The sequence below is a fragment of the Somniosus microcephalus genome, chromosome 16, assembly GCF_052327205.1.
Source record: "Somniosus microcephalus isolate GS21.2 chromosome 16, FLI_Smic_1.0, whole genome shotgun sequence".
Taxonomy (NCBI): Eukaryota; Metazoa; Chordata; class Chondrichthyes; order Squaliformes; family Somniosidae; genus Somniosus; species Somniosus microcephalus.
In genome coordinates this window covers 54665346-54735689 of record NC_141002.1, presented here as the reverse complement: position 1 = coordinate 54735689, position 70344 = coordinate 54665346, and the positions used below count along the sequence as shown (strand labels likewise).

Sequence of the window (70344 nt, the reverse complement as noted above, 5' to 3'; positions counted from 1 at the left end):
TAAGGGGAGCAGAGAAATTGAGACGGCTAATGTCACATGGCTGTTCCCAATGCAAAGATCTAGAGGGGGGTAAGAGGCCAGAGGGAGGGATCCAGGTGGAACTATAATTCTGAGGAGGGAGAAAGAGTCCGCTGTATGTGGGGAGGCGGGGGTAGAAGTGGGCCTAGAGGCGAAGGCAATGGAAGACGAGCTTGGCGTCATGCCCTGAGTTCGAAATTCATTGAGGTGGGGGTGTAAGGGGATGAAGCTAAGACTTTTGTTGAGGACTGATCATTTGGGGTAAGAGAGGGAAAGGTCAGGGGCGATAGTGAAAAACACGCACGAGGGGCAAGATTGGAAGAAGGGATGGGGTCCAAGGAAAGTGAGGGGAAGAAGGTTCCGGAGCGATTTTACAACGTTGTGATAGTGAAGCACAGTAATGGTAGTGTTTCACAAGGATATAAGTGCTTAGCTGCAATTGGTTAATGCAGATTGCAAAATGTTAATGGGACACCAAACTGATCAACTGCTGGTTGTGGGATCTTTCCCACAATTGGTTGACACATTTCCATACATTACAACAGTGACTGCACTTCAAAAGTACTTCAACGGTTGTGAAGTGCTTTGGGACTTCCTGAGTTCATGAAAAGTGCTATATAAATGCAAGTTCTTTTTCTTAACTTGCAGATGATTTGCACTCCCTGCCCCCTCCCCGTTTAGCTTACGACTTTTGAATTATGCTTTTTATGCCAGCGTGTTATATCAGAATACTTTATCAACATAGCCAGCGTGTTCTATCAGAATACTTTATCAACATAATAAAATGGGACAATTCTATTTCCCTGTCATGGAATGGTTGTCGGCCTCCTGCTGCAAAATGGCACCGTGAATCACCCAGCTCCTCCTGCCATTTTGTTTCTTTCACCTGATTTTTGGGTGATTCCCCTACTTTTCAAATGTTTAAATGCCAATTTTTGGGACACCAGATGCCCACCCACTCACTGCAGTGGTTCCTTTCACTTGCGTAATCTACTTGTGGCCACCTGATTTTGGCCCTACTTGATCCTCGCTTGCCCTGCATAGTCTGGCCTTGAACCTAGTGCCTGGGCTATCTGCTTGACCCACCTTCGGCCACCAGATTGGCGTTGCGGCCGTTTACCACTCCTTCCTCCCCTCTCGGTTTCATATACTTGTTGTTAGTGGCATGGCTTCAAGCTTACCCACTCTTTCCTCCCCCCAATGCCCACATTGGGAATCATGATCTGATACTGCAGCCCCGAACTCCAAACAAACTCATTCCTTGCTTTCCTACCATAGGGATTAAGCCTTTATTGAACTTATTAATCAACTGGAATCTGTTTTAAGAACATGAAATACTATGCCAATATATAGTATATTAAATATTTAAGTGCCCTAGCCAAAGTAAGAGCCTCTTTTTAGCTCAAATATTTAAGAGGCTTTTAGTTTTTTCAACTTGCCTTTCACATCAGTGCAGGCAGCACAGCGCGATGAGATCTGCCTTTGGGGTATCTATTTATATGGCCAAGGAGATAGCAAAACAGTGTATCCTCCGACTCTGCGTGAGCAACACTATGGGAAATCTGCTAGAAAGAAATAACTTCCCTTTATATTTCATCATTCATGTCTGCAAGATATCTCGAAGCGTTCACAGTCAATGAATTACTTTGAAGTGTAGTCACTGTTTTGTAGGCCAACATGGCAGTCAATTTGCACAGAGCAAGGTTCCACAAGCAGCAGTGATGAATGATCAGTTAAAATGCTTTTCTCTTTGAAAAATGTTATGGGATCTTTTACGTCCATCTAAACAGGCAGACAAGGCCTCAGTTTAATGTCTCCTCTGCAAGACGGTATTTTCAACCATGCAGCACTCCCTCAGTACTGTATTGAAGTGTCAGCCTAGATGGGCTGGAATCCTGGAGTGGGTCTTGAATTCTCAGCATTCTGACTCGGAGACCAAGAATGCTAAATACCAAGCCAAACTGATGGAGATATATAAAAATATATATTATGCCCTATATAGATAAAATAAGAGTAAGAATAATGCAGTGTTGCGTTTTGCAATCTTTTGGTAATTTTTCCACAGGAAGGATTGGGCAAAAGAGCTCATTTAAATATCTTTTGAAATGCATTCATGAAACTTTAAAACAAAAGGGGTTCTGAATTGGTAGATAGTAAGTCTAGTACGATAGCAAAATACTGCAGATGCTGGAAATCTGAAATAACAACAGAAAATGCTGGAAAAACTCAGCAGGCCAGGCAACATCCGTGGAGAGAAAATAGAGCCTACTTTGATAAGCAATAAAACAGACGGGCAGTCATGTAGAAGTTTTTGAAGTGAGGTAGTCAGTAGCTAAAGGCTGCAAGAAAGTTGGAGTACAGGAGAGAATAGTCGGAAATTATCTTCTTGAAGTTGAATTAGATGTCCCACTATGATGGGAAAGTGTGGCCTTTTCTTTGTTTTGCAACATTATGTGAAGATAAGTTGTACTGCTTGAATTAAATAATCAAAACTGTCGCTTTGTATGTTCACTTTACTGTGAAATAAAGCAACTTATTGATTTATATCATGCCTCATCTTGCAAGTTGTTTGCTCACTCTGCCTTCAGAGCAATTGAAGTGCACCTGCAAAGACACAAATTATCCAGTTCAGGTTACAAGTGGGTAATATTGTTACACTGAGTTACGATCCTGTGCAAGTAGATTTAGAGAAATATGAGTCAACTGCCATAAAAGTAAGATGCTAAAATGGTTTACAGGAGTGAATTATGTCACTGAACACGAAGCTATCTACAGCAGGCCTGAATTTGTAGCACACAGCCTGTGGACTGAGATTCCAATCCCTCAATGTTTTACTGTCTTTGAAACACCCTCTTATTATGTGTATGTTATCCTCAACAAACCAGTAAATTTAATGACAGCAGCACTTTCTTTGACTCTGTCTAATCAGATGCGAGGCTACTGTACTGTAGAATGCAATGGTTTTTTGTGTAAGTTTGCTTGTGACCACTGTGATGCCAATGCAGGTATGATCCAGTGTTAGTATAGCTGTGTCTGTGATGTATCCAATTTCTGCTGGTAAATAAAGGTGATATTCATCCTGAAACCAAACCACTGTTCGTTGTTATAATGTTGGTTGTGGTGGTTAGAGGCCAATCATCTCTGCCCCAGGACATCGCTGCAGGAGTTCCTCAGGACAGTGTCTCAGGCCTAACCATCTTCAGCTGCTTCATCAATGACCTTCCCTCCATCATAAGGTCAGAAGTGGGGATGTTCGCAGATGATTGCAGTGTTCAGTTCCATTCGCAGCTCCTCAGATAATGAAGCAGTCTGTGCCCGCATGCAGCAAGACCTGGACAACATTCAGGCTTGGGCTGATAAATGGCAAGTAACATTTGTGCCAAGCAATGACCATCTCCACCCTTGACATTCAATGGGATTACCATCGCCAAATACCCCACCCTCAACATCCTGGGGTCACCATTTGTGAAAGAATGAACCATACCTATTTGGAACAATACACCATCCTATGAACAGAATTCTGACTTTATTAAAACATGACAAACTGGGTTTAAAAATCTAAAAGCCTCAACGACACAAAGCTGTAAACCGAATACCAGGCTTTTGAGATAAGAATCAGTTGTTGACACTGAAACAATAGCCCTATTGAAGCAGCAGGTTGGAGCTTCCAGAAAGTCTGTGCTTTGGAAAGAGCACAAGATATACCCAGTTAAATTGTTTTAAACCAACACTTTGTAAACAGGCACATGAAAGAGCACAATGGTATAATGTTAAGGTGTCATAACCAACACTTCGGGGACCCTGGTAGACCCATCGTTTCAGCCTGTACTTGCCCCACGGAACTTATCTCTTCCTATCTCGACTCTATTTTTTCTCCCCTTGTCCAGTCTCTTCCCACCTACATTCGCGACTCTTCCGACGCCCTCCGTCACTTTAAACAGTTTCCAGTTTCCTGGCCCCAACCGTCTCCTTTTCACCATGGACGTCCAATCCCTCTACACCATCATCCCCCACCAGGACGGCCTTCGGGCGCTCTGTTTCTTCCTTGAACAGAGGCCCAACCAGTCCCCATCCACCACCACCCTCCTCCGCCTGGCTGAACTTGTTCTCACATTGAACAACTCCTTTGACTCCACTCACTTCCTCCAAATTAAAGGTGTTGCTATGGGAACCCGCATGGGCCCTAGCTATGCCTGCCTGTTCATGGGACATGTGGAACATTCTTTGTTCCAGTCCTACTCGGGTCCCCTCCCTCACCTCTTTTTCCGGTACATCGATGACTGTATTGGTGCCGTTTCCTGCTCTCGCCCTGAACTGGATAAGTTCATTCACTTTACTTCCAATTTCCACCCTGCCCTCACCTTCACATGGTCCATCTCCGACTCTTCCCTTCCCTTCCTTGACTTCTCTGTCTCCATTTCTGGCGATCGGCTTTCAACAAACATCCACTACAAGCCCACCGACTCCCACAGCTACCTGGACTACACTTCCTCCCACCCCGCTTCCTGTAAGGACTCTATTCCTTTCTCCCAGTTTCTCCGTCTCCGCCGCGTCTGTTCTGACGATGCCACCTTCCATACTAGTGCTTCTGACATGTCTTCCTTTTTCCTCAACCGAGGATTCCCCTCTACCGTGGTTGACACGGCCCTTGACCTTGTCCATTCTATTTCCTGCACTTCTGCTCTCACCCCTGCCCCTCCCTCCCAGAACCACGATCGGGTTCCCCTTGTCCTCACCTTTCACCCCACCAGCCTCCACATTCAACGGATCATCCCACGCCATTTCCGCCACCTCCAACGTGATCCCACCACCAAACACATCTTCCCCTCACCTCCCCTTTCAGCATTCCGAAGGGACTGCTCCCTCCGCGACACCCTGGTCCACTCCTCAATCACCCCCAACAGCCCTGCTCCTTCACCTGGCACCTTCCCGTGCAAGCGCAGGAGATGCAACACATGCCCTTTTACCTCCTCCCTTCCCACTGTCCAGGGCCCCAAACACCCCTTCCAGGTGAAACAGTGATTTACTTGTACTTCTTGCAATTTAATATACTGTATTCGCTGCTCACGATGCGGTCTCCTCTACATTGGGGAGACCAAACGCAGATTGGGCGACCGCTTTGCGGAACACCTCCGTTCAGTCCGTACGGGTGACCCTGAGCTTCCGGTCGCCTGTCACTTTAATTGACCGCTTCACTCCCACTCTGATCTCTCTGTCCTCGGGCTATTGCATTGTTCCAATGAAGCTCAACGTAAGCTCGAGGAACAGCACCTCATCTTTCGATTGGGCACTTTGCAGCCTGCCGGACTCAACATTGAGTTCAACAATTTCAGATAATTAGCCCTGCCCCCATTTTTCATGCAGTATGATTTTTGCCATTCCCATTTGCAACATTTTATCTTTCCTGCCTCTTACAAAAGTACAGGATGTTCTTTCTATTTCTTCCTCCCCTCCTAACCCCCCCCCCCCCCCCCCCACCCTGTCTCTGCACCTGCTTAATATCTGTTACATCTCCAGCTTTTTCCAGTTCTGATGAAGGGTCCCAGACCTGAAACGTTAACTCTGTTTCTCTCTCCACGGATGCTGCCTGGCCTGCTGAGTATTTCCAGCATTTTCTGTTATTTCAGATTTCCAGCATCCGCAGTATTTTGCAATTACATTAAAGAAGCATATGCCTTCATAAATATGGTGTGGAGATGCCGGTGTTGGACTGGGGTGGACAAATGTAAGAAATCACACAACACCAGGTTATAGTCCAACAGCTTTATTTGAAATCACAAGCTTTCGGAGCGCTGCTCCTTCGACGAAGGAGCAGCGCTCCGAAAGCTTGTGATTTCAAATAAAGCTGTTGGACTATAACCTGGTGTTGTGTGATTTCTTACCTTCATAAATATGACATCAATAGATGCACCAAGCAATCACATTGTTTTTATGGTAAGTTTTGAACACCTACACAGCAGACAGAATTCTGCAAGCTAACAGCTGAATTGACAGTAAGAATAGAAAGAAGTCAACAGAAAAATGACTAGAGATAATTAGCTTACATCAGCAGAAAACTTCAAAGGATATACCACTGAAAAAAGGGTATAAAATATAGAACTTTCAAATAGGAAGACAGAAGTCACTGAAAGGGGCAAAGCGATTCTCGGCTTCCGAACCACTCTGTAAGCCTACAACTCTGAGTCTCGGGTAATCAAAGGTATTTGATTTTGGTGGATATCCTGGATTGAGACTAAATAAGAAATGTAAAAATGTAACGAAGTTAAGATTTGAGAATAAGGATCTCTGATAAGAATTGTAAGCTATTTATTTGTAATTGGAACTGTTAAAGTTGCGATTGACTCACCAGCTGTTAACTGCATGTCGGTTCTTTAATAAATCTATATATTTTTAGAATTGTCTCACATAGCACTTCTGTATCAAACTCGTGAACTCAACCTTGTACACTCTTTGGTGAGGAGTTGCAGAATTCTGGGGGAGTTTTCCAGACCCTCATAATACCTGGAAGGTTACAGTCTAGTTAAACTTTTATTAAAAGGGCTATCTGGAGGACGGTAACATCTTCAGGTCATTCCTTCCCTTCAGGGAGAGATAGTCTGGACCTTTAGACCCAATTAAGCGTCTATAGGATTCGGCTACCTCTAACTTTAGTTGAAGGTGAACGTCTGGGGAATACGCCTGATCCGGGGTAGCTCAAAAAGGGCTAGGACTAGTAATTATCCCTTCACGTTGACCAGAAACTTAACTGGACCAAATATTGTGGCCACAAGAGCAGGTCAAATGCTAGGTATTCTGTGGCAAGTGACTCGCCTCCTGATTCCCCAAAGCCCTTCCACCATCTACAAGGCACAAGTCAGGAGTGTGATGGAATACTCTCCACTTGCCTGGATGAGTGCAGCTCTAGCAACACTCAAGAAGCTTGACACCATCTAGGACAAAGCAGCCTGCTTGATTGGCACCCTCTCCACCACCTTAAACATTCACTCCCTCCACCACCGGCATACCGTGGCTGCAGTGTGTACCATCTACAAGATGCACTGCAGCAACTCGCCAAGGCTTCGTCGGCAGCACCTCCCAAAGCAATGACCTCTTCCACCTAGAAGGACAAGGGCAGCAGGCGCATGGGAACACCACCACCTGCAAGGTCCTCTCCAAGTCACACACCATCCTGACTTGGAAATATATCACCGTCCCTTCATCGTCACTGGGTCCAAATCCTGGAATGCCCTACCTAACAGCACAGTGGGAGTACCTTCACCACATGGACTGCAGTGGTTGAAGAAGGCGGCTCACCACCACCTTCTCGAGGGCAATTAAGGATGGGCAATAAATGCTGGCCTTGCCAGCGACGCCCACATCCCAGGAACGAATTAAAAGCCAAAACCATGAGTTCCTTGTCAGTGCTGACAAAAACCAGGCGTCTCTTAGGGGTAAGTCTCTCAATGATAATTTTACATATTGCCAGTAAAAACTGACCGTGCCCTTGTAACCCAAATCTTAGACTGGCCAGATTACTCCAGTGTCCATTCACTTTTGTCCTAACTGCCACTTATTCCCATCTGTACTGCCTGCTGCTTCTGATGACCTCCTTGGGCAGGTAAAAATCCACCAAAAAAAAGCCTGCAAGTTCTGAAATGGCTCAGTGAATAAATGCACTGGCCAATGTGCTACTGAGCCATTTGATGAGGAATGCCCCAGGTTAGATTCCTGATCTGCACCGAGTTAGCTGATCTAAGCCAGGGCAGAGGTTGACCTCAATATCAAAACTGGTTAGGGAATGTCAAAAAAAAGGCTAATATTTGTGCTCCTGATTGCTATCTATTGACTCCTGGCACGTATGATTGTTGGGTGAAGACAGTGACTGGGTTCAGCTGTGATGTCAAATAGCCTCGGGGACTCGCTGCTCAGCTTCACCTGTCATTTGCTGCAGGATATTGTAGGGCTACTGTTAGTGATTAAACCGTACCCTAGTATGAATCATCAGCTTTAGAAGGGATGAGTGGTGGGGGGAGGGAATAAGTGGACAGGTCTCATGCCCATACAAAGTTTGATGCATATATGCATACTCTTGTGTTTTAAATAAGTAAGATAAATACTGTGTAACTGCCCACCAGTATCGAGAGTAGCTCCAGCACTCTGCTCATGTGAATTTGATTTGCTGAGCATAGGTTACAGCAATGGCTCTCAGCACAAATCTTAAGTAAAAATCTCTAAATATGAAAAAGGCAAACAAAATTCTTTAGGGGGAGAAATTCAGTAAGTCCCATTTGGGGTGCAATTATCAGCCGGGCGCAAAGATTAGCGCCTGGCGCTAATTATCGCCTCCGACTGCAAACTTGGTTTTTATCGTCCCTGGAGGTGATTGGAGCACTAAATCAGGCGCTACAAACCTGTCTTAAGGCGCAAAGGCCGAGGAGCGAGGCGCTACCTCAGAGCGCTGGTGAAGTTCATGTGATGTCAGTCAGCAATGGAACACAGACACACCTGGCGCCGGCCAGCTCTTAAAGGGGAGGGTCGATTTTGCACTCCATCTACACCCTGCTCATTGCAGCCTTGAATCTCGGCCTGGAGAGACCTGTACATCAAATCTGTTGGAAAGAACAAAGGAGAGGCCCAGGGAAAGAGCTCAGAGTGCAGCCCCCATATTCTCTTTTAAATCGATGCAAGGAAGATCAAATCAGAAAGAACCTGCAAAGTGCTGCTCAGTACCCAAAACTCCTCAACGCAGCTTTGAATATCTCCTGCAGTCTCTCTCTCTCACTCACTCAGAATGCGTGGTGCAAAAATTTCGCTGACAAAAAAAGGCAGGAAGCGGTCGCCTTTAAATAGCGCTCCCCCAGTCCCTTCCCAATTGCAAAACGCTCCCCTCAACCTGTCATTGCTAGCGGCAGGCGGTAAGATAGGGGGCGCCACTCAATATCCGGTCCGGTGCGTTGCACGCTCGACTGATGTCACAATCTGCCGGCACAGGAGATCGTGGTGGTAGTGTTTAGCGCCGCCGCAAAATGTCTAGTTAATTTTGTGAGCGGCGCAAACATCGCCGCGCACGGGCGCTAGTTGCTTTGCACCCCATTAGCGCCCTCTTAGGGCACTAACAGGAGGTACAAACCAACCAAATTTTTCCTTCTTAGTTTTGTATCTATAGGCATAGGATACAAAAATAAGACAGTAATGTAGAACTTGTACAAGACCTTGGGCTACAGTTGGGGTTTTGTGTACCATTTTAGACACCTCATTATAGGAAGAATGTAAAAGCAATGAAAAAATTATAGTATAAATTCTTCAAGATCACGAAGGGTCACAGACCTGAAACGTTAACTCTGTTTCTCTCTCTACAGATGCTGCCTGGCCTGCTGAGTGTTTCTAGCATTTTCTGTTGTTATTTTAGATTTCCAGCATCCGCAATATTTTGCTATCGTATGAAGGGTTATGATGAGATACATAGTGATAGATTATTTCCAATGACTGGTAATGAGAGGGCACAAATTTAAGACAATCACAAAAAGAATTAAAGGGGAGTTCAGAAAAAAAAATCTTTACACATAGATGGCTATAATGGGGAATTCCTCACACAGAGTTGTTGAAACAGAATCCATAAGTTATTTTAAAAGCAAATTAGATAGTTGCTTGAAAAAAAGAGCCTAATTAAAGGCTATGGGGGGTAATTAGGAGAGTGTAATTAGACGAGCTGGTTCATGTGGAGCGAAACAGCCTATTTCTGTGCTGTTACATTCACTGTTTCCATAAAATATCAAAACTTTATATAACTAAAATATTTCAGATGGTGTTTGAACTTATTTTGAAAAATACAGTCCTTTCCTTTCCTTTCCTTTTTAGACCTCCCAATGTTCCTTTCCTCTTCCGAAAGTGCTAATGTATTGCCAGGGCATGCTTCCTGAAGAGTCTGACTGCAGCTCTCTCTGTTCTAGTAACTTGCCCAAGTGACCATTTATGATGTGTGAGCTTATAGGGTGATTGTTGGTAGGCTATTTGACACTGGTGGCATAATATCAAAGACTAGTCCTGTCCTCAGTTAATGCCCAAGCATATGCAGTTTAAAGCAACGGTCACTGGACAAGGATCAGGATTGGAATGAGAATCCTGACTGAATTTTCCCTTCGCTAGCCAAGCGACGCTGAAGGTTATTGTAGTGGCCCACCACTGCCCCAGCCAAGATTAGTTGCCCCAGCACAGGCCAGGGATCAAACCAGGGAATCTTTCTGGTTTGTATGGCTCAGCATCACACTGGGCAGGGCATTTAAATGTAGAACCATCCAAGAGAGTAAGGACTAAAGTCTATCCATATTCAGTATCAATTCCAGTGTTCTGCAAAAAAATTAAGTTACTGAGACCAAGCAGCAACTCGTGTAGCTGTCATCTCTTACTGTGCATGAACCTTGTGGATAAAGTTAAACATGCAGGAATATTTGAAATAGTTCCTTGAGTTCAAGTTTGGGGAGTGACCTGTTTCTCAAGCAATAGGACTTTCTAGTTGCAGAAGACAACTGAATGCAGTTCCAACCTGCTTGCAAACTTCTAACTACTTGATATTTTAAAGACTTCTTAATTTCTGAATAATTACTTGCATTCGAAAAAAGTATAAATACACTTATCTCACTGCTTAGTTTATTCGTATATTTTGAATGAAATAGAATAATGAAAAGTTTGGGACAACTCAATGTTTCTTGGTACAATAAAGCAGCTCCTGAATGCCCAACAAATTTGGCGACTCTTTGCACCATCAATACTTCACCGAGTCTTCAATCGGCACATTTTCCTGAAGTTGGAAGCTTGCCTTGGGTATGTTTTATTATTTTCCAACCAGGATACTTGATTGGGTGTCTAGTAGTGGTGAGGAATACCTGACATGGCTAGTTATGTCTTCTTGTATTCTCCCTTTTAAAAAAAAAAATTAAAAAAAAATTTGAGCGTAGAGCACATCACTTTTTTTCAGGCAAGAAAATTAGGTGGTTCAATTTGAGGATTTCTCCCTAAGTATCTCTCGTACTGGTTTAGGGTTGCACAGCAGAAAAAGTGATCATAGTGAGGTAGGCAATGCCAGTCTTTTCCTCCCCATTTCCTCAGGGTCCAGTTGAAAGAAACCTCAATCCAGTTAGATCTGAGAGACTTGAGTGTCAGGCAGCCTTGAGAGTCTGCCCTGCAATCAGTGAATTGTGAAGCAAGGATATGTTTAATATCAAAACCTGTAGTTTATTTCTACTTAATGGTTGGTTTAGACTTCAAGCTGTTTATTAAAATGTTATTGGTTTATTTTTCTTCAGGTGCTGGTTTACATCTCCATGATTATGCCTTACTGAGTGTGGATTGGCTAGTGAAGAATGCCACTTATCTGCCTAATTGTTACATTTGCTTCACGCCTGTGGGAGGCATCAGGTTTCATTATTTCCTCAGAAACCCACAGAAACGATTGGCAAAATGCTCAGAGTGGGTTTTGCTTGAGAAGTATAGACATCAGCTTCAAAATGTCACAGAATTTGATAACAGGTACACATTGATCATTTGTAAATTTGAAACATTTGACTTACTGAATTATATATTTTTTCCCAATTCTCCCTACCTCTCCAGAAGGAGCTGATTCATGCTGGAATATGTTTCCATAGATGTGGGTATTCTTTCGGTGCCTCACCCAAGTGACCATTTTTCATGTGTGTACCTTGACAGTGAGTGTTTGTAGGCTGTTCAATTGTGCAGCACACTGTGTAGTCGAGGCCAAATCTGACTTTGTTCAGTGATTATGTGCACTTTGCAGCATCACAGCATGGATAGTGATAAGGAGTGGAAACAATAGCTAATTTCCCCCTCTTTTGTGTAGGAAAGCTGTGGTCAATTGCGCTGCTGCGGCTGCCCTGGATGAACTTAACTAACTCATTATAGACTAATGATGACACTTGGGACTTACCTGATCTGTATGGCTCAGGACCACACTGAGCAGTGAAGCTACCTCTGAGAGGTGGTTTCAGAATGTGATTGCAGTTGTTTGTGATCTGAATTTGCCCTGTTTATCCACCCTGGGCAGATTTGGAGATCAGTGACAACTTTGCAGTTGCTCTAAAGCCTCTTTAGTAACTTTATAAATTCTGGCTGTGAACCTTCCCTTTATGGTAGAGAAAGTTCATGTAGCCTAGCAATATTTGTAAAGTCTGTGGGTTGTACAGTTAATAACGACACAGACTTCAGGAATAACAAACAAACAGGTCTTTACTATTCGAAGGTCAGGGCGAATCTGCCCCAGCAATCCTGCCACAACACTTATATACTGGTGTGGTCACTGTCGGTATTACAGTATACAGAAGCCAAACAAGTAGTGCCACACCTAAAGTAGTTCTCTTAAAGGTGAACGGTTACATACAATAGTTTCCTTAAAGGTAGACGGGTACATACACTACAATCCTCCCTTTTTAGCTTATTACTTACAGAGCCCCATTAACATACATATCTTCAACTTCATATAAAACACTTTACAGATATAATCTCGGTGGGAAACAGTTCACAAAGTCAGTCTCTGCGGGAACAGTTCACAGATTCAGTCTCCGATCTTGACTTGGTCCGAACAACATCTCTTTGGTGTAGCCGGTTCACATGGATAGTGTGACTCCTCCATACCCTTTTCCTTGACGTAACAGCTTGAACTTTCGTCCTGTTGAACCGGCAGTGCCGACTTTTATAACCAACTGGCTGTCTTGATAATTTCCCACTTTTCAACTAATTTAGCTCCTTTCGTAGGTCCCCTCCTGAGCTGGTAGAAGTGATAATATTTTAGATAGTTATTGTCTTCTGCCTTTTCTTTTTCTTTTCTGCCTTTTTGAGACTCTCGGGGCTCCTTTCTCGGCTGCCAGCTGTAGCGCCACCAACTCTCTATGTTCCTTAGACCTTAAGTGTTTCATCCTGATTTCAGCACTTTGGGAGTTTTCCTCACAAACTGGGCAGACCAGATCCTCGTAATATTCAGTGTCACTCAACAGGTCATGGTAATATTCGGGGTCGTCCTGAGTTAGGCCAGCGAGAGGGCCTTCTACTTCCTCCTTACCCATCTGGACGTTAGCCGACTGTGGTTCCTTCCCTAGACATCTTTCTTGAAAAGACTTCCTCATACATTCATATTCATCACGCTCTTCCTGGGTTGTCTGCCATTCCTTCACTACTGTCCTCATTTGTGAGTTCAATACCTTCCCTTCCATCGGGGATTGCGTTATCCGGCTATTTACTCCTTCTACTGGAGTAGCTGTTTCCCCATTCTTCTGTTCAATTTGACGTAATTCAGCGTCCTTTTGGCATCCTTGTAAAAGCTGTGTTGCCACCTCAGCTATCTCCATCCCTTTTGGAAGCTCCGAATTCCTTCCCTTTGAAGCCTGAAGCTCGTGTTCCCCTTGTGGAGTCTTGTCACTCCGCCTGTGAAGGAGTTGGCTGGTTGTTAACTCTTCCCCGGGGACACTGTGGATCAGCTTCTTCTCTATTTCATCCACCTTTCCCTCTGGTGCTTGGGTTTTAAGCGCTCGAAGAAGTTGCGCCTTGATGCTCTCTAGCTCCAGTTCAGGGGCCATTCTTCCAGTCTCTGTTTCTCTTCCAGTTGCCTTTCCTTCCACTGCCCGGATTCCCAGTTGACTATGTTCTTCAAGTTGTTGAACCCTGGTCATTTCCGCCTCATATTTGTCTTGGGTTTCCTTCAGTACTTTTATGAGTTCTTGAACCTCTTGGATTCCATGTTCTGCCATGTCTTCCACCTCCAATTTTTCATCGATGGATGGAATCTCTACCGATGAGTCTGTCTTGGCCTGGAGCTCCTCAAACATTTCCTGCATCCTTTGGACTTCTTGCTCATGTTCAACCTTTAGTTGCTCATATGCTTTCACTAAAACTAGCTTTTCGGAGGTTGCCGAGTTAACCCCCTCCAGAATTGTAGCCTGGGCCTGTTCATACTGTTCTTTCAACTTCTTACACTCTGCTTGTAAGGAGTCGTAGAGAGGAACTGGGATAAAATCCTGGCTGCCTGAAGATTCCTCTTCATTTGTTTCGTTCTGCAAATATTCTAACTCTTGAACAGCATCAGGGAGATGTGATCGATACTTAGCCATGATGGCCCTATGGTCGCTCTCAGCTTGAGCTAGCTGCCTCTGTTGTCTTTCCAGGTTCTCCCATTCGGTGTCCCAGAATTGTTCCATTGTTTTCATCTCTTGTACGAGACGGTAACTCAACTGTTCTAATTGTTGTTGTATTTTACGATACGTTTGAGTCCGGGCTCTGTGTTCTTCCGTCGTGGATAAGTCCTTAACTTGGACAGGCTCAGAATTCTCTGTCAACCTGGAGTTCTGCTCTGAAGCTTTATCCTTCTCGGTAGCATAAGCCTTTATGCCTGTCTTCGTTTTCTCCACCATAGTCGGCAAGTCCATTTCAGCCTTGTCTTCCATATTTGAGTTAGTCTTATCGTCATCCGTTCCAGAATCTGAGCTGATTGCTCGTACCGAGTCCTCACTCGTGATGGCTTTTAGATAGTGCCATTCCATGTCTATTTTCTTAATCCACTCCCGCCCTAGAAGTGGTGGTCCTCCCTCAGGTAATACGTACAAGTTCATTCTTGGGTGTTCTTTACCCCTCTCTCTCACCTTGACTCTTATCTTCCCCATGGGGTATACTTTATGCCCCGTGTATGTCTGTAATACGAACTTGGTATTCCTTAAGGGTATGTGAGAGAATAGCCGGTGGTAGTCCCTTCGATTGATGACTGATAGAGCTGATCCAGTGTCCAACTCCATTCTTACTTGGAATCCAGCTATTCTTAGCATGACCCAGATAGTTTGTAGATCAGCTTCCCTCCCCACATTGTGAATTCTCAGACTACCCAGCTCCTGGTTGTTTGGGTCTGAGTCTGAATTCTGTTCGTCTGAACTCTTCTCAGCCACCTTGTGTACCTTGCTGTACTTTTCTTGTGGTGGCTTCCTTTGGTTGTTGGTCTTCTTCCCTGACCGGCATACCTTTGCGATGTGACCCAGTTTGCCACATTTCCTACATTCTTGGTTCTTAAACCAGCATTGATTCTGGTCGTGCGTTGTCTTCCCACAACGATAGCATTTTGTTGTATTCGAGGTAATTTGGTCCACCCCGAGTGCCGCCGCCTTCAGCTGCATTTCTGCCGTTCCTTTCGCTGCGGCTTTGTGCGATGCAGCTATAAGAACAGCCCTGTCTAGTGTGAGGTCGTTCTCTTCCAGTAGTCGCTTTTGCGTCCCTTCTTTGGACAATCCACATACGAACTTGTCTCGCAGTGCCTCTGTCAGATTCCCTCCGAACTGGCAGTATTTCGCCAGCCTACGCAGTTCGACCAAGTATTCCGCGTTACTTTCGTCTTTCCTCTGCGTTCTTGCATAGAATTTGAAACGTTCAGCCAGCATCAACGGTGTGGGGTTCAAGTGGTCCTTCAGCACAGCCACAATCTCTTCGAAAGTCTGATCCGCCGGTTTATCTGGTGCTATTAGATGCTTCAAGAGCCCGTATGTTTTTGCCCCCATCGAGTTTAGCAATGTTATCGCCTTGTCGTCTTCCTCTATTTTGTTGGCTTCACAATAAATCTCTATGCGTTCCACGTACGTGGCCCAGTCTTCTATCTCAGAATTAAAATCGTTAATATTCCCTCGCTTAGGCATCTTTCTTTCCTTGGGAGCAGCACAAGTATTTCTTTAAGTATTCTTATTTATTTGTTTATTTCAAAGATGGCGATTCTTCCCGCGAAAATGGCGGTTTCCCGCTCTTTCCTTATCTCTCCACCCACTTCAATGGCAGTTAAGATGGCGGTTTTCCCGCGAAAATGGCGGTTTCCCGCTCTTTCCTTCTCTTCCCGCCCACTTCAATGGCGGTTTCCCGCTTCTGTCGTCTTCTCCGCCTAATGGCGGCTTCCCGCGTTTCTTCCCTGGTGGAAGGGGTACGCTTTCCCCACAGTGGACAGGTTCAGCCGCTGGCTGGCTTCCGCACAGCTCCCCTTACTCGGCTCTGTCTTTCTCTCCCGCTCGCACGGCTCTACCGGCGCTGGGTACACCCCGTTCACGGATAACAGTTCAGCCGCTGGACTGGCTCTCGCGCAGTCTCTCTCCCCTTGCTCGGCTCTGTCTCTCTCTCCCGCTCGCACGGCTCTACCGGCGCTGGGTACACCCCGTTCACGGATAACAGTTCAGCCGCTGGACTGGCTCTCACGCAGTCCCTCTCCCCTTGCTCGGCTCCGTCTCTCTCCCACACGTTCGGCTCTACCGGCGCTGGGTACCCCGTTGGTGGAGAACAGTTCAGCCGCTGGACTGGCTCTCGCGCAGCCTCCTTTGGTCGGCTCTGCCTCTCCCACACGCTCGGCTCCCGTTCGCCTCCCAGCCCTCACGCAGTCCGGTGCTTCCCTCCCCGGCTGCGGCTGAGTTTCTCTCTTCCCGCGCCTGCTCCCGGTCTCAGCGCTTTGTGGCTTCGGTCGCTGCCCGGCTTTTCCCGCCGATCGCGGTCCGGCTATCTCACGACGCCGTTGGACCCGACTTCCTGACCAGCTCTGCTCCCCCTCGACCGTGGTCGAGTGCACAGCCCTTATCCTCCGGATTTCGTTACACTTTCCCCTACTCACAGTCTCCGCGGCCGCCTTGTTTCCTGCTGATCGGCTCACTCCGCACCGTGGTAGAAGGGTAGTCAGTGCCTGTTGCTGATGGAAGCTTTTGTTGCTAAAGTCTTCCTCCTTCCTCCTGCTGCAGCCTCGTGTTTTCTTCCAGCAGAACGACGAGGGCGGTTGCCTCTCTTCGACGCTCTTTAGTTGCTTTGGTAGTCTTGCCGCAGGGTACGATCGGACTCGTCGCCACTGTAAAGTCTGTGGGTTGTACAGTTAATAACGACACAGACTTCAGGAATAACAAACAAACAGGTCTTTACTATTCGAAGGTCAGGGCGAATCTGCCCCAGCAATCCTGCCACAACACTTATATACTGGTGTGGTCACTGTCGGTATTACAGTATACAGAAGCCAAACAAGTAGTGCCACACCTAAAGTAGTTCTCTTAAAGGTGAACGGTTACATACAATAGTTTCCTTAAAGGTAGACGGGTACATACACTACAATATTAATCTGATATTGCTGGGCTCCATAGGTGGGCTGAGAGTTTAGACTATCCTGGCCAGAACAAATGATGTTGCATTACCCCTGGAACAAAACCACCTTGTGAGTTGGTGTTTTCAGCCTCTGGAGACATGTACTCTCACTTATCTGAAGGCAACGTCAACATACAATGGTTTCTTAAGGACTGAGTGCTGTCATTCAGGCCCCAGAAAGACCAAACCACATAACCTCAGCAAAGCAAAACTTAATTGCACCAATTCCAGTACAGTGGTGATGGCGAGGATTCTGGAATTCAATAAGTGTACAAAATAAATTTATTGTAAAAGTCATCTCGCCCAACTGACTGAATTCACGTATGAGCCTAAACCGTGCCAGTAAGTTACTCTACAATGGAGAATATCTCCTCTGAGGCTGGTCCTGTCTCATCTCTTTCCCCGCGCATCCCGCCCCCCCCCCCCCAAAATTTCCAAATGAGCACTTGCTCGCAGGAGTCACCGGATAATGAACAAAAAATGAAACATGAGCTGATTTCACCCACCCACCACCCCTTCCCTAATCAGGAGCTATTGAGGTCAATGACAGTGTCCCAACTTGTCAAATAGAGCAGTCAAGGAACACAATCTGTCTATACTGATGGTGTTCTCCTATCTAGAATACATTGCATGAAGAGGCAGTGCCATCCGTAAAGGTGAAAAAACGCAGTATTTTGCAATATGTTCCACGGCATAGTGGTTAGCACTGTTGCCTCACAGCGCCAGGGACCCGGGTTCGAATCCGGCCTCGGGTGTCTGTGTGGAGTTAGCACATTCTCCCCGTGTTTGCGTGGGTTTCCTCCGGGTGCTCCGGTTTCCTCCCACAGTCCAAAGATGTGCGGGTTAGGTTGATTGGCTATGATAAATTGACCCTTAGTGTTAGGGGGATTAAATACGTGGGGTTACGTGTTGGTGTAGGGGTTACGGGGATCGGGTGGGATATGTGTCGGCGCAGGCTCGATGGGCCGAAATGGCCTCTATCTGCACTGTGGGGTTTCTGTGATTCTGTGATAACAGTCGGTACATTTGGATTTTGTGTTATTTGCGATGGCTTCCTATTCTCAATGTATTTAAAAATCCTCATTTTCATTTACAAATTCTTTGATGCCCTTGCCCTTCTTTACCTCTGCAACCTCTTCTAGCCATGTGTGGCAGCATGTTCCCTTCCATTCATCTGGCCTCCTTTGTATCCCCTCTTTCTTCATTCCTCTTTCAGTGGTGGCGCCTTTAGACATCTTCTGGAACTCTCTCTATAAAACCCTCCACTTTGTATCCTCTCTCACCATCTTCAAAAGTCTCTTTTTTTTTTACCAAGTCTCTGGTTATCTTTCCTAATTATTTTTCTAACGCTTGATGTCTCTTTTAAGTTGTCAGCTTGTCACAGTGGTAGCACTCTCGCCTCTGAGTCAGTAGGTTATAGATTCAAGCCCCAAGCTGGGGGAGTGCTGTACTGTTGGTGGTGCCGTCATCCAGATGAGACGCTACACCGAGGCCATGTCTGCCTGTTCAGGCAGATGTAAAAGATATCGAGGTGCTATTCGAGAGAGATGGGGAATTCTCCCAGTGTCCTGGTCAATGTTTACCCCCCAACCAACAGCACCACAACCGATTAACTGTTTGCTATGTGCAAATTGGCAGCCAGTTTTTGCCTACAGAACAGCAGCTACTGCATTTCAAAAATAATTCATTGTCTGTGAAATGCTTTGAGATGTCCTGAGGACATGAAAGGCACTATATAACTGCAAGTTCATTCTTTCTTCCATCCCTGTAAAGTGCTATTTTACTAAATTAAAGGTGATAGATAACTGAATGAAAGATTTACATAGGACCTTATAATGTTCACAGAATGTCTCAATTAATTACCTTTGAAGTACAGTCATGTTGTTATGTCAGCAGACATGGCAGGCAATTCCACACAGCACTGTCTTGCTAATAGCAATTGAAATGAAGGACTGGTTCATCTGTATTTTTGGTGGTGTTGGTTGACTGAGGCTTGGGATGTTGGCCAGGACACTAGGAGAACCCACTGCTCTTTGAATCGTATCACGGGATCTTTTACATCCACCTGAACAGGCAGATGGGGCCTTGGTTTTAATGCCCTAATTGAAAGATAACACTTTAGTATTGCGCTAAAATATCAGTCTTGATTATGTGTGATAGATACAAGCTATTGTTGAAAGTTGCCATTTTTGAATTGGTTGAAGCTCCCCTGTAATTAATAGTTCCATCAAGTCATATTTAAAACAGGATGACAGGCATCATCTTAGCAATTAGCTCCATGCTTTCTGGTTCAATAGGTTACTGGTACTGTAATCTAAGTCAGCAGCTAAATGTAGGCAAAAGATTATCTTGTCTATTTTAGGGACCTGAAACATTGTATACAGTCATAATAAAAGTGAAGTCGCCTTTAGTTATGCTGTTTTTAATAATTCATGGCCAACAATTGCATTATTCATCCATCAGATAGCACAAAATGCACTCAGTTAGATTAAAATGTTGCATTCATGCACAGAGTTTATTTCTGTACTGCTGTTGGGAAAGAGCAGTTCATTTTGTTTGCTGAAGGCAGAATAAAAAGCACTCTGACATGGAATTTTAAAAAGTTTCTAACTATTATAAATTCATAACCTGATGCTTTTAGCAGCTCAGTGGGTAAACGCATGATGTGGTACATCACTGGACTTTACAGATCAGGAGCAGTTCCTGGCTTCTCCTGAAATAGCTGATCTCAGCTGGATCAGCAGTGGGGAGGGTTGGATGTTGCAATTGGCCTCAGTATCCCCAAGGTAGCGTGGAGAAAAAAAATGAACCAAGGTTCCCCATGCTGATCATTATCCTGTGTCCCTTGCCAGTAGCGTGTGGATGTCGGCTGAGGACAGTATTGGGGTTGATTCTGATGGTGCCCACAGTCAAATCATCCCAGCAACCTGTGGAACGTTATCCCAAACTGAGTTATTGCCTTCAAGAGAGCAGGAATAAGGTGGAAGCTGGAGGAGAATAAAAAAGATAACCACATTTGATGAAAGTGCCCTTGGGTTTGAATGAAGTTTGAGACTTCCTTACCTAGCACGACGTTGTGGTGTTCTACAGAGCATTAGAGTATCGTGGCAGTACACTTTCAAAGCTGAGAGAATATCATAAACCACTCAGGAGTATTTATGTTCTCTCCCTGACCAGTCATTCCTAGCATGTCATCAGCCCTCCTTTTTGATTCCTTTGATACCAAGAGAGTGTTGTTGTCAGTCAGGCTATAATGTGCAGAACTATGGCTTTAAAGGCTGCATATTCCTTTATTTGATCGTGCATCTGCGCTGTTTGAGATCTGGTTCTCACTCTAAGTTTGACCCTTCTTGGCTATTAGTGCCATACCAAATACTAATGTTGTATGTAGGCAAATTAAAGTTCTGAAAAAACATGATTATAATCACATTTCACTAATGTCTCTAAATGTTTGTAGGAGTGAAACATTCAAATACACTTTGAAAAATGCTTTGTGAATGCAGAGGCATTTTAAAATACTGGGTATCCCTGGGCTAGGAAGGGGTTAACATTGGCAAGCATGCCCTCTCCTGATCACTAGCCAAGGACTTCTGGAAAGGATGAGGATCAGCTGTGATGGCCACTGATGGTCAAATAGCTCACTGTCTAGACTTGCACATGAAGAGGGATATTGGGTGAAGCAGCAGAAAGCTGCTGGCACCCACAGCAAGAGTCACTGTCTTCAGGAGAGGAGGGGCGAGGGGAAGATATGTAACATGCCATTGATGTTTAAAAGAGTTTGGTACTTTGGGTTATGAGGTTGAGGTCTTAACCTCTTGTGTGAACTCACTGAACACTGAGGTAGGTTTCCTAATTTCTTGGGAGTGTCACAAATCACCAAGAAATTCCATCCTTGGGGTGAGGGCGGGGGGGGGAGAAAAATCAACATGACCATTTTGAATCCTGTCTCCTTCCAGGCCATCAGAAAGCAGCATTAAACACTGTCCTATAGAGATTCATAAGCCCTTCCCACTCGGTGGAGAGCTCCTGGCATAGAAAAATTTGTAAAGAAAAATCTCAAAAATAATAATGAAACCTCTGAAGTTATAACATATGTATTTAAATAAAAGTAGACAAAGGCTTTGTAACTCCACTTTAATGTCTTCTCTTTTCCCACAAAAATCAAGAGGGAATAATTAAAGAGAGGATGGCAGCTGTAAGTGTATGCTACATTTTAGATGTGGTACACTGTATTTAAAATCATAACTATGTTGGGTGGAGCCCATCCATAGCAATAATAACCCAGGAGGGCATAGATTAAACAAATTCAGCTGCACAAGAGGCCTGTGATACCATTGCTTTGAACAGAATATCAAGGTTTAGCTTGAATAAAAGTAAATAGAATAAAGTTAAAAGTATTGGAAATGCTTACCTGAGGGCCCGACCAGTTAAAGCAGTGAGTAGCTAAGCCAAGCAGATCAGGAAAAGCCAGGTTGAATCCCCGCTCTGTGTTGAGTTGGCCGATCTCAGCAGGGATGGCATTGAGCAGTATAATTGGCCTCAGTGACTCCGATCTTCATCAAATTCCACCCGATATTTATCCAAGGATCTCTTCTGGAAATATGCGTGTGTGGACAACGGATGAGAACAGAATCGTTATTAGCTGTGATGTCTGTTATGATTCAGGCTTCCTTCATATGTATTTCTTCCTGCCCAATGCAAAATTCCACTTTCATTGGCCGTTCCTCACTCCTATGAACCAAGACATAAGTTTATGCACCAAGTAATCTGTTACATTGTTTCTCGCCAAACATATGAAAGGACGACCACCGGACATCCCAAAGCACTTTACAGCCAATTAAGTACTTTTTGAAGTGTAGTCACTGTTGTAACATCGGAAATGCAGCAGCTAATTTGCGCACAGCAAGCTCTCACAAACAGCAATGTGATAATGACCAGATAAACTTTGCGGGATAAATATTGGTCAGGACACCAGGGAGAACCCCCTTCTAAATAGTGCCATAGGATCTTTTACATCCACCTGAGAGGGCAGATGGGGCCTCGGTTTAACATCTCATCCGAAAGACGGCACCTCCGACAGTGCAGCACTCCCTCAGCACTGTACTCGAGTGTCAACCGAGATTTTTGTGCTCAAGTCCCTGGAGTGGGACTTGGACCCACAACCTTCTGACCTAGAGGCGAGGGTGCTACAGCTGATGCAGCTAAAGTAGGAATAACTGAAACATGGCTGCATAAAGAACAGGACTGGCAACTAAATATTGCAGGTCAAAACAATCAGAAAGGATAGGGGAAGAAGAAATGATGGCGTAGCTGTACTAATTAGAGATAACAATGGCAGTAGAAAAAAGGGACATAACTAACAGAAGATTAGAAAATGAATCCATATGGATTGAAATAAAAGATAAGAAGGAATCGATCATGCTAATAGGGATATGCTACAGACCATCTAATAGTGGAAAGGGGGTGGAGGAAGAAATATGTAAAGAAATATGTGAAATGAGTAAAGGACATAGAATAATAATCATGGGAGAGTTTAAATTACCCCCAACTAAACTGGCAAGAAGAGGTAACAGGGAATGGAGGTTTTACAATGTGTGCAGGACTCCTTTCTTACCCAGTATGTAAAAAGCCCAACAAGAGAGGGAGCATGGCTGGATTTAGTACTGGGAAATTAACCAGGACAGATAAGAAAAGTAAGCGTAGGGGAACATCTAGGCAATAGCGATCACAACATAATAAGGTTTAAGATAACGATTGAGAAGGCCATAAGTTAAGACAAAGACCAAAGTAATAAATTGTAAAAAAGCTGATTTTAAGAGGATGAGAATGGAATTAGGGAAAATAAAACTGGAAAAATTTACAGACAAGCAAAGAAATAGAAAAGCAGTGGGAAACATTTAAAACAGTGATCAATAGAGTCCAGGCTAAATATATTCCACTAAAAAGCAAGAACAAACTAGCCAGTAATGACACATCATGGATGAATAAAGAAATAAGGGTAACATTGAAACTAGAGACAAAGACATACACTCAGTACATAGACAACAAAGGATAGGATGACAAGGCAATACAAAAAGGTTAGGAAAGAAGTAAAAAAAAAGGAAGGCAAAGCGAAAGCACAAAATTAAATTGTCATGGAATATAAAAAGAAATAGTAAAGTATTCTACAGGCACATAAATAACAAAAGAAAATTCAGGATACCGATAGGGCTACATAGGGACATGATAACCTCAGGTAATGACAGAAATATTAAATAATTATTTGCTTGGTATTTACCAGGGAGACTAACATGGTGAACATGACATTAGTAGTAGAGATCAAAAAAGATATAAAGACATTTAAGATAGAAAAGGGGGAGATAATTGATAAACTAATCAAACTTAGAGAGGATAAAACCCCTGGTCTGGATGGATTGCCTCCGCGCATATGAAAAGAAGTTGGGGAAGAGATAGCAGAGGCACTATTTCATATATATAAAACTTCAATAGCAAACTGAATAGTGCCAGAGGACTGATGAACAGCTAATGTGATTCCTATATTTAAAAAAGGGGGAGAGAACAAGTCCAGGGAATTATAGACCAATTAGCTTAACGTCGATGGTAGGAAAGATAATAGAAAATGTAATAGAAAAACATCTAGAAAGTGAAAATATAATAAAGAATAGTCAGCACAGATTTCAAAAGGGAAGGTCATGCTTGACCAACCTTATTGAATTCTTTGAAGTAACAACAAAGGGTAGATAAGGGTAATGCAGTAAATGTAATATATTTGGATTTTCAAAAGGCCTTTGATAAATAGACTCATGACTAAGGTCAGAACATGTGGAGTCAGGGGACAAGTAGCAGAATGGATAGCAAGCTGGCTACAAATCAGAAAGCAGAGGGTAGGGGTTAAAGGTAGTTACTCAGACTGGCAAAAGGTGGGAAATGATGTTCCACAGGGATTAGTGCTGGGACCACTGTTGTTCATTATTTACATAAACGATTTGGACTCTGGAACCGGAAGGACAATTTCAAAATTTGCGGATGACACCAAATTGGGGGGTGTAGTTAATACAGAGGAGGACTGCGACAAAATACAGGAAGACATTAATAAACTTGCAGAATGGGCATGTAATTGGCAAATTAACTTCAATATAGATAAGTGTGAGGGGTACATTTTGGTGGGAAGAATAAGGAGGTAACATAATCCTTGGAAAATAAGGCCTAGAAATTCAGCTGTTTGCGCCAGCCGTTAGCGCCAGATTTCCGGCGCTATCCACTTAGCGCCCGGGCACCGCCGGATCTGCGCCTACGCCGAAATTCAGCTGGGCTTTAGCGCCGGCGCAAAGTGTTAGCGCCCGCTCAGCTGCGCGCGCATCTTATGACGTCATTCCGTCGTGCAACGCCGTTTGTGCGCCCCAAACCGGAAATTCAGTGGCGCCCGGCCGATGTGGCCGTGGCGCTGCTAAGAACTGTGAAATGGAACTCAACAGAGGCCCTGTGGGATTCGGGGAGCGCTAATTAAAGGGCACATCCACTCACCCATAAAAGCCAGCCATTTCGCTGCAATGACTTGACTGGTTTGGATTTCTGCACAGAGAGCAAGGCACAGAGATTACTGATTTCGGACACCATAGGAGAGGTATTTTTGGCTTCTAGCCAGTGCTTTGACATTTGCATCCTTGTGATTTTGCTGTTTGGAACTTTGTAATGGGGGCTGCATGGGGGGCCAACCCTCAGTTCCTACATTTTGTGCGAAGGGCTCGCAGACGCTTTGAGAGAGGGCCAGGCATGCCTAGACGCAGAGGGGCCATTAGGCGTCGCCAACGTAGGCCTTACCCAGTCAGGCAATACCGGGAGCAGGTCTCATATCTCACCATGACTGCGGCGCATTGTGTTAAGAGGCTGCGCTTCAGAAGGGAGGTGGTTGAAGAGATCTGCCAGCTGCTTCATGCAGATTTGCAGCCACAGCTCATGTCCAGGGCGTCTCTCTCGGTGGAAGTGAAGGTCACGGTGGCTCTCAGCTTTTATGCAAGCGGCTCCTTCCAAGCCGCTGCTGGGGACATCGCGAACATCTCCCAGTTCGCCGCGCATCGCTGCATCCGACAGGTCACCGAAGCACTTTTCGCGAGGAGGCACCAATTCATCTCCTTCCCCATGACCCAACACAAGCAGGAGCAGCGTGCATTCGGATTTGCCAGGATCGCGGCCTTCCCCATGGTGCAGGGCGCCATTGACTGCACGCATGTGGCTATGCGGGCACCTATCCACAATGCCGAGCAATACCGCAACCGGAAGGGCTACCATTCCCTAAATGTGCAGCTGGTGTGTGACCACAGGCAGCGCATCCTAGCTGTCAATGCCCGCTTCCCAGGAAGCAGCCACGATGCCTTTATCCTGCGCCAGACTACTGTGGCTGACATGTTCCAGGCACAGCCTCCACCAAGGGGATGGCTTATCGGGGACAAGGGCTACCCTTTGTGCAGATGGCTCATGACCCCGCTCCGCGCGCCCAGGACCCCAGCGGAGCTGGCATACAACGAAAGCCATCAAGCCACAAGGAACCTAATAGAGCAAACGATAGGCGTCCTCAAGCAACGGTTCCGTTGCCTGGATCGTTCGGGCGGGTCTCTTCAGTATTCGCCGGATAGAGTCTCCCAGTTCGTCGTGGTGTGCTGCATGCTCCACAACCTGGCTATCCGCAGGACTCAGGCACTGCCACCTGACATTGCCCCACCACCTCAGGAGGACGAGCAGGAGGACCCTGAGGAGGAGGAGCACCAGGCCAGGAGGGAGCGACAAGGTCCAAGGGCCGTCCGCCGGGGGCTTATTGCTCGACACTTCTAGGCCCCCTGTCAGGGAATGGCCTGGCCCACTGAACGCAGCCGCTTCGCAAGCCCTCAGCCGGTTAACCCAACAACCACTTGAAACATGACACCTGCACATGGTGAATAAATAAACATCTTTATTTCAAAAACTCAGGGCCCTTCCCACATGGAAGAGCAAAACAGAGAAGACCCCCAAAAAACAGTAACAAACTTCTGTCACTCCCAAAACCTGGGGAGGACTAACATAACATCACCATCCAAATGGCCTTCGTCACTGGCCTAACAAAAACAAGCCCCCCCCACAACACAAAGACCCCCATAAAACCAAACCACATAATGCCCCCCAGAACAGAAGCCCCCGCATCACCCAAACCCTCGCTCAACACACTCTATTCGGTGTGGCGAGAGGGCGAGTCTGTCGACAGCCGTCTTTTGCCCCGGCCCGTCCTGCTGCTGCGCCTCAAGCTGGGCCGTGAGGCTGTGGCGAGGCTGGGGGAAGGATCCTCAGGGCGACAAGGCGTCTCGCCAGATGCCCTTGGGGGTCGGCCTACACGAGGGCGGGCCCGGGAGGGGCCGGCTGGTGGCTGCTGCAGCTGTGGGTGGCCCTCTTCACTGGCTGCAGTAGCTCCTTGCACCCTGGCTGGGGGAGTCGCAGGCTCGCCTGCACCAATGGGGACAAGGTGGGTGATGCCAGGCGCGCGCTGGGCGCCAGACACACGTGCACTCGGCCGGCCTGGCCGGGGAGCAAGCGCGCCAAACTGTTGGTCGCCAGACCGGTGTGCGGCAGCAGGGCGGCGGCTGGCCTGGTGACGCCTCCGCGCCAGTGCGAGGGTGGCAGAAGTCAGTGCCCCAACTGCACCGGCATGTCCCCGCATCTGCAGTGCCATTGTCTGCACAGCACCTCTCGACTGGCGTGCTGCGCTGCCTCGAGTTGTTCGACCCCCCTCTCATGCGCTGCCACAAGGAGCTCCACCCCCCTGGCGTGCGCTGCTGCGAATAGCTCTAGGCCCCTGGCCTGGGATTGGCCGAAAGCCACCACACTTTGAGCGAGGCTTTCGATGGCGTGAGGCATCTGTGCCACCACCTCCATGATTTCGACGTGCCGGCGCTCCGACGCCGCCGACATCTCGTCCAGGAGGCGCACCTCCTGGGCGACGTCCGAGTCCGGACTGGAGGGCGCCTCCACCCTCTGGCCAGAAGGCTGGCGTGCCGCCGGAGCGTTGCCGCGTGCGGCCACGCCACTGGGACCAGGTTCTGCCCTCCCCTCCACCGCCTCCCCCCTCTGGGCAGAAGGCTGGTGTGCCGCCGGAGCCTTGCCGCGTGCGTCCATGCCACTGGGACCAGGTTCGGGGCTCCCCTCCCCCGCCTCCCCCTGGCTCTCCGGCACGCCAGACGTCTCCCCTTCATTGCCATCTCCTGGAGCGGAGGAGGGTTCCCCTGAGGTGGCGCCTTCCTGCTGCTCCTCGACGTCCTCCTCCTCCGAGGGCCTGGCTGTGTGGGCTTCAGGGAGCACCTCCTCCTCACCAGCTGAAAGCAGGAAGGCACAAGTGTAGCTTTAGAGTGAGGACAGGCCGACAGCGAGGGAGGCCGCACTGGTGCATTATGCGCATTTTTCGGCCAGTGGGGAAGGATGTAGATCTGATGCGCGAGGGCAAGGAGAGAGGTGCACCCGGTCCTGTCCTTACCAGTGGGTTCCAGTATAGGGTCGGCGTCGCCGAGCGCCACAGGCCCAATCACCGGGTGACGCAGCAGTCGGGCCACCCTCTCTTCCAGAGCCGTTAGCTCCTGGTAATCGCGAGGGCCTCCACCAGTGACACGCAGGCTCCTGGCGTTCCTCGCCAGCTTGGCCTGCAAGAGAAAGGAGGGCGTCTAAGTACAGTGTGGTGCCCCGTTGCTATGTGTGAGGCCTCCCATGGTGGAATAGCTTGCACAGTGTGGTGCCCTGTAGCTGTGTGTGAGGCCTCCCATGGTGGAATAGCTTGCACAGTGTGGTGCCCTGTTGCTGTGTGTGAGGCCTCCCATGGTGGAATAGCTTGCACAGTGTGGTGCCCCGTTGCTGTGTGTGAGGCCTCCCATGGTGGAATAGCTTGCACAGTGTGGTGCCCTGTAGCTGTGTGTGAGGCCTCCCATGGTGGAATAGCTTGCACAGTGTGGTAAGTGCAGAAAGAGCTATTGATTAACATGCAAGTGCCATTGCAGCGGCAGCAGGGCTGGGCATTAGACCTTGGATGTCCCTTTGGCCCTAATGGGAGGTGCACATGCAAGGATGAGGGGGACATTGGAAAGGGTACTCACCTTGACCAGCCGACATAGGTCATTGTATTTCTTGCGGCACTGGTCCGCACTCCTGGGAACATCGGAGTTGGAGGAGACCCTCCGGGCAATTTTGGTCCACGCCTCCCTGAACTGGCTCCTGGGAGCCTTCCTGCCACTAGCCGGGCACACGACCCGTCTTCTTTTGCGCACCCCATGAAGGAGCACACCCAGCGCATGCTCAGAGAACCACTGGGCTCTTTCACGGGCCCTCTCCATGACCTCCAGGCGTTGATATGGCACACAACCAGTCCTGAGGCCTAGTTGCAGGGCTGCAGTCAAAGTTGACCCTTCCCCCTTTAAGAGCTGGCCGGCGTCAGGGTGTCTGCTGACACTCACCACATGATCGCACCTGCGCTGCGCCCGGAATCGGCGTTATCAGGCTGCATCGCCGGATTAGCGCCTGAACACAGGGTTCCAACGCCTTTTGCAGCGCTCGGCCAAAAAGTTGGCCAAATCTACTGAATTTCGGCGAGCTCGCCTGCACTTTCCGGCGGCCGCTAAATTTGACGAGCGCCCGACTTTAGCGCCGCAATAGCGTCCGAACTGAATTTCTAGGCCCATGTGTCTAAATGGGATAGCTGAGCAGAGGGATCTAGGGGTACAGATACACATCACTAAAAGTAGCGATACAAGTTAATATGGCCATAAAACAAGCAAAGTATTGCGGTTCATTTCTAGAGAGATAGAATTGAAAAGCAGACAAATTATGTTGAACTTGTTTCGAACCTTGGTTAGACTACACTTTTTTTATTTGTTGATGGGATAGTACTGTGAACAGTTCTGGTCTCCATGTTATAAAAAGGTGCGAAGAAGATTAACTAGAATGATACCAGAACTGAGAGGTTATACCTATCAGGAACGATTGAACAGGCGAGGACTCTTTTCTCTAGAAAATCTAAGTGACTGACATGTCAAAAATCATCTTTGGGAGGAACTACAATAGCACAACAATCTGTTTAAAACATTCTTTGGAATGTTTTAAGAGGCACTTTTTCATTTTGTAGTTCTGCCTTAAAACCAGTTTAAGAAGGCTCCCCCAAATGTTCAGGAAGTTTATCCATTGTGTATCTGATCATACAGATCCGGGTACAGTCCTTGGTTTGTGCTGAATTACCTGATCTCAACAGGAATGGCAGTAAAGATGCTACAATTGGCTTCAGCACCCTGGGTTAGGGAGGATAAGATTGTCCAAGATTCTCGCTCCTCATTTCGATCCAGTGATCCCTGCTGCAGGAGTGTTGGTCAGGTGTGATTTAGATGTCAGCCTTGGCTCAATGGTAGCACTCTCCTCTCTGAGTCAGAAGGTCGTGGATTCAAGTGTCACCCCAGAGACTTGGCTGACACTTCAGTGCAGTACTGAGGGGGTGCTGCACTGTTGAATGTGCTATCTTTCAGATGAGACGTTAAACCAAGATCCCATCTGCCCTCTCGGGTGAATGTAAAGGATCCCAAGGCACTATTCAAAGAAGAGCAGGGGAGGTCTCCTCATCGCTATAACAAATTATCTGGTTGTTATTTCATTGCTGTTTGTGGGACCTTGCTGTGTGCAAATTGGCTGCTGCATTTCCTACATTACAACCGTGACTACCTTCAAACATACTTGGCTGTAAAGTGTTTTGCAATGTCCTGAGGTCATGAAAGGCACTATATAAATGCAAGTCTTTTTCTTTGTCCTCCATAATTGAATAGTCTGTCCATAGTCACACGTGAAAAATTGCTACTTGCCTGAGGTACTGAAGGGCCTAGAACTGTACATCAACAGGAATCAACACCTTCCAGAGAGAGTGGAGGACAGAAAATTGGTGAAAATGTACTGATAAATTGTATTAAACAGGAATATGTTTAACTTGGTGGGGTGACTGTAGAGACTGATTAAGCGATTAGAACTTCCTCAATATTACTGTAAATGTTGGCAAAACTTATGCCTGCAGACCATTTTAAAGTGTGTGTTGTGGTTCTTAGTTCTGCAAATTTAGTTTCAAATTGCATTTTAAAAACAACTACGGAAATTTTTTTGCATATTAGCAATACGTTGAGTGCTATAAAAATTGTAATGGCCTGTATTTTCCAACCCCCATGGGTGTGTATGAGCTGTGTACACACCCGTAGGGACCTCGCAAGTGCCGGTTTCAAGCATGCAAAGCTCATGCGATGAAAACCGGCACTTCTGATCTGTCAAGAATCCTCTTGACAGATCGGACACCTGCCCTGGAGAAGGGCCTCTGCCGGGGGGGGAGGGAGAGTTCTGCTTTCTGCAAAACCTCCGCCCACTGAAAACACTTGAAAATCTTACGCCTGGTAAAAGCAGGCGTAAGGCCTGCTTTTACCAGCATAAGAGTTTAAAAAAGTAAAAAATTAATTTTTTTAAATTCATTTATAATTTAAATTTTTTTTTTAAAGTACGTTTATTTTTAGCCCCGTAAAAAATTACATTTTTGTTTAAAATATTTAATTTAATGTAATTTTAACAAATTTAAAATACATGATTTAAAAAATATATTTATTTAATGTTTTAGTGTTTTTTTGAGTGATCCCCATTCATACTTTTGACAGATAAATGCAGAGAGACCTGTCAAAAGTGTGACGGGGGATTCCCTTCTTTGATTGGTTCCCCATGGCCCACGTGATCCCAGGGACGCTTGTGAACTGCCTGCGCCCCTGGGATACCTGGGCCTCTGCGCGCGGGCACGAGGAGAGGCCCAGAATTGGAAGTGTCGGGACCTACGGAGCCAGCAGGTAAGTTCGTAGATTTTTTCCAGATCGGAGGCATGCGCACGCAGGAAGCCTCCGATCGGAAAATCCGGGCCATTATATTGTGAACTTCAACTTTTTAAAAGTTATTTTTAATGTGTAATTTGCATGGAGTACACATGATAATCCAAAGAGTTGAATATTATTAAAGTAAAATTCACATTTTGTGAATATGACTCCTTCTTTTCCTACAGTCTATTCAGAAATCTTACATTGGTAACAGAAAATCCAGAAGAAGCCTACCAATCGCAAAACAAGATTTGGAAAAAATTTGAAGACGTATTTGTGGCTGCTTGCAGTCTCATTTCATATGCCCCAGTATTTAAAAGCTACTTTTATGAGGCTTTGAGGGAATTCTATCATGATAATGTACAATACATAGAGATACGAGCATTGCTGCTACCGGTACGTATAAAATGCTTCATTATGAGGAAATGCTTTTTTCCACACATTGTTTTCGATCGAATCAGGAACTTCACCAGAAAATACTTTTCTCTGTACTTTTTAATGGCCGAGTGGCTAAGCCCTGCTTCCCCGTGTAATCAGTCATTGAGTTTCACAGAGCACTGCTGTCCTCTCAATGACACATCTGTGACGGCTGGTGACCCTTTTGACAGGTGAGGTACAGCTATACATGCCTAGCCTAGTCAAGCCAGCATGTTACCATGGCAATGGGTCATTCACACATGCGCAATGCGTTTTCTTGTCCATATCATTATAAGAAAAGAGTAAGAGGGGAACCAGTGAACAGGTGGGAGAACTGGAAGCCAAGAGTCACTTCGCAAAGCCAGCTTCTTTTCTTGACCTCGTTCTTCCCGATATGCGCATCAAACCTCCATGCCTTCCTCTAATCTCACAGTCTAGGTCTCTCTCTTTTTCCCCTCCCACCAGCCGGCTTCGAGACACCCCGCCCCCGGCGGCCCTTTTTGTGGAATCCCACCATTGCGATGTGGGGCACCCACTGCTTGGCTCCATCCTGCTCTCTCGTGGCCCGAGCTGCTGCCGACAGCGACACTGACATCCCATTCACGCGCGCAAAATTCTAGGTGAGGCAGTGCATGACCTGACTTGCTGCCTCTGCAGCTGGGATGGTTTCCAGATACATGTTGAGTCAACTGAACAATCACGTGCGGGTTCAGCAAATTCAGGAGCAGATGCTACAGAATTTAAAATATGTTTTAACAGAGCCAGCAGATGTTGGAGCATCATTAAAATATGATTCTACACAACCTGCAGTTGGTTTGATTCTGCAATGACGAGGGTACAGGATTAACTAACAAATGCTTGGGCCCCTTCAAAGCCCAAAAGACACATTAGAAGAAATGGTGCATATAGCATATTATATTCTACAATGGACTCATTGTATTGCCTTCTAGAACCCTTACAATCTGTGCCTAGTCACATTCTGACTGAGGTAAATGGGCACCCAGTAGGTTGTTCACTTGAGTATCCCATGACACAGAGAGTAGCTCCAGAAATCCATTAGATGGCTATTTGAGTTCCCACATTTCCATTAATGTATCTCTGTTATGGTCTGAATTATAATTTTCTTCAGTTTTGTCACTTGTATTTCAAGTGTGCTGTAAGAGTCATTATACGTGGTGCTTGGGAATCAGAAAATAAATCTTTTCCTAGGGAGCTTATAGTTTACTTAGTGAGTAGTTGAGCTATACAGGCCACAAAGGTCCCACGCTTAATTTCTGGTCTATTAGTGAGCTAGGTAATCTCGGTTGGGTGGCAGTAGGAGGATTACAATTAGTCTTAGGAGGGGAAAGACTGCCAGGCCTGTGCTCTGAAAGTATGTATTTGTGGCTGTGATGAGAGAGAATTGGACTTCATTATGAAGTTTTCTCATTCCATGGTAAAATTAGACTGTCAATATTCTCTATCAAGGCTCACACATGAATAATGGTACTTGGGTGACATACTGCTGGGTGCCCAGCACCCAAGCAAGGAATTAACATCTTCTTGACAGATAGGCTGGAGAATAAATTGAGCAAGAAAAGAAATAGAATGAATGGTCCATCATAAACTAGATCCAACATTTACAATATCCAATTTTGTAGATAGTTTAACAAAATATCAGCACAAAATTATTCTCTAAATCTTTTCACAAATTATTCATAAATATAGATGCTCCATTTAAAGTCTTACTATCCACATGCTAACATAATGTAAGAGACGGCTGGATCCTCGTGCCACGTGAAGGGTGCTGGCACTGAATGCCAAATCTCTCATCTCCAGACATAATGTAAGAATATCCCAAAAGAAAAGAAAGACTTGCATTTATATAGCGTCTTTCACGACTGCCGGACATCCTGAAGCACTTTACAGCCAATGCAGGACTCTTTGAAGTGTAGTCACTGTTGCAATGTAGGAAGCGCGGCAGCCAATTTGCGCACAGCAAGCTCCCACGTATAGAAATATGATAATGACCAGATAATCTGTTTTTGTTACATTGATTGAGGGATAAATATTGGCCAGGACACCAGGGTAACTCCCCAGCTCTTCTTTGAAATAGTGCCACGGATTCTTTCACGTTCACCTGAGAGCGAAGACAAGGCCTTGGCACCTCTGACAGTGCAGCACTCCCTCAGTACTGAACTGGAGTGTCAGCCTAGATTTTTGTGCTCAAGTCTCTGGAGTGGGACCTGAACCCACAACCTTCTAACTCAGGCAAGGGTGCTACCAACTGAGCCACAGCTGACACTAGGCAGACATCTTCAGTGCTTTTAAGTTGTCTGCGGCCACAGAAGAAAGCATTGATTATGCAATTAAGCAAGGAAGGAAAATAAAATTTGGGGGCATATTTTGTGGTCGGCGGCATACCTACAGAGTACTCCACGAGTATCCGAATAAAATACCAACTTACCTGATGGGGACCCTCCTTCGCAAATTTTCTGTTTGAAATTGCTGGGCAGTTGGTGGTCAATTAGCCCAACTCTGGTCCTGCAATTGGGATTTCCAAGGCGGAGTGGATGATCTGTCAAGCCATGGGAATCCCGAACTTGCAGTCCATTTCAAAGGCGGTATGACAGCAAATTCTGTCCCTATATTTTGGGGGTATTATATACCATTATCAAAAGTATGGTCTTCGATGCTTACTTCTCAAATACCAGTTGATGGCATCTGAAATTTGATCGAACTTTCAGAAGAGGATAAAATGAAAAAAGCTTCAAAGTCGATTATTCTTTATTGAAGAGGTCTGAGCCCAGAATGTCATCAAAAGGGTAAAAGTCAGAATAGGGGTCATCTTCTCACACTTTTGGAAGCAAAAGCCTCTTCACCGAGAACCCAAATTTCAGTCTTGTAGGCAAGTCTACTTTGGAGATGTGAAACCATAACTGAAGTAAAGGCGAATGAGAAACAATTGTGATGCATCAAAGTGGATGAGCGAGAGACGGCTGGATCCTCGTGCCACGTGAAGGGAGGTTGCACTGGACTGAATGCCAAACCTCTCGTCTCCGTACCTGGTGCTAGCACGACGCCACTGGCCTCACTATCTCAAATAACTAGACCAGAGCGCCTTGCCTGCTTCTCACATGGGATGAGACCCCAACATGCTCACTTTCAGTGGGACCTTATCTAGCCTGCTTCTCGGGTGTAAGGTTCTTAATCTCTTCATCCTTCTTGCTCCTTCCACTATTCCATAGACCCACCAGCCTGATCATCCACCACTGCCCTGCGTTTGGTGGGTGGGAGCAGAAAATCAGAGATGATGTGCAGGCTGCCACTGGGAACCCAAAGAAACGGTCTCAGGCAAGATAAGTGAGGGGGGAGGGTCGGTCAGGATCGTAGTCGGTGGAAGAGGGAAGCCCGGAGCAGAGGAGGCCCAAGATTTCCTTGTGAGGTAGGAGGAGCACATGATAAACTTTACAAATTTTTAAAAAGGACTTACCTGGGCCTCTTACCTGATTCTCTCCCCTATTGCTCAAGTATCTTTCTGGCTCCCATGCTGCCCATATTACTAATGGATCCCTTTGCTCAGGAAGCATTCATCTCCCTTTCAAAATCACTGTCATCACCTCTACCCTTAACCTATCAATCATCTACAAACTCCCATTTCTCGCTAATGTTCTTGAATATATCATCCCAGCTCATTGCCCATCTCTCCCAAAATTCCTTGCTCAGTCCAGCTTTGGCTTTGCTCACAGCACTTAGACTACTGTGGCCAAAATCATGAATGACTTCCTCTATGACTGTGAGCATGGTGCATTATCCCTTCTTGAACTCTCTGCATCATTTGATATAGTCAACCCTGTCATCCTCCTCCATCATCTTTCCTCTGTTGGCCAGTTCTATGGGACTGTCCTTGCATGGTTCCACTCCAACCTGTCCCAATGTATCCACCCTATCTCCAGCAATGGCTTCTCTTCCTATCCCTACTGTAGTGTATGTACTTTGCAGAAGGAACTATATTCTGCAGCCCCTGTATACTGCAGTACCAGTAGTGACCACCCCTGTATATAAGCCTGTGTAGTAACTTTTGCATAGTAGTTCCAGTTTGTCTCCACTCAGTAAAGACCTGTTATAACCAACTCCTGCAGTCCGTGTCTCAGTTACACACGGACATAATACTGGCGACGAGCAGATCCGAACTTACCTACAGTCTGCACCACCTCATGGGGATCCATCCCTGAAGCGAAGTTGTCAGAGGTCGAGGCCAGAAGGAAGAAAGAAAAAAAATAATAAAACAAACAGAAGAAACGGGCGTCGACCGTGGGCAACCGCCTCTGATTCATCGGAGTTGAAGATTTGCAGGAGAGGCTGTCGAGAGCGGGGCTTGGTTATCCTGTCGATGGTGTTCCAGCTAATCGGGCTGGTGGCAGGTAGTACACTGATCCTTCCTGGGCTGCGGCGGGCTAGAGCTCGATTGGGTGGCTTTTCAACGGGGCCGAGCAGCGTTGTCGGGAAGAGGAGAGAGAGGGTGGAGCACACAGGGCGCGGCCGGTGCTACGAAGCCGGGCAGCGTACAGACCCGAGAAGAGGGAGGAAAGTGTCCCGCAGGGTTGCTCTGACGACGGGGAAATAAAAGAAATTAGAAGCGCAGAAAGCCGCGAGGAGCTGCAGTTTGCCACGGGAACCGCGGAGAGCGGCGTTAGCAGCAGCGCGGGGGGAAGTGCGCGAAGACCATAGGGCGTCACCATCAAGGCATAAAACGTCAGCAACAGCGCTAGCAGCAGTGGGGAAGACGGAAAGCGCGGGAGGCGCCATTTTGTTAAATCGGGGAAGAAGGCAAAGCGCGGGAGGCGCCATCTTAGATTTCCAAGATGCCGAAGACTGGCAATATCACTGCCTTCGATAATGCAATAGAAGACTGGACCACGTATGTGGAAAGAGTCGAAGTATATTGCGAGGCAAACGAAGTAGCCGATGAGAAAAAGGCATCGGTACTACTAAACTTAATGGGCGCAAGAACGTACGGCCTATTGCAGAACCTGATTACTCCAGCCAAACTGATGGCGAAGAGTTTTAACGAAATTGTTGATATCCTACAGGAACACCTAAATCCTACACCGCTGCTGATAGCAGAAAGATTTAAATTCCACAGGAGAAATCAGCATAAAGATGAGAGCAATGCTGATTACCTTACGGAACTACGCAAGCTATCAAAGCACTGCCAGTTCGGAGCAGGACTGGCAGATACCCTACAGGACAAATTTGCCTGTGGGCTCCTGAGTGAAGGAACCCAGAAGAGGTTACTCTCAGAGAAAGAGCTGACGCAAGATAAGGCTTTCAGCATGGCAGTATCGCACAAAGCAGCAGCAAGGGGAGCTGCGGAAATACAGCAAAAGCCACAGGAATACGGCACCCACGAAATGACACGGGGATTTGAAAAATGTTATCGCTGCGGCAGAACAACCCATGACCAGAAGGACTGCTGGTTCAAGGACAAAATATGCAGGCAATGCGGAAAGATGGGACACATTGCACGAGTTTGCAGGTCTGGGAAGAAGACTAACGACAACAAAAAGGCTACTAAGGAACAGTACAGGAAAGTACAAAAGATGACGGACAGTAGTTCCGAAGACCAGATGAGCGATAGTGAATCCGGGAACAAGAGACTAAGCTGTCTCAAACTTCACAACGTAATTGCAAAAGAGGATCACCGAACCATTTGGGTCATCCTCACGATAGCAGGGTCCCAAGTCAAAATGGAATTGGATACAGGATCAGACCTGACCGTCATGAATCGACGAGACTACGAGCGGCTATTCTCACACATACCCTTGAAAGAGACATCCATTGTCTTGAAGACGTATACGGGGCAAAAAGTATACCCCAGAGGGAAAATAAGGGTGCCTGTCGAATACAACGGCAAGAAAATACGGAAATTGTATCTGTGCATACTGCAAGATGGTGGACCACCGTTATTGGGACGTGAATGGATCAGAAAGATAAGTTTAGACTGGCACTCCATTCAGGCACTGACGGTGGCTGGTAAAAAGGATGACGACGTCACACCTGGCCGATTGCCAAAAATCTTAGCTAACGCCAAAGAGGTATTTCAACAAGAACTGGGAACTCTTAAAGGCATAGCCGCCTCGATAAAAATAGAAGAGAATGCATTTCCCAAGTTTTTCAAAGCAAGACCGGTACCATATGCAATTCGCCCAGCCGTCGAGGCAGAGCTGGAGAATCTGGAGAATGCAGGCGTGTTATCTAAGGTAGACTGGAGCGAGTGGGCGACACCCATCATTCCTGTCATGAAGAAAACGTTAAACAATAAGTCTGAGGAGCCAAGGAAGGTTCGCATCTGTGGGGACTTCAAGGTGACGGTGAACCCAGTCCTTCACACAGTACAATATCCTCTCCCGAGGATAGAAGATATTTTCACCTCACTATCTGGAGGGAAGTGTTTTACAAAAATTGACCTAGCACAAGCATATTTGCAGATGGAGGTTGAAGAATCCTCTAGGAAGTATCTCACGATAAACACTCACAAAGGTCTTTACCAGTATAATCGACTGGTATTCGGAGTAGCATCAGCTCCGGCGATATGGCAAAGAGCGATGGAACAAGTCCTGCAAGGGATTCCGGGGACTCAGTGTTACTTGGACGACATCCTAGTGACAGGTGAAGATGACAGTGAACACCTTGCCAACCTAGAGCAGGTGCTCACTAGACTAAGAGAACATGGGCTACGAGCCAATCGCCCCAAGTGCGAGTTTTTTAAGAAACAGATATCGTATTGTGGCCATGTGATTGATGAGGAGGGGTTACATAAGTCCCCTGACAAAATTGAAGCGGTAGTTAAGGCTCCAGCGCCTGAAAATGTGTCGCAACTGAGGTCATTCCTCGGATTGGTGAATTACTACCATAAGTTTTTGCCGAATTTGTCCACAATTCTGCACCCACTGAATGCCCTACTACAAACTGGAGTAGCATGGAAATGGAGCGATGAATGTAAGCGGGCCTTTCAGAAGAGTAAAGACCTAATCACTTCAAGAGAAGTATTGGCTCACTACAACCCATCACTACCGATAAGACTGGCGTGTGATGCGTCTCCCTATGGCATTGGAGCGGTACTGTCACACAAATTCCTTGATGGTTCAGAGAGGCCGATAGCTTTTGCGTCACGCTCGTTAACTTCAGCCGAGCGTAACTACGCCCAGATTGACAGAGAGGCCCTCAGCCTGGTGTGGGGGGTGAAGAAGTTCAATCACTACCTGCACGGTCAGAAATTTACTCTACTAACTGATCATCATCCTCTTGTCTCCATTTTCAACCCTCAGAAGGGCGTCCCGATAATGACAGCACAACGACTACAGAGGTGGTCCCTTTTCCTAGGGGCACACCAATATGACATCGAGTACAAAGGAACTAAACAGCATGGGAATGCTGATGGATTGTCGCGCCTACCGTTGCCGACGGTGGAAGAAGCACCTGCAGTGGATCCAGTGGAGATATTCCACTCGACCATAGTCGAATGTCTCCCTGTGACGAATGCAAACATAGAAAAGGAAACACAAAATGACCCGACACTCTCCTGGGTCTATGATTTAACGGTGAAGGGATGGCCAGCACATGGCGAACCACTGTTGCCAGCATTCTCGCCGAGAAGAGAACAGCTGTCAATGTGCCGAGGAACCTTGATGTGTGGATCCAGAGTATTAATTCCACCCAAATTGAAGGATAGAGTGCTCAATGAGCTTCATGAGGGTCACCTGGGAGGGGTAAAAATGAAGAACTTAGCCAGAGCGTTTGTGTGGTGGCCGGGAATCGATAGAGAAATCGAAGAGATGACCAAGAGCTGTACAGGATGCCAGAAGGTCCAAAACGCCCCACCACAAGCCCCTCTACATCCATGGGAGTGGCCCTCATCTCCATGGCAAAGGGTGCACATTGATTTTGCTGGTCCATTTATGGACTCGATGTTTTTAATTGCGGTGGATGCACATTCAAAGTGGCCAGAGGTAATAAAAATGTCCTCAACCACCACAGAAAAAACTATCACAGTCTTACGAACCATATTCGCCAGAAATGGGCTGCCTGAACAGATTTGCTCTGACAATGGACCACAGTTTGTGTCTGAAGAGTTCCGGAGGTTCTTAAAGAACAATGGTGTTAAGCATTACACATCCGCCCCATATCATTCAGCCACCAATGGATTGGCTGAGAGGTTCATTCAAACATTCAAGAAGGCTATCAAGGCAATGTGTAATGAAGACATACCCCTACAACACAAGGTGGATAACTTCTTGTTTGCCTACCGGAATGCGACACATGCGGTTACCAACCAAACTCCAGCCATGATGTTCTTCAATCGAAGACTACGATGCCGCTTGGATTTGGTTAAGCCAAACATCAGAAGAAATGTGGAGAACAGGCAGTTTCAGAATATGAATGAAAGGCCGACCAGGAGTTTTAAGATAGGTCAACCAGTTTTGGCCCGGGACTACCGCACAGAGAAATGGCAGCCAGGAACGATCTGTACACGGCAAGGACCTCTAATGTATACCATGGACGTTGGAGAGAGCATTGTAAGACGCCATGCTGACCAGATTCTAGAGTCACTGGAAAACGTCAATTCCACACCACGATCCGATACACCTGGTAATGAAACCGAAGTACCAATTGCATCTACCTCAGAATCGGTGATATTGGAAGCAGACGAACCAAACAATGACGTTGATCCCGAATCAACTTTGCCAGAAGAACCTGATACCCCAAAGAGGCGTTATCCAGACAGAATCAGGAAGCCTCCTCAAAGACTGAACTTATAATTGCTTAACTTCAGCTAATGTATCTAGCAACTGTAATTGTAAATATGTTATTTAATTATTAATCGAATGTTATGTACCGTTTAGCTAAAAGGGGAGGAATTGTCGTGTATGTACTTTGCAGAAGGAACTATATTCTGCAGCCCCTGTATACTGCAGTACCAGTAGTGACCACCCCTGTATATAAGCCTGTGTAGTAACTTTTGCATAGTAGTTCCAGTTTGTCTCCACTCAGTAAAGACCTGTTATAACCAACTCCTGCAGTCCGTGTCTCAATTACACACGGACATAATACCTACAACGTTATTTCTGGAGTCCCCCAAAGATCTATCCTTGATCCCCTCGCTTCCTCATCCAAATTCTGTCCCTCTTGATATCATTTGCAGGCACGCGTTCACCTTCCACATATATGCTTATAACACACAGCTCTACATCTCCACCACTTCCTTCAACTGCCATGGCCATCTCTGTGCTGTCAGACTCCTTGACTCAGATTAAGTCATAGATGAACCACAATTTCTTCCAATTGAACATAAAGAAGACGAAAGTCATTGTTTTCAGCCCAATTAACTCCATTCCCTTGCCACTGACTCCATTCACCTTCCCAGCCCTCGCTCCAGCTGTGTGTAACCATGGCTTCCTGTTTGACCCAGGGCTGAGCTTCAATTCCCACCTCCTTTCCATTACTGAGACCATTTACTTCCATCTCGGCAACAATGCCCCTTTAACCTTTATCCTACCTTTGTCACTGCCAAAACCTCTGTCCTCACTTTTGTCATTTGTGGAATCAAGTGCTCTGATGCCCTCCTTGCTGGGCTCCCATCCATCACCCTTCATAAACACCAACTTGTCCAAAACTCAGCCTCTATATCTTGCCTCACATTAAGCCCTGTTCAACTGTCTCTGCTGACCTGCACTGATTCACTCCCCCTCAATGCATTGAATTTAAAATCCTTGCCTTCAAATCCAGATCCATCCACAGTCTTGACCCACTCTACCTCTGCAACCTCCTCTGACCTTGTGACCCCTTCCACACCTTTCGGTCCTATGACTCTGGCCTTCAGTGCATCAACCCTTCCCTTCATCCCACCATTTCTGTTAGTGCATTCAGCTGCCTCATATGCACTCTCCAGGACTCCCTGCCTAGCCCCTTGGCCTCTCTAGTTTTCTCTCCACCTTTGAAAACCTTCTGAAAAACCTATATTTTCAACCAAGCTTTCAGTCAGCTCTCTTAGATCTCCCACCACAGCTCACCATCCATTCGTTTAATTTATTTACTTATTTTTTTCCACTCTGTTAAGTGTTTCATTTTGTAAAAAGAAATTGTGTGATTTCGTACTAGCCTGACTCAGATCTGGTCGTAGCCAGAGTAGTTTAATAGCATAATTAACTGAAAGGCAAAAAAAAACCTAGGACAATTATTATGTACTGATTTTGCATAGAAGCTGCAGGCCAAGTTAAGGGCCACTTTGCCAGTGCGCACAGCATAACTATGGGCCATTCAATCCTGCTCCTGATCTAGCCTTTGTGCAGGACCACTGATCTGTCACAGACTGACAGGAACTCAAAAGAAACCTTATAAATTGGTTTCAGTTCTAATAGCTCCTATTGGGCATTACGTGTTCGGGTATGGAGGCTAATTAAGATGTTGTAATTCAAAAACTTTAAAAGTACCCAGTGAGTTATCTAGATTTCATGAATGATACAAGTGTCAGATTCATTGCCTGATGTTTATAGGTTCTGATTATTACATATACTTGATATATGTATACTCCTACACACCCCAGCAGTGGTGAAGTGAAGTCCAGGAAATAAAAAAAATTGAGGCCATGCTTCTGACATGCACAGGCTTCATTTAAATAGCTAAAATATTTAGGTTCTGTGCAGAATTTTACAACTTCAGGCAAATCTTCAACAACAGCTGCCAAGGCCCTAAGCTCTGTAATTCCCTCCCTCATGCTCGCTACCTCTCTTTCCTCCTTTAAGACGCTCCTTAAAACCTACCTCTTTGACCAAGCTTTTGGCCATCTGCCCTAATATCCCCTTATGGCTCGGTGTCAAATTTTGTTTGATAACGCTCCTGTGAAGTGCCTTGGGATGATTTATTATGTTAAAGGTGCTATATAAATACAAGTTGTTGTTGATGTACAGCAGGTACCTTGCCCATGGACTTGGGCTACTCAAACAGGTTTCTTAGAGGGAAATTATAGTTTCAGTGCTTGTAAAAAATCTTTAGTTTTTTTTTTCATTTTTAAATTATATTTTGTTGCATTTTCTCCACACATTAGTTGGTTTGCTGGGTAGTCTGCCAATTTGGGGGGTTTTTGTTCTGTCACCAAAGTATTTACTTAGCCCACCTTCGGAAGGATTGAAGAAGTATTATTGTCAATACTTTCCTTCCTTATTCTTGGTTGCTGTTGCCCTTTGAATTGTACCATACAAAGTGCTGAGAATGGGAATTCTTTTGGGGATTCCAAATGTGCTGCGATGAGGAGTTCATGAGGGGCCAACAACTTCTGAGTTTTTTTTGTCCACACCCATCACTATCTTGGGACCATGTTTATAGACCCCACTACATGAACCTGGACACGTTCATGGCGACTTGTCTTCACTTCAGAAGACAAGCTGCCACAGAGTTGTACCATTTGCTACAGGATGGCCTGGGGACAATGTTTGGATCAGAGAGCTCATCCTGTAGAAGTGAAGGTTATTACAGCATGAAGTTTTCATGCTACCTGATCCTTCCAAACCACCCAGGGGAGATCTGCTACACCGGGCTGTCTGTAGTGCACACATGCATCAAGCAAGTGACAAAAGATGTTTGCAAGAGGTAACGTCTTCTTCATTTCCCCTGTGGAAAGGAGGCATCAGTTGGACAGGAAGCAGAGCTTTCATTGGGTAGCAGGGTTTCTTTGAGTGCAAGGCATTATAGGTTACACCTGTGAGCATCAGGTTCCTCATAGCAACCTCATTACCTACATGAACAAAAGGGTTCCTGTAGTACACGACTAAGAAACATCATTATGCACATCCATGACTATTTTCCAGGAAGCACCCATGATGCGGCAAACTACAGTGCCCACATTGTTAGAAAAATAAATATGAGAGGGGATGGCTGTTAGCAGATCAGGGCTGACCTCTACATCATTGGCTGCTGAACCCAATGAGAAACCATTGAACCAAAGGAAAGCCTTGGGTTGGACGCCTGAGCATCTGTTTACCATTCCATGTTCGCTGGCAAGAATAGTATGTACAATGAAAAAAAGAAAGGACTTGCATTTATATAGCGCCTTTCATGACCTCAGGACGTCCCAAAGCACTTTACAGCCAATGAAGTACTTTTGAAGTGTAGTCACTGATGTAATATAGGAAACCCGGCAGCCAATTTGCGCACAGCAAGCTCCCACAAACAGCAATGTGATAATGACCAGATAGAAAGAGGGTATGTATTATAAATTTGGATTTACCATAGTTAACTTGTTTCATTCAGTGGCGTCATTTGTTTCTGTAAATAGTCTGAGAGTCTTTTGTGAGAATCATCTCACACGGCATACCATATCTTCTTCTATGATAACGTGACCCATGGGGTGTAACAATAATACTTCTTCAATCCTTCTGAAGATGGACTGAGTAAGCATTTGGTGGGGTGAGGCTTGATACAAATCATTGAGCTGCTTTATTTCCCAGTGAGTGAACATATAGAACAGCAGTTATGATTGGATTCAATTAGTTCAATCAGTACAACTTACCTTTGAATAATGATACAAAATAAAGAACACACCACACTTCTCCACATAAGTGGATAACTTTACTTCATTTAAACAAGATGTTTTTCAACTGTTCCTTCAACATTTCTGACTTTCAGAGCTTGGCGAGCTGTTGCAGCTCTCTGTTTTAAAACCCTGAATGCCCTCACCGCACTTTTGTTTGAAAAAGCCTCTCTGTTTATCTCTCTCTACAGCCAGAGATCAAAGGACTTTCCAGCACAATGGGTGTGAGGTTTTCTTCAATTACTTAGACAAGCAAATGAATAGCTTATTGTTTAGTCTCTGAAGAAAACAACTCCCATTTAACATATTCATCTTTCTGTGGAAAAATGATCAGAAAATCATGAAATGTGACGGTGTGCAAAAGGTTGTGTATAATGGCCCAGAAATTCAGGTCGGGGGCTTCCCGCGGGTGCAAGCCCCCGACCTGCACTTACCTTGCGCGCCGGCAGTTGAGCTGTAGGGCCCCGTGGAATTCCGCTCCGGGGCCTGGTCCAGCTGCCGGCGCGCTGTGCTTGCGTGTCCCAGGGGCGTAGTTAGTGCGATGCATCCCCTGGGATCACGTGAGCCATGGGCAGCCAATCGGAGGAGGGAAAAACCCATTCATAAGATTGACAGGAAGACCTGTCTAAACTTATGAATACTACGGGCCCAAAATAGCATTAAACCTTCAAATAAATTTTTTATTAATCACACTTTTTCAATAAACTACAAATTACATTAAATAACTATTTTAAACAATAATTTAAATTTTTGAAAAAAATAATTTTATAAAAAAACAGGGCTAAAAATAAACTTACTTTGCTTTAAAGTATTTAAAAATAATAAACCTGTAGAAAAAATGTTTTAATTTTAATTAATTGACCACTTACCTTGTAAAAAGCAGGCCTTACGCCTGCTTTTTAAATGTGTAAATCCTACAGGCTTAACCCCGTGCGTACTCACCCGTGGAGAGCCGAATTTCTGGGCCAACACTTTAAATGGTGCATCTCAGAGGATGGAGGAATCCCTAATTTAGATTTGTGTCATGCTTGATGGACCTTGAGGATTGTGTGCAAAAGTGAGGAGCATACTTACCCTTCACCTTCCTCCCTGATAATCCATGCCAGGTACAAGTGATCCGGTTGTTGGCAACCTTTTCTCCATCCAACTTGTACTTCTGGTTTTACTGGAGGGTAGCTTTCAGTCCCAAATGGGGCCACTGTTGTACTTTAAGAAGTGCAATGAAGGAGGGTGACCACCTACAGCAGGACATCAACTTTTCAGCATCAAAGAGATCAGTGATGCCCACATATCTCTCTCGTGCCATTGTGAACATTTTTCTGCGACTGCCACAACTTCGCTATTACTGGCGATCTGCAACTCTTTGAGGATTGCTGCCTCATCAGATTTCTTGTTCTCCAGTCAAGGATGCAACACGCAAAGCTCTCTAGGAAAGCTTTTCATATACCAGTTCTCTATTCAAATGAGAGGGAGAGACTCTTGGAATCATAGAATGGTTACAGCACAGAAGGAGGCCATTTGGCTCATCAAGCCTGTGCCGGCTCTCTGCAAGAGCACTTCAGCTAGTCTCACTGCCCCGCCCTTTCCTCGTAGCCCTGCAATTTTTTTTTTCAGGTACTTATCCAATTCCCTTTTGAAAGCCACAATTGAATCTGCCTCCACCACCGTTTCAGGCAGTGAATTCCAGATCCTAACCACTTGTTGTATAAAAAAGTTTTTCCTCATGTCACCTTTGGTTCTTCTGCCAATCACCTTAAATCTGTGTCCTCTGGTTCTTGACCCCTCTGCCAATGGGAACAGTTTCTCTCTATCTACTCTGCCTAGATCCCTCATGATTTTGAACACCTCTATTAAATCTCCTCTCAATCTTCTCTGCTCTAAGGGGAACAACCCCAGCTTCTCCAGTCTATCCACTTAACTGAAGTCCCTCATCACTGGAACCATTCTTGTAAATCTTTTCTGCACCCTTTCGAAGGCCTGCACATCCTTCCTAAAGTGCGGTGCCCAGAATTGGACACAATACTCCAGTTGAGGACGAACCAGTGTTTTATAAAGGTTCATCATAACTTCCTTGCTTTTGTACTCTATGCCTCTATTTATGAAGTCCAGGATCTCGTATGCTTTTTAACCGCTTTCTCAACCTGCCCTGCCACCTTCAATGATTTGTGCACATATACCCCCAGGTCTCTCTGTTCATGCACCCACTTTAGAATTGTACCCTTTAGTTTATATTGCTTCTCCTCTTTCTTCCTACCAAAATAATTACTTCGCACTTTTCTACGTTAAATTTCATCTGCCACGTGTCCGCCCATTCTACCAGCCTGTCTATGTCTTCTTGAAGTCTATCACTATCCTCCTCACAGTTCACTATACTTCCAAGTTTTGTGTCATCTGCAAATTTTGAAATAGTGCCCTGTACACCCAAGTCTAAGTCATTAATATATATCAAGAGAAGCAGTGGTCCTAGTACCAACCCCTGGGGAACACCACTGTATACCTTCCTCCAGTCCGAAAAACAACCGTTCACCACTACTCTCTGTTTCCTGTCACTTAGCCAATTTCATATCCATGCTGCCACTGTCCCTTTTATTCCAAGGGCTTCAACTTTGCTGGCAAGCCTATTATGTGGCATTTTATCAAATGCTTTTTGGAAGTCCATGTACACCACATCAACCGCATCGCCCTCATCAACCCTCTCTGTTACCTCATCAAAAAACTCAAGTTAGTTAAACACGATTTGCTTTTAACAAATCTGTGCTGGCTTTCCTTAATTAATCCATACTTGTCCAAATGACTTTTAATTTTGTCCCGGATTATCGTTTCCATCCTGTCCAAAAATTTGTCATGTGTAGGTGAGTTCAAACCCCATTTTTGAGTTTCTTGCAAATCTGGATTTATATATGCCAAAATAATTTTAAAAAATAATACTTCTGCATCCTTTTATGGGGTAGTGGTTTTCTCCTTCGCTCCCTCATTTAGTGAGGATAATGCTGGGGCATTACTGGGGCACAAGTCAATCCTCCTACACCTTGTGTGAGCCCAGGAGGTGAATGTTGTCAGGTTGTGTTTTTATAGGGGTTGGGGGATATCATAGATGAGCTAGTTTTCCTCTCCCTAAACTAGCTGCACTGAGGCTACTTGTAACATCTTAATTGCTGCCTGGCTAACTGAGCATAGACAGATAATGGAACCTGTGACCTTCTGGGTTATATGGCTTAGTTACACACTGGATTTACCAACTCAACCATTAGGGGAGCAAATAAGAGGTAAGATTAGACTATTTTACTAAAATATTTTTAATATTTCACACAATGTGAAGCCATCAGGGTTTAGAATGATGACAAAGATAACATAATTGACTGGAATGACCTGCTATAAATGTGAACCGTCTTCACAATTATCATCAATTATCATGTTGGCTGTGTCATTATTCTGAAAATAATTGGCACTAATAAAACTATTTTTTCCTAATGATGACATTATGAAAAATTCCTGTGATTATTGAGTATGTATAGAAAAGATTAGGGTAATTATATTAATTATGGGCTCACTTTAACCTTCAGTGGTTATCTTAAATGGATGTCTCTTGTTAAGGAATTGTTGGCATGTAAGGTCCAATTTTATGAAATTGTCCTCCAGACAGGGAGTCTTGGCTGCCTGGAGCACGCGTGGGGAATTTGGTTATAAAACTCCCTTGATTTTCTGTCCATTAAATGAATGGAAAATCATGGACAACATGCGCCTGAATTCCCGATATGCACTCCTGGCAGGAAAGGCTTCCTTCCAGGAGTGTGATATCATAAAATTAGCCCTGCAGTTTCTATAGTTTCCCTAAGGAAGGCACCACTGATTCTGCAAGGCAAGTCACCATCAATGAGACAACTTATGTGGCAATGATGTTGAAAGTGGTTATATTTGTAATTATAGTTACGAAGATAGGCTCACACAATTGGAACTTTTTGCCCTGTAACAAAGGTTAAAAGAGATCTAATAGAGGTAACAAAACTGGGAAAGATTTTGACAGAGAACAAAGAGAAATTTTGAGCATTTGGGGTAACTTGAGGGGCATCCCAATGAACAGTCTCTATTTCACCAGGTGTGAGGATAGCAGAGGCCATGCAAGTAGTTTTATGAGCTGTAGAGAAAACATGGCAAAGTTATGTGAGTGAAAGGAAACCTATTCCTTTGATAGCCAACAAATTGGAATTCTGGCTTTAGGGATTATATTTAGGAGATTTAAGAAGTGATAGGTGGGGTCAATGCTTTTGTGGATGTGGTAGGATACTGTGAGCTGAATGCTTGGCGCATGCATACAGGCTGTCCATTGCTTTGACTATTAGTATTCCTTACCTTGGCACTCTTCCTCACTCTGGAGAACTTTTTTGTCATTTGCCCTCATGAGCGATGCATAGAGAGAACATTCATATGATTGGTCACTTCCTGCCACGTTTGCAGCACCTTGGCTCTATTTGAAAGATTTCCCTCTGCCCCAAATTGACACTTTCTTCAGGGTCAACTCCTCAATAAAACTTCAGAATCTCTTCTATGAAGGAGGTAGTTCTGGGAACTCCTCCAGCTATGTCTAGTTAGCCTCCCACTAAAATCGGGTGCCTCCGTATAAGACGGGCAGCAGCCCTTCAAGAGCTGCTGTAGTCTCGAGTCCCTCCTTCCCCAGTGCAGCAATGCTTCCTGCATGTGAAAAAAATGTGCAGTGTATATTTAAATGAGCTTATCCCATGGAATCTGGTGGGGCTGGGCCACCGCGCTACCAGTGGAGTATGTCATTTTGGACCCTGATTGGGCAATCAGCCTTTATGGCATAATTTAAAAGGGAATTGGATAAGTATTTTAAAAGGAAGAAAATAAAAGGATACCGGGGAAGGGCAGGTCGAGAGACAATTCCAGTTGAGAATTAGCACTCAAAGGCACAATGGCTAAACGGCCTCTCTACTGCAGATTCTATGATTCCTTTGCAAGGTCATCTGCTAGTAAATTTAATGAATTAATATCCAGCACTGTGCATCTGTTTTAGGCGTATGAACTCAATGGAACCTTACATGACAAGGAATGGTCCATTATGGCTTACCAGGAGGTTGCCAGACAATTCAGCCGTGATAATCCTGACTTCATGGGAGCCAAAATCATCTTTTCCGCACATAGGTAGGATATGATCATTTAGTATTTTTGTCTGCCTGATGTTACGGAATAATCCTACTTTAACTTGACTAGCAATTCTGCTACACACCACTGGATCACAACTGAGCCTTACCACAAATCAGTGTGAGCCCACTTCAAGAAGGAGACACTGGAAGCAATCAGGAGTTGAAAGTTTGGAAATATTTCCAGCCGGGGTCAAAGGGAACAACTGTGGTATCCCCCTGCCATCCTGACTAGAATCCGTTATCTCAGTCTGTTAGGTAAATAAACATGGCAACCATTTTGCACATGCCAAGATCCTACAAACAACATGAGATGAGTGACCAATTAATTTGCTTTTGGTGGTATTGATTGAGGGAACATTATTGGTCAGAACACCTCCCTGTTATTCTTTTGCTCCAGTGTTTACTGAACAGGCGGACAAGAGGCTTGGTTATACATCTCATCCTAAGGATGGCACTTACTCTAGTGAAGGAGTGCTTTATTATTGTATCAACTTATTTTATGAACTCAAATTCCTGGACAGCAGCTTGGACCCAGAACCTTCTGACCCAAAGGTGAGATTACTACCAACTGAGCCAAGCTCACACCATTTCCCAGGACTTTATGGAATGCTGAATTAGCATGGGAGCGCTCTGTGTTATTCTCAAGTGACTTGGTAAACTTTAGAGAAGATGATCATCTTAACATGTAGTATGCTTTGTGACATTGCATGCTATATGCTTCAAAATAAGAACTGTAGTTTTTGATGAGATAATAGTCCAGTGATGCCCTTGAATTCTTTCTACACGTGAAGTGGAAATTGGTATGCACCAAGGGACTTGTGACATGCACAATTTAAATAAAGTCCTATTCGATTTATAATTGTTCTGGATGTGGACACCTGATACACAAGATCACAGTTACACCTTATTAAAATCAAGGGACTGTACTGCAAGTTGTATTTCTCATTGTTACGGTAATTTAATTGCAATTATTGCAGCTGAAGTAATTGTGTGAGTCATACCTCATCACAAATTTTTAGAATGTAATGGAAGGCACAGTATAAAGACTCTTTGTACAGTCGAATATGCTAATGATGTCTGTTGCTCTTTTGAATGAACTCTATTGGCCATGTAAATCAGTGAGACAACCAACAGATTGACAAATTGAGACACCAGTTTGATAAAGGCATTGGTTGGTAAAATATTGCTTTAGTTTGTAATGATTAGTACTTAACAATCCAGCCTTTTATGATATTGTGAGGAAGTGATGATGAAGCTTGCATCATTATTGAATACCATAACACACATCTGCCACTATTTTGAACATTGTATCCTGTAGGTTCAGATACTTAGGCCTGTGATGCATATTGCTTTCGCAGAACACATTTTGCCAGTGTGGGTGGGCTGGGGCGTGTCGGGTGGTATTCGTGTCGGGACCCCGGCTCTGAAGTGGAGTGGGGAAAAAGTGCGATTTTCCCCTAATTGGGCTCTTGATTTCCAGTGTGTGGGAACCCCTGGCCCAATGAGTCTTTTCATACAGAAAGTCGGCTCCAATGACGTCATCAATGCTGCCGGATTTAAGGCCTGCATGCAGCCTTGCTTCTTCTGGAGACTTTAAACTTTATGGTGATTGTAGTAAGGAATTCATTGATCGACTATGTCCACCAGCAGGCAAAAGTGTGCTCCACGCTTCGAAGAGCCCTCCCTCCACGCTCTGGTGGAGGGAGCAAGATCTAATAAGGAGGTGCTCTTCCCTTCCTCAGGGAGAAAAAAGCCACCCCAGCAGACTAAAGCTGTGTGGCTGCAAGTGGCCCAGGAGGTCAACTCCATATCAATGAGCCGCAGAACCTGGCTGCAATGCAGGAAGAGGTTTCATGACCTTCTCCGCACAGGAAAAGTGAGTATGACTTTCCCATCTCCCTCAATCTGATCCCCATCGCCTTTCCTCACCAGCACTCTGCTTTGCCAACCTCTTCCTCCACATCCCACTTGACACTTACATCCCTGCACCCTTACCAATTGCCTCTCTATGGTCACATTCACTTAACTATTCGACCATGTAGCCCTCACACTCCCTATCACTGTGATGCAACAACAACAACTTACAACACACAGGGAGGGCCCTTTGTCGCCTTCTAAGCATCTATGCTATGCATTCTCTACACTCCTTCATTCTCACTCAAACTCCACTTGTGTCCCTCATTGCAGGAAAAGAGAGCCCACAATAAGAGGGAAAGACCCATGACAGGAGGAGTGCCACCCTCAGTAGCCCAACTCACCGCCTGGGAGGAGGCGGCCCTGGAAATCGCCAGGATCGAGGAGGATTCCCAAGTGGGGGACGGACAGACGGGCGCATCACAACAAGCTGGTGACAGAATAGTTTGTCATCTCTCTCATTGACATTGCATGAGTCACTGATAATGAATCTGATGCTCCAACAGATTGACTTATGATCATTTGCACTATTCAATGTGCATGTAACCTTGACCTCACATCTCTAACTCTTTCTTTTACTCCCCCACATGACCATCGAAAGCCCCTGTCCCCACTGTCCAGGAGGAAGAGCCTGAGTTTCCAGACTCCTCAGAGGAAGCTGCAACCTCTGAGGGCGCAGCAGCAGCAGAATTCAGCGCACCCAGCACCAGCGCAGACATTCACACCTCGGTGGGACCTTCGCGAGATAGAGTAGTGTTGGCACCTGGTGTATCACAGCTCACAAGTGGGCATCAGCAGATGGTGGAGACAGGGACAGCAGTGGAGAGTCCTCGTTGGAGGGCGCAGGACTCTGCCAGCTCGGCTCAGCTGCATGTCGAACCTGTACCTCTGTGCCCGTCCAGAAGGAGAGCAGTGCTGGAACCCCAGGAACAGGTGCAGGAGTCTCTGGCAGGTTTTGTCTCCAGGGTCGCTGCGAGTGTGGAGCGAATGGAGGCGTCCATTGCGAACATGAGCGGAGGCATTGGCACATGAACACATCACTACGGAAAGGATGGCAACCTCCGTGGAAAGGATGGCTAACTCCATGGTACGGCTGGCTACGGTAGAGGAGAGGATGGCTACGGTAGAGGAGAGGATGGCTACAGCCATGGAGGAGCTTAGTCGCCAGGGTCTTGAAAACATTGTCATTGTTCAGAATAGAATTACATCTCTTGAGGAGCGATGGTCAGCTATTGAGCATAGAAACCAGACCTTCATGGATGTCCTCTGGAGTAGGACTTCCAGTGCAGAAACGGGTCCTCATGGCCCCCCTGAAGTGCAGCTAGGTGCTGTCAAGCCACTTGCTAGCTCTGAAGTGGGGCTGACCCATGAGAGGGATGTTGGTGGCAGACAACAAGGAAGTGGGGCTCCTCTCCAAGCACTCACACAACCATGCCACTGCAAAGTCCTTGGTCAGAGCCCCACCAGAGTCCTCACCCAACTGAGATGGGCGACTCAGCCCCCTGCACAGCCACAGGAGCAGCAGACTGTTGCCGAGCCCTCACAGGTTCGCAACCCCAGAGGACGCCCGCCAAAGGCGTTGAGACAGGAGCAGCAAGAAAGTGAGCAAGGGACCTCCACATCCGCTGAAGCCACAGGGGAAGCACCACGAGGAAGATAATGCACAAGTAGTCACAAGGGTAGTCACTTGGGTGCTGTGATGTATTTGGACCAGCGATCGTTGTCATAAACAGATTTGATGGCAAACTGTTGAAGTTGTGGCCTGTGTCATTTTGCTAATGGGACTTTCACATTGAGGGCTTAGGGCGACTTGCAATTGTCAGTATGGTGGTCAGAGTGATAGGAATCCGCAGGTTCTTGTCCATTGTCGATGCTCTGGTAAGAAAGTGCGAGACAAAAGTGTTTGATTGTGCAGGCTAAGCAAATCTGGCCAACATGAGTGCGTCCCTTGCATCCCAGACAGCAATGTGGTCGCATTCTGGCGCCTTCTGGCCTGTGCAGTTTCAGGTGGGTGAGCAGCAGCTTGGCGCTCCTGTTGTTGCTCCTGCTGTTGGTGCTGCTGGTTGTTCAAGGATCTGCTGCTGCCGCGTCTGGTCTTCATCCGAATCTGATGTCCAGGAGGAAAGGAAATAAATGGTTCCCATGCTTCTGGTATATACCTCAGTTGAGGAAGTGCTCAGTCAAGGTGGGGAGAGGGGTTTCCCAGGAGATCACACTGGAGATGGGTCTCAGGCTTCAAACTTCCACAACAATGAGTAGGCCGCTAAAAATTCCCCCAGACCTGAGACAGCAAAGTTCTGCCACCTGCAAATGATGGTTACTGAAAACTCCTTTTTAATGGTGGAGCTGCAGCTGTTACTATCCACTTGTGAGGCCGCCAGGATTACTTGGTGTGTTCCAGAGGAGGCGTGTAGGATGGGGGAAATGTCTAAAAATCAGAAAGGCCTCTCAAAATTGGATTATAGAGGCAATTAAGTGGTTGTTAAGGGCCTTAAGGGCCTATCCCGCCTCTGATGGAAACTGAGTCTGAAACCCCCAATTCTGGGAAAATTGCTCGGAGGCGGGATCAGGCCCACACGCTATCTTTTGCAATTTTAACACCTCGCACCCCTCCAATCCCGCCTCCTCGGGCCTGGCAAAATCGAGCCCCATCGAGTTCTGTGTTATTTCCCATAACCATTACAAAAGTTTTGTGCATAAGTATATAAAAAAACTGAATTATAATGCAGTGTTTGAATTGGATGGAGACAGTATGACTGAAATTCTGTCTTGTAATAGTTTGGTATTGTTTATTTTATGTAGATATACTCGCTAGGTCTTCTTAGGACACTCATGATTCACTGGGTTAGAGTTTAAATGAATAATCTGTTCTGAGGCCATCTTGTGTTTGCCCGCCCCCCCGCTCCACTCAATGTAAACTTCACCTTGAACTATAGAAGTTTTCAGCTCATCGTGCTTGTGTCAACTCTTTGATAGAGCAATTCAAAACTAATTCCAATGTCCTCTTCTCTTCCCATAGCCCTGAATGTTCTTCTGGTTCAAATATTCTATGCTATTTTCCCTTAAAATATGCAGTGGTCTGCTCAAACACTCTCTGTGACAAACTATTCCATGCTCCAACAGCCCTCTGTGTAAAGAAGTTTCTCTTAACTCTCTCCTCTTTTGAGTGATAATTTTGTATTGATGATCCCTCATCACTGATGCCCCAACCAGAGGAAATAGTCTTTCCCTATTTACTCCATCAAACCCTTTAGAATGTTTTAAACTTCTATTAAATCTCTTCTTAGCTGTCTCTTTGGTGGAAATACAGTTCCCACTGCTTATAATGGGCGTGTTGGTGTTCACACAAGTAGCTTGCTGTAAACGTTGGATGGTGTATCGTCTTGTAGAGATACCGAGAGAGAATGGGAACAGGAAATGTCCGAGGCTGCAATTGAAACGACCGTCATTACAGATGCAGCCACCTTTGCGTCATGTCTCGGGTTAATAGTGATTATTGGCACTACATTAGAACATAAGAAATAGGAGCAGGAGTAGGCCATTTGGCTCTTCTAGCCTGCTCCGCCATTCAGTAAGATCATGGCTGATCTTCTACCTCATCTCCACTTTCCTGCACTATCCCCATATCCCTTGATTCCCTTAATATTCAAAAATCTATCGATCTCTATCTTGAATATACTCAACGACTGAGCCTCCATAGCCCTCTGGGGTAGAGAATTCCAAAGATTCACCACCCTCTGAGTGAAGAAATTTCTCCTCATCTTAGTCCTAAATGGCTGACCCCTTATTCTGAGACTGTGACCCCTGGTTCTAGACTCCCCAGCCAGGGGAAACACCCTCCCTGCATCTATCCTGTCAAGCCCTGTAAGAATTTTGTATGTTTCAATGAGATTACCTCTCATTCTACTAAACTCTAGAGAATATAGGCCTAGCCTACCCAACACTAAGACCATCCTCGCTAATGGAGGACTGGCACTCGCTCTCGCAGCCAGACACCACTCCACACCCATTATAGTCTGTGCCCAAAGGTAAGCTGTGCCCATGGTTCCCCAATGTTTGAAGGAAAGTACACATATGTGGGCATTGAGTGAGGACAGGAAGTTGGAAAGTGAGTCAATCCAATGCCACTTTTGTGCATTTGTTGACATCAAATTTGACATGCTTAGCAATGATTAATAGGCCATCATTCTCAAGCTGCCTTTATACAGCAGCCTGGTCTTTGGACTGTGACCTAACTGCACCCTTCTACCACATTTATTAGCAGGCAGTGTAGCTGGTCTTTCTGTAACTTGGCTACTTTGTGGGGCTCGTTATTTTGCATGTGCCTGGTTGTGATACTTTGACCAGTGCGCATGTACTAAGCTTTTTAAAATTTATTCGTTCCTGGGATGTGGGCGCCGCTGGCAAGGCCAGCATTTATTGCCCATCCCCAATTGCCCTTGAGAAGGTGGTGGTGAGCCGCCTTCTTGAACTACTGCAGTCCGTGTGGTGACTTTGCATGACATCATCACTACTAATGAGCATGCCGCTGCTGCTGAACAGCGTGTTTACTTGGCCCAGGAGGACCTGCAGCAGTCAAAAAGACCCAGTTAAAAAGTGGGTCCTCAGGCTGGCCATCTTTAAAAAGAAACCCAGTGTTTATCTTCACCTTGCACAAGTCCTGCAATTTGAGAGTCAACAACTTCTTGCACAGTCATGTTTGGCATGAGGTGACCTAATGCAGTAGGAGAAGCTAACTCAGAAAACTGCTGGAGGACAGGACAGAACAGAAAAGTAATGAAAAGGAAATCCTGATGGACAGTGATGGTTAATATAGAGAGTCAGGGAGGGGAGTGAGTGATATTATTTAGGGTTATACCCAAGGATAAAGGCTCCAGAAGCCCAGTTCTAGTAATGGCCATGATTCCATTCTGATGACTTAGTTTTCCTCTTTTATTGTACTACGTTATTTTGTCCTATTTGCATCTGTTGCTGACTTTTCTTGTGTATTTCTTTTTAGGAAAGAGAACAACTCTGAAATGAAAACTGCGATAAATGAGGCTATGGAACTTTACAAGAAATTCCCAGCGACTATGGCAGGGTTTGATATGGTGTGTTCACCTTGTTATTTCAACTGTTCTGCTCTAAAAGCCTTTTTTCCTAAAGAACTAGACTTTCCTGAATTATATATTGGAATTTGGGGTCATTTATTTACCATACAATCTTATTTTTAAGTACGAATGTGCATAGCTATAAAAAATATAATGCCAGGGTTATTCAGTATGTAAAACCACAGGCAGATGTTAGGGACCAGCTAACTATTGAAGTTTACTTCCTATTATACATCCGGTAATTATACAACACATAATAGATTAGCGGTGTTTTCCATTTTAAAAATGTTTTAAAACAACTTGCACTTCTATAGCACACCTCAGAGTGATTGACAGGATTAGGAAAACAGAATGAGGAGTGGGAAGAGGAAGAGGACGGAAGCTTGGCCCAAGAAAAGGGTTCATAGGAGGCTTTTGAAAACAAGATAGAAAAGGAGGGATTTTGGGATAAATTCAAAAGGACGGAAGTGTGCTGTCCAGGAGAATGGGCAGTGATGATGGAGCTGAGGGGTGGGTCTGAGGAGCAATCCTGTATGAGAGGAGTGGAGGATGTTGTGGGGTTAAATGGCTGGGGGAAACTCCATGAAGGGATTTGAAAACATGGTCAATTTGCAAATTTTTTAAAGATTTTTTTTGAACTCTTTTACTGTTGTTACCTATGACCGTACGTTGTGAGGTCCTGCTCACCTTTCTGACCTGTAGCAGAGATGATCAGAGTCAGCAGGTGGAGGTAGCTGTGCTGTTGGTATCTTGGAGAGCCAGGAACTGTTACTGAAACATATGGTGAGATTGAATGAAAAGATCTTTGGATTTATCTTGAAAGTATCCATTCATACTCACATCCCTCCTTATTCCTGTAAACTCCACTGGCCCTACAATTTTCCACAGATCTCTTCGTTCCTTTGACTTTGGCCTCTACTGCATCTCCCTCCCCTCCTCCCAACATGGATGATCATGCCTTCAGCCACCTTGGTCTCACGTTCTAGAATTCCCGCCCCATACCCCTCTGCCACTCCACCTCCCTCTCCTCTGTTAAGACCCTCCTTAAAACCCACCTCTTTGGTCACCCCTCTTAATATCGTTTTCTTTGTCTCGGAGTCTATTTTTTGATGCCTCTGTGAAGGGCCTTGGGAAGTTGTTTTTACATTAAAGGTACTATATAAATGCAAATTGTTGTATATAGAGGCATATTCCATAATCGGCATTGTTCTCATATGAACACTTAATGTACTTGTATTAAATTCATAATGCACTTTTTTAATGCAAAGTGTCAATGCCTTCAGGAGAGGAAGGGAGAAAATTAGTGAGAAATTCTTAAAATGTCGATCAGTAGCACAAATTTTCATCATGTGGCCAGTCAGATATCTCATTAGATTCTAACAAACTACCTACTGATGTACAGGGAACTTTGTGCTATCCGGCACCGACAGGACCGAGCTGTTGCCGTTCCCTCAAAACTGCCGGACAAACCAGGGTTAATGTTGAAGCATACGGAGCTTTTCAGCTCCGTATCTGGCAACAAACACTGTTGCTTAGCAACAGCTTCTAAACAGTCGGCCGTACCTTGGAAGCGTCTCTGTCGCTTAGCAACAGCTTCAGAGAGACTTTGCAGAGCCTGACTGTTGGAAAAAAAAGCCACGAGAAGAAAAAAAACCTAACAAAACGGCTCTTGATTTTTGCCGGTGGCTCGAGCTTGCCGGACATTTCGCCTCCGGATAACACAGGTTCCTGAAGTTTGGTGTTAGAATAGGGCAGGGAGAGGGGAGAAGTAATAGCAGAATATGATACCATTATATCCAATATTGGTAAATTCATATACTTTTGTCATGTGTAACTATGATTTTACTTAACCTTCTTTGGACTAACAAGAGAAAGTAAGAGTCAGTTAAAAGAAAATTGAAAAGATAGTTGACTTTATGTTTAATTTTACAGTCAGATAACAATTAATGCTGCGATTGATGAGTTGAGAATGACATGTAGATCTTCATTTGTTTAATATATTGTGACTTAATAACTTGTAATCCTAACTGATTAAGAAATCTATTGTAAAGGTCCTTTTCTTTCTCTTTATTAATCACTGTAAGGCTGCCCCCCCCCCCCCACCACCAGTTATGTTGATGGTACTTGTCATCTCTTCCAGATGTCCAGACTTGCAAATTAATATGTGTTGCAAATCAAACTTAATGATGCATAATAAATTGTCTTGCCTTTTCCTGCATCATATTCCTTCAACCATGCATTTTAATGAACCTTTAATTTTATGAATTTTTAATGACAAATGTCATAACATTTGACAGAAATGAACAAATCTTATTTATTCCCAATTTTGAATACTTTAAATTGCCAATTTGGCTCTTCTGTGAAAGTTGGCAGCACATGTAAATTGGAGCTGTTCTCGCAACATCATCACATTGGGCCATCTTAATGCCCGCATTATGTCACACAACTTGTTCCAGAAGAAGCTGCTCTGCAGAATAGCCGGAGGCTGCTGGTGCTGTGCACTCCTCCCCTTTTATATTATGTGGTGAATTCCACAGCACTGGAGCAACAGATGGAAAACTTTGCTTGTGTCCATGCAATTGTTCAAAGGTTATGATTTGGCTGCAAGACCTTCCTTGCTGGATGGGTGATTGAAAACCCTATTGTTGGATAATGTAGGTGAGTTGAGCATGGAGCCCAACAGTCAGGAAAAAAGGTGGCCTCTGAAAGAAAAATAAAACACTTGCATTTATTTAGTGCCTTTCACAACCTCAGGATGTCCTAAAATGCTTTACAGTACTTTTGAAATGTAGTTACTGTTGGGTGTGTGGCCCCTTAAAGGGGCCGCGCACCCCCAAAAAATTAGGGGGAACATTGGTGCAATGGGATCTTTTACATCCACCTGAGAGGGCCTCAGTTTCAAGTCTCATCTGAAAGACGGCACCTCTGACAGTGCAGCACTCCCTCAGTGCTGCATGGGGCTGTCAGCCTGGATTACGTGCTCAAGTCTCTGGTGTCTCTGCCTCTTGAAGCAGTGTTTACATTTGCTGTGATGATGCTGCTGCCTCCAGAGTCACTGGAGATAATGACCTCTTTAGATGGAAGTCAGCACCTCTAGAAGCAGTAATACCTCATTTACCTTACAGTGCTGCCAGTGAAGGTGGGGCTTTCATTGGCAGCATTGTAAGCTAAGTGTCCTATCTTTGCTGATTAGACTACTTGTACATCCATGTGAGTTCTATTTCATGGATACAAAAATATTATAGTACTGAAAGCAGACAAACTACCTCAGAACAAATCATTCTTATTGCCTCTGCCAAATCCAATCAATAGCATTATAATCCAGTTCAATATGCACACATTATTACAAAGGAGTGATAAAATTTTCCAATTTGTAGTGTTTTTTAAATGCTTGCTTGTTTAAAAATATTTTTATTTCTATTTGTCTGGTGAATCTGGGGTGGGGGGTGGGGTACAGCATAGACTCCGTTTAGATCCTGTTAAAATTATCACAAAGGTATTCGTACTTAAACTGTGGCAATTGGTAGCAGGATTTGAAAAGGCCAGATGTGTTAAATCAAGTATATTACGCCCCAGTATAGTTGCACTGTTTGAACCGTGCTATCTCTGAAAACTGTTGGAGGAGTCAGTAGCCTCCTTTACATTGTTTGAACTGACTTTGACATACATTTATTGGGCGTTAATTATCAGAAAATCAGTGGCAGTGGGTGAATGCAATGTGGTACTAAGCTATAGAGATTGGGATGATGCTTTTGCCGAGAACAGCTCCCAACTTAGAACAGACTGGGTATCAAAACAGGGACCTTCCTAGTCTGTATGGATCATTTCTGCATTGGGTGGTTCATTTACAAGCTGAGCTAACAAAGGAGGCTTGGATCCCTCTTGCTTGCATTTCATAGCCATGACACTTGAATGATTTTAGTATTCTCTAATATAAGTATTATCAACATTTAATTTTCAGACACTTTCTTGGCCACTTGTACATTAAAGGACATGTATATCCTTGCTGTTGCTTGAAGTGCCTTTTGTCTGTTCTGCATTTTGAAAATCCTAAAATAAATGTGAAAAAAATTGCATCAACCCCTTGCAGGTTGGCCAAGAAGATGCTGGGCACCCGTTATGGTATTTTAAGAATGAGCTATTCATTCCAGCAGAAATGGGAGTTAAGCTGCCTTACTTCTTTCACGCAGGAGAAACTGGTAAGATGCATGAGAAGAATGTTTTTAAAAAATGTATAAAGAAAGTATGCCTTAACCCTCCCAATGGTTCAAAAGCTATTAGAAATAATAAGCTAATGTTTTATCACTTTTTGGCCATTTTTAATCTGTACTCAGTTTGCCCCCTTGCAGGCTACTATCCACTAGGGGCCTTCTCACTGCCTAGAGGTTGAATAAGTTACTGCCATTGCTTTTCTGTGAATGGCTGATAGGAGGCGTGATATATGCCAGTCATTGTATGGACTCCTGGCAATAGGAATGCCTCTTTTCTGTATGGCATTTCATCCAGTAACAAAACCAAAAGCCAGTAAAAAAAACTCACCCACTTGAAATGGGCAGATTTGAATGACAAGCGGCCTTGGCACTCAAACCTGTGACCTTTCAGAGAAGAATGATCTGCAGCTTGCCTCACCCAGTGACCTCTGTGTATCCAAATGAAGAAGCGTATGTCTTTTTGTACAAAATCATTCATTCTTGCCGGTTTCCTCTGCAGACTGGGAAGGTACGAGTATAGATGAAAACATCCTGGATGCCCTACTGCTGAACACAAGTCGAATAGGCCATGGCTACAGCATAAACAAGCATCCAATGGCAAAGCAGATTTCCAAAGAGTTTGATGTGCCATTGGAAGTGTGTCCAATCTCAAACCAGGTGCGGGCATAACAGTTGCACAGAACAAATTGAGTGTATAACAACACCTTTCCCCTTGGAGCAAAACCTCTAGTAGCTCTGCTGATCTTAAAGCAAAGGTCCAGTCTCTGCTTAAACAGTTAATTTTTGAAACGCGAAATGGTAGTTTATCTTGTTATTTTCTTGCTTTAGAATAGGAACCTGCACCAAATTTTGTTATTTCTGTGTATGGTATTTAAAGCATAACTTTATTGCTTTCCCTTCTTGTTTCAGTTCCACTGGGCTGGATGTGGTGGTGGGGGGGGGGGGGGTGGTGGTGATGGCGGGGGGAGGGGGGAAGAAGAGATCAGCCAGGCTTTGCACTCCTGGTTATCACAATCCAGTGGATCCTGTTCAGAAATGCATCTCTGTGGATACTGGGCGAGGAAAAACTATCGTGCTTTGCTGTGATGCTCCTGTGATCAAATAGGCAGTTAATACTTAATTGCCTTGGTTCGCACGTGAAAAGTGTCCACTTGAAAAAGGAACTGGAGGATTGCTGGCACTTGTGGTGCTGTACCCAAACATGAATCAACAGCTACAGCAGAACAGAGACAATTTGAAAAGACCCTGTGAGTCTTAAAAGGAAGAGCATTGCTGACAATTTCATAAGCTTTGCAACAACAAAACTGTAGTCAATTTTCTGTGCACAAATGATATCTGCATGAAACAATTCTCATTGAAATAAAACACTGAGGAGTTAATAGCTCTTCCTGTACAGGTTTCTTCACGTGGATATGAATGTTCCATTTTGGTGGCATATGTAACTGCAAAATGGGAATAATGGGAAAATTGTTCCACGGAAGCTCAGCGTAAGCTCGAGGAACAGCACCTCATCTTCCGATTAGGCACTTTACAGCCTTCCGGACTCAATATCGAGTTCAACAATTTCAGATCATAACCTCGGCCCCTATTATATTTTTATATATTTTTTATCCACACTTTTGGTTTGTGCCTTTTCCTTTTTCTTTCTCTCCCACATGGCAGCTTTATTTCATTCTGCCAGCGCATTTCACACTTCATCTAGAGCCATCCTTTGTTTCTTTACCTGTCCTATTACCATCTCGTCTCGCCTTGAATATCTCTTAATGTCTCTTCACCTCTCTCTGACCTTCCCTTTTGTTCTTTCATCCCCCTCCCCTATTTCCCAGCCCCCAAACTGGCCTTTGAATCTGTTTAATTTCCTGCTTTTTTTCTCAGTTCTGACGAAGGGTCTTCGACCTGAAACGTTAACTCTGTTTCTCTCTCCACGGATGTTGCCTGGCCTGCTGAGTTTTTCCAGCATTTTCTGTTGTTAAAATGGGAATATAGTTGTTTCAGTGCTCGAAAGGAAGACAGAGACTGAATGAGGAAAGAAGAATTAAAAGAGGTGCTTGAAATCTAACAAAACAAAAGCGAGCAGAGAGAGAAAGCAAAGATGGAATGTTTAAAAAGCATAAAGTGAGAATAATAGAGTGGTGGGGAATAAAGAAAGCAAAGGGAAAGAGTCACAGAAAGAATGATTTAAGGTCAGAAATAGAAAGAAAAGTTGAACAACAAAAGAGGAGCAAAAAAGAGATGGGTTATAGACTAAAAAGAACAGGGAAAAGCGTAAATAAGTGTTTTTAAAAAGTGCAACAGCCTATTGATTTTGGTCCTGATCAAATCTGCAGATTTTGTACATTTGTTCAAAATTTTTAACTTGTTTACCCCACCCTCATTCCCCACAAAAATTCCTTTGCAAAAAATATATGCATAGCGTTCATGGACAGAAATCACGGCAGATAACATGCAAATTAAACGGGCAGTCCGGGTAAAAGCTTTTTTGAAAAAATGAATACACTTTGATGTGGGGAGAGGGAGGAATTCATTTAGTTTAATGAAGCCCTAAAATGCTATCCTTTAATTAATTTTTTGTTGAACTGAAATGAGTGTGTAAATGAAGCTATCCTAACCAAATCAAGTTTTATTGTTTTATGCAGTTATTAGGGACAGCTCCCATAATGGCATAGTGGGTACTTGTGTGGTACAGGTATTAGACCACACAGACCAGGAAGTTCCCAATTTCATTTCCCAGTCAGTGCTGAATTAGATGACCTCAGCTCGGTCAGCGCTAGCTACAGAAAAACCCAGCAGAAAAACAAAGAAACGTAAAGAAATACAAGAGGAAGATCTCTGCTGTTTGCTGTTTATAGTGAAATTGTCAGCACACTTATAAAAAATGCGCTTACAATCAAACGGTGAAAATCTTGCCGATTGTATGTATGCAACTAGCCTTTACTGTGTCCTGTTTGGGAATGGGAGTGGGGTAGAGGCAGCTGTTTCAGCAGTAGATTCAGTCGCTCAGTGTTTGGTTTTAAATTCTCCTTTATAAAGCTCCATGTTACATCTTAATAATTTTTCATAATATTACCCAAGCAGACTGTGAACTTTGCTTAAATCCTGTAGCCCATATATTTCTGAGGGTACAGTGTGTAAATCTGAATGTAGTACTATCTAATGCAGGTGATATTCCTTCCTCCCAAGAAAAACGTGCTTCTAGGCAAAAATTTAATAGTTGTTAATCAAAAAGTACACAATACCACTTACTGATGAGGACTTAACTTACTGTAATGCTAATGTTTTCTGCTGGTTTCTTTATTGTAGGTGCTTATGCTGGTGACTGATCTGCGAAATCACCCAGCTACAGTGTTAATGGCAGAAGGTCATCCCATAGTCATCAGTGCTGATGATCCAGCTATTTTTGGTGCTCGTGGCTTATCGTACGACTTCTATGAGGCTTTCATGGGTATAGGAGGCGCAAAAGCTGAGCTGACTACACTGAAGCAGTTAGCTTTGAGCTCAATCAAGTAAATATATTTTATTTCTTTTTGGAAAAAAATAGCTTTGTTCACATATCAGAAGTAGATTGCATTGGAGATTTCACTATTTCCTCTCTAATGCTCAGCCCCCTGATCCAGCCAAACCATTATTAAATCATCTTGACCCCAAACATTGCGCTGCTGCCAACATGTGCACAACATACCAACCACCCCAATGCACCAGTGTCAATCTCTAAGTTCTGTGACAAACCATGCAGTAATACATGTATGCACTTTTTGTTAGAGAATTTTTAAAAAAAGAAGTGGATTGCATGTCAGTTAGAAAGAAAGAACTTGCATTTAGATAGTGCCTTTCATACTCTCATGATATGTCGAGGAATTTTACAGCTAATGAATTACTTTTCAAAGTATACATACTGTTGTTACATAGGCAAATGTGGCAGCCAATTTGTGCACAGCAAGGTCCCACAAACAATTAACCTGTTTTGGTTGAGGGCTAAGTATTTGCCAGGACACGGGGGGGGCGGGGGGAGGGGGAAGAATTCCCATGCTCATCTTCAAATAGGTGCCTGGAGTGGGGCTTGAACACACAACCTTCTGACTTAAAGGCAAGAGCGCTCCCACTGAGCCAAGCTGACACTTATCTGTGCAAATGGGCTTATGGGCAGGCTGAGTATTCAACTCGGCAATTACCAGAAAAAATGCCAATAAGGTAACTACACCATGAAGCCCTGAATGTGCCACTATCTGTAGGAGTATCTTTTACACACATTTAACTTATACATCACACGTTTTGGGAAAGCAATGCCAAAGTAACCTTCATGGGTTCATAGCCAGTCGGCAGCAGTGTAAAACAGGCTGCTGAATTGCTATGAGCTCGTTTTGTGCTACTGGCAAAGACCAATTTCACTCCCATTCTCTCTCTATTGTTAATTGGCCTCTGAGTCCACAGGAGAGTGGATCAAATGACAAAATAAACAATATAATAGACTAATGGGGGAGAAATTCACTATTGCCCTGTTTGGAGCGCTAATTTTTAAAAGTTTTGAAAAGTTAGCACCAGGCACTAATGATGTCAAACTTTTGAAAAATTCGCCGTTTGCGCTCCAAGAAGGAAGTGGCGCGCTAAATCAAACACTCCACTTTCTTCTTGGAGCGCAATCGGCAGCAGGCAGGGCGGAGCGGAGACTTCAGCAGCGCTGCACACTGGGCCGTGCAGCCCTGCCGCGTTCAGAGGCTCCTTCCCTCCCTTAAAGGGAAGGATCGCTGCAGGCTCTGCAATATAAAAAGTACCTACCTGGACCACCATGGCAGCTGCGATCCCACGTGATCAGCTCGGCACTCAAGTCTTTAATCATTGCCCCCGAAGCGGCCGGCCGCTCAATGCACACCTCCTGCAACTGTTGGTGTTTTCGACCAGCACTGCTGCAGGGGGTAGAAGTCAATTTTGGGTCCAGGGTGATGCACACAGCGATGACGTCACAATCTCCGGGTGAAGGAGATCAGGGCACAACGATGTAAAGCCACCGCAAAACTCCCACCGAATATGGCGGGAGCCGATGTCAGCTCCGCGCCCGGTCGCAAAGCCATTTGCGCCCTGTTATTGCCCCCGGGGGCGCTAATGGGAGACGCAAAGGCACCCAATTTCGCCCCCTATAACTGTTTCAGTTTACTTCATCAGCGCCTCCCAGTCCAGTAACCTCTACCACTTAGAAGGACAAGAACAGATTTGTTGTGTGAACACCTTCATTGCCAAGTTACACACCATCCTCACTTAGACATATACTGCCATTCCTTCATACTCAGTGGGTCAAAATTTTGGAGTACATCACCACAAGAACGTAATTGGCCCATAATTTGTCACCGCTTCTATGCCAGCTTGTTTTTTGCTGACGTAAACTGTCATAGAATCGTACAAGGGCGACGCTAGAAGAATTTTTTTTTCACATGCCGATTTATTAGAACATTGATTGCTTTACCATAGGTGGCTATTGAGATGATACTATAACATTATTTAAAAGAGAACTGAATACGTATTTGAACAGGAAGAATTTAAAAGGATGCTGGGAAATAGGATTAGAGTGGGCAGGTCCAGTTGAAGAGCTTGCACTAACGGGTGTGATAGGCCATGTGGCCTCCTCCTATGCTGCAACTTCTATGGTTTTACGGTCCTTTTCTTCCAGTGGCCCATTTTTAAAAAATCGGACAGTTTGCTCATTCTCACATGCGCATGTTTGCCTCCTTTGACTAACGTTTATTTTGATGGTCTGAAAGGATATTTACTGCCTTTTCTTTTGCTTTTCCTAGGTACAGTGCTATGTCTGTCCAGATGAAGGCTGAAACCATCAAACTCTGGCTGATAAAGTGGGATGAGTTTTTGGATGAAGTTCTTCACATGTTCAACAGGGATGACTATGAGAAGACAAGAGACCGCTTTCATGCTGACTCCTCAGTGTTTAAGGACTTGTTTTTCTAATAGGGAGATTGTGACCGTTTTTACTCATTCTGCACTGTCAGATACTTGAAAAATAGGTTTATCTAGCAATCTTGATGTGGCCACATAAGAAAGAAAGACTTGAATTTCTATAGCGCCTTTCACGACCTCAGGACGTCTCAAAGCACTTTACAGCCAATGAAGTACTTTTGGCAGTCACTGTTGTAATGTAGGATCTTAAGTTGTATGCACGTAGTAAAACCTGGTACAGGTATGTGTATTTGTGACTTACTTTATGGCCTTCAGAATATAGAGGAATGATTTATATCCCATTTGTGAATGTAAATTTTCTCCAGTTTAGAGTTCATAAAACCAAAGCCATCCTCTTTGGTTCCTCCTGCATCTACATACCTCTGACCTTGATGCCATCAACCTTCCTGGCTGCTGCCTCAGGCTAAGTCTGGAGATAGGGAACCTTGGCGTACTGCTAGCTCCTGAGCTGAGCGTCCTTTCTTACTCTGTTCCACTATCAAGACTGCTTTGTCCCCTCAATAATATCACTGACCTCCACCTACTACTTCCCCAATGTTCCTGAAACCCTATCTATGCCTTAATCATCTTGAGGCTTAATTTCTTAGATGCTTTTCTAACAGGTCTCCTTGATTCCACAAGCATGCCATCCGAGTCCTCATTTGCACAAAGTCATGCACTCCCATCACCCCTATCTTTGCCAATCTCCACTGGCTCCTCATGCAATTGCAAGTTGATTTTAAGATCTTTATTCATGCTTTCAAAGCCCTCATGGCCTCACATACGCCATCTCTCTCTTCCAGCCTTGTGGCCTCCCACACAACCTCTTACACTAGTCTGCTCCTCCCCTGCTTCCTCATCCTTTATTTGCAGCTATTCTCTTAGTCATTATGCCATTGCCCTTTGGAACTCCCTTTCTAAATTCCTCTGCTCTAATGACAGCTTCCCTGCTTTTGAAAGCATTCTGAAAACCCTACTCCTCAAATGTGCTTTTGGCTGCACTCCCCAACACCTTTCCATTATTTCCTTTTTTTTCTCTTGCTCCGTATCTACTTTATTCTTCCACTCGGCAAAGCACTTTTCTATACAAGAAGAGCAGTATAGAAATGTAAAGTGTTGATTTTATCATTGTAAACTGGAGCCAAAACTTGGCAGCTCTCACTCCCAGCAATAAAGTGTGAATTTTTGACTATAAACATTATGGATTAAAATATAAAGGAAACAAAACCTAGCTTTTTGATTATCAAGTTATCATAGCAAGTTGTGCCAGGGATGGGCAGCAGTAATAGGGGAGGGAGAAGGCAGGAAGTGGAGGGCAAGGGTTCAACTGGTGGGTCTAGATATCTGTTAACTCTAGCAAGCATCTACAGTAGTATCAATATGAGACATAGTGCTGACCCTAAGATAGATTTTGCTGAGGTGCAGCCATTTCAGATGCAGAGAGTTTGTCATGTTTATAAAGGCAAATGGAGACTGGTTTGGAATCTGTTCTTGCATTGTGCCTTGAACCGCAATTAACCTTTCTGGGAGATTAATAATGTTAGCTTAATTTTTTATGTATGACTTGTGGAAAGGAAAACATTGTTTGGATTTCATTTATTTTTTAGTGTCTGTAACATTATTGAAAGGAATGTACACTGTAAGAATGACTGAATCCAGTGCAAAGTAACATGGCCCATGTATATACTTAATATATACAAACATGCACTGGCATCTCATTCAATAATGTTCACAAAAGGCTTTTTGTAGATTAAATACCTGCTTGTGCTTTATGAAAGTAATTTTATATTGGTGAACAAATAATTATATGCAAAGTTTAACATTCATTTTAACTGAGCTGTTACTGTGCTTTGTAAATGTATTTGATTTTAAATATGGGTCAAATACTAACTGGCTATGATGTGTTAAATGTAATATAGTTCTCAAATAAAAGAAGTCTACATCCTTTCATTTACTGCATAAATATTTGTACAAGGGCATGTACACGACAAGAGCATAGGTTCAGGTTCCTCATCATTTGTATTCAAGCAGAATCTCTGCCATCTGCATGGGTATCTATTCATCCCAGCAGGATAGGGAGTTATTCATTCAGCTGAGTGTGAGGAGCCTGATTAAATGGCTACTGAAAAAGGAGCTCTGTAATAGAAGTAATGAAACATTGCGCAAATGGACAGTTTTTTTGAGCATTCATCGATATGGTAATAGGACTGTTGACAAGGTGAAATGTTATTGCTTGCTAATTAACATGAGCACGTGGTGAAATGATTATGCAAGTCTGGCACATGAACATTGTGCCCAACTGCAATACGGATCAACATATGGCATGTTAGCTTAAAACTGAAAAACGTTTAATTGTGCTTTGATGAACTGATTTGTGCTGATTGTACTGAAGACGTGCCGTGCAGGACTGCATGGGATAGCACTACCATCCCGGCACCTTTTTCATAGTTTACCTTTTCCAAAAATAAAGCTTTGATTTAGCTGTGCAGCTGGTCCCAAACAACTCTCTTTTTCCATTTCTGCCTGACTGATGCAACATTGTTTTGATGTTGAATTGTGAGGTTTTGCTTTGCTGTGAATATAGTATACTGTTTGAAACCCAGAAGACAATGGCCTAGAAATTCAGCTGCGCAGCGCCTGTTTTTCGGCTATTAAACGGCCTCCTAAGCTTCCAATATGGCAGGCAGGAAGCGCACGCTCATTACATTATGTATTACATAGAATATACAGCACAGAAAAATGCCACTCGGCCCAACCAGTCCATGCCGGCATTTATGTTCTACTCGAGCTTCCTCTCATTCCTTATCTAACTATCAGCATAACCCTCTATTCCCTTCTCCCTCATATGCTTATCTAGACTTAAATGCATCTATACTATTTGCCTCAACCACTCCCTGTGGTAGCAAGTTCCACATTCTCATCACTCTCTGGGTAAAGAACTTCCTTCTGAATTCCCTATTTGATTTCTTGGTGACTATCTTATATTGATGGCCTCTAGTTTTGCTTTTCCCCACAGTGGCAGCATGGATATAAAATTGGCTATGTGACAGGAAACAGAGAGTAGTGGATTTTGCCAGCCCCGAGGAGGCAGGTATGGAGGCAGGACTGCTGGTAAAGTTGCAGAAAGTGGGGGCGGCAGGCAAACCTGCCCCCATCCTGCCTCCGTGCCCTTTTGCCAGGAGGCAGGAAGCCGTCCTGACCCGGGTCCCGTCTCCTCGAGGCAGAAAAGGGATTAAATCCTTTTAACTGCCTGTTAACAGGTAGTTAATAGGCAGAAAAAAGGATTAGTCCCATTTTACCTTTTCAAGTGCCGGCTTCCCGACCTCGGAGAACCCCGCCGGGGTGGAGGAGTTGAGTAGGAGGTCGGAGAGGGTCGGAGGGGTCTGAAAGTGCAATGTAGCGGTGAGTGATGGGTGCAAGTGTGGAGTGGTAAGTATGTGAGGTGAGTGTAAAGTGTTAGAAAATATTCACTTACCTTTGTTTCTGCCTACAACCTTCAGCCGCTCTGGATCCGGAGTCCCGACATCTTCATTGTAGATTTCACAGACTAGCTGTTGGATCCTCCGAACCAACAGTCATCTGATTTCTACAAGATAGAAAGGTTTGATGAGTCCTGAACACAAGGGCTCATCAAACTACACAGAATGTCAGTGTTTAAACGCTGACATTTCTTCTTTCAAGAAATATTGACAAATGGCACGTCAGACGTTGACGTGCTCTGTCAGTGACTTCCCCCTAATTGGCCTGCTGAACCTGCAGGGCGGGCTTAACAAGGTCAATCGGGAAAATCCCGCTGGTTGGCCAGAAGATGATGGAGGCGGGACTGAGACCCGGCAAGTAGCAGTCCTGCCTCCAACACGTCTCCATTCATAAAATCCAGCCCATAGAGTATGAAAGCAAGGAAGTTATGATGAATCTTTATAAAACGCTGGTTCGGCCTCAACTGGAGTATTGTGTCCAATTCTGGGCACCGCACTTTAGGAAGGATGTGAAGGCCTTAGAGAGGGCACAGAAAAG

The 70344-nt window shown here is 44.8% G+C and overlaps 1 protein-coding gene across 1 annotated transcript; it reads left to right on the top strand.

Annotated features, from left to right (window-relative positions):
* The first annotated feature begins 10102 nt into the window (after positions 1–10102).
* Positions 10103–68274, top strand: ada2a (adenosine deaminase 2a). The gene is made up of 8 exons (XM_086009046.1): positions 10103–11523; positions 31211–31421; positions 49043–49170; positions 56086–56176; positions 60267–60375; positions 60887–61044; positions 63688–63890; positions 66171–68274. Exons 1-8 carry the CDS (start codon positions 11243–11245, stop codon positions 66337–66339), a joined length of 1350 nt encoding a protein of 449 aa, XP_085865172.1. The 5' UTR covers positions 10103–11242; the 3' UTR covers positions 66340–68274.
* Positions 68275–70344: the final 2070 nt, after the last annotated feature.

Coding starts and splice junctions, on each gene's coding strand:
- ada2a (XM_086009046.1), top strand. CDS start 11,243: ATGGTTGGTTTAGACTTCAAGCTGTTTATTAAAATGTTATTGGTTTAT. Junction 60,376..60,886: donor CTTTCACGCAGGAGAAACTG/GTAAGATGCATG, acceptor TTTCCTCTGCAG/ACTGGGAAGGTACGAGTATA. Junction 61,045..63,687: donor TGTGTCCAATCTCAAACCAG/GTGCGGGCATAA, acceptor TCTTTATTGTAG/GTGCTTATGCTGGTGACTGA.